A 60948-nucleotide genomic window follows, 5' to 3' on the forward strand; every position below is an offset into this window, starting at 1 on the left:
ACAGGATGGCATGAACTCTCTCACCTACACGCTGCTGGCCAAGGAGCTGCATCCCTTGTACACCAACATCACCGCTGACATCGGGACCAACCCCCGGGCGCTGAAGGGCAGGAAGGGGTCTGTGCCCGGCTTTGGGGGGCAGAAATACAAGACTGGGACCAACCATGAGTTCAGGCAGGAGATGCTGCGCAAAACACATCCTGCCAATCTCCCCAGGCCCATGGCAAACTGGGTGGAGCAGCCCCCACCCCTGCCCCAGAGGTCTGGACAGGATGCTGGCCAGGGAGCGCCCACAGCCCCCGCCACACAGAGCAAGAGGCCTGGAGCCGCAGCAGGCCAGCTGGGGGGCAGGGAAGGGGCTGCATGGGCCAGCACCCAGAAGAAGGCCCAGGGGGGAGCTGTGGACAGCTCTGGGTCTCAGCACGGAGCAGGAGCCCCTTGGCCCAGTGGAGCTGCTCAGGGCACCCAGCCGAGTCCCAGCATCCTTCCACAGAGCCCTGATGCATTGCAGCACAGCCAGGAGACCTTGGGCAAGGGGAAGCCTGAGGCTGGGGCAATGGATTTGGGTGGGGCTGAGAATGCGGGGGGCAGTGTCCCACAGGCCCTGGCACGAGGGCAGCTCCCCAAGGGCCCCCAGACACAGTGGGACAATCAGACTTTCCTGCAGAGCACCCTCTAACCAGAGGGCCCTGGACATCAGGCATGGGGTGGGGCAGCCACAGATTCGCTGTGTGAGCTGGGCCCTTCCCAGCTCCTGGAACAAACCCCGTGGATCACAGTGAACTGGAGGCCCTGGCCCTGTGCTGCTCCCAAGTGCTAGGCTGGGCTGAGAGGCGTGGCACCCAGGAGCTCCTTCCCAGGCCAGGCATGGACAAGTCTGCAGGGTGGGCCATGTGTGAGTTGAGCCCGGTAGGTCTTGGGCCTGTTCACAGTGGGACAGGGCCCATCAGCCAGCTTGCTCCTACTGCTGGCACCTTTGTCAGCAGCCTCAGCACAGGCTGTGGCTTGGAGTCCCCCAGCCTGGGCTGGGAGGCAAAGAAGTTTGGCCTATTGCTGGCTGTGTTAGCCCAGGGAACCATCCTGCTGGGGCAGTAGATTGGGGCAGAACCTGGTAGCACAGAGGGCAGTGGGTAATTTACAGAAAGGGGGCCAAACGGGTTGTGATGGTATCTGCTGCATCTTCTTAATGGGGCCCTAACCCCTGGCTGTGGTTACAGTGGGTCCCACTAAGCCTCCTGCTTGGGTCCTGCAGGTTGAACAGCTGCAATCAGTCCTGGCATGCTGCTGGGGAGAAGCAGGTGCTCTGGTGCCATGGGCACTAGCTGGCTCAGGGCCTGGGGCAGAGCTGAGCAGTAGTGCCCCCTCCCCCCCCCACCCTGAGGGCTCTAGAAGCCTGTTGCCATGGGTGTGTTCAATCCAAGTGCTGTTCACTGCAGTAGGCTCTTAAAGAGCCCAGGAGCCCTGCCCCCCCCTTGTGGTCATGTCCTCAGGGGAACTCGTTGAGCCTCAACCCTTCCCCTCCTGCTGGGCTCCTGAGGACAAGCTGAGCCCAAATCCCTGTGCTGTAGGTGGGACAAGCTCATGGCTTCCCACCAGACTAGTGCCCCTTCCCCAGCCTGACCTATGCTGGCTGTGAGGGGGGCCTATACTGTAGAGAGCCTGCATCTGACCAGCCTGCCTGGGCCAATGGTGAACTGCAGCAGGGCCCCAGGCTACTCATAGCACCCACTGCTCTGTGTGGCTCTGGGCATTGTGCAGAGCTGGTGGCAGGGCCTTTGTCCCTGAATTGGGTGTTTGCAGTGTGCCCTGGCCAGGCTGCTGAGTGGGGCACTGGGATTTTGCAGGGGGGAGATGGGGAGGAGGTTGGGCTCAGCTCTGACCCCTTTTCCCTGGAGTTCTCTCTTTCATGCTGGATTTACACACCACAGTGGTCTCCAGCTGCTGCTGTGTTAATCCTCTGCAGGTGGGAGGCAGGCCCTGTACCCTGAGGGTAAGCACTCCTGGAGGTGGGCAGCACTGTGCTCTCCCAGGGGAGGGGAGGGACAGGGAGACTTGCCTTCCTCCTTTCCTGGGGGCTAGTACTCGCTTGTGCCTGACTCCCCTGGCCCTGTCTGTGGCTGCTCTCAAGATGGGGGACTGCTAGCCTGTGCCTGGCTGCCCTTCTTGGGTATGTAGGAGCCAGGGCATTCAGCACCAGCACCTTCATTGTACCTAGCTGTGCCCTTGGCACACAGAGTCTGCTCAGGCTACAGCAGCCATGGCAGGGGCAGAGCTGGTCCTGCTGCTTGGAGCTGCAGGGAGAGGAAGCCCCTGCCTGGGATTCCAGGTGGAGCTTTTCCCCTGCCCTGTGCTCTGGGCACTAGTGCCTGGCCAGCCCTAGGCCCAGTGGCAGCCTCCTGAGGGACCATAAGCCCAGGGCACCTCCAGGCACAGAGGGTGCCAGCTGCTGCTACAGGCCCAGCTTATACTGGTTAAGAGGCCTCCAGGCAGCACCTTCCCCAGCACTGAACTCACTTTAAGGAAGGGGTGCTGAGTAGACTGCACTTAGCATAAGCTGGGCAGGTCCCATCCCCTCACCCCAGAACAATTTGTGACCTAGGGAGCTATATCTAGCCCCCACCCCCATGACAGTTTAGAGAGCCCAGGGGCTGATCCTCCTCTAGCTGTTGACAATTTGCTGTGGTTATTTATTTAGGAACATGCTTGTCATGCCTGGCTGCCGCTGCACCATGCAGGATCTGAATAAAATGTTTGGTCCTACAGTGGCCCCCTGGCTCATCCCTTTGCACCACCCCCACCTCGGGCGGGAGGGGTGTCTCACAGCTCAGGGAGCCTGGCCCTGGAAATGGGGCTGGACGGACTTCCTCCACTTAGCTCCCTTGGCCTGGACAGAGCCTATAGAAACTGGCTGCCTGCCCCCAGGCACCTCTCACAAAGGTGATGCTGCTTCTCCTGACCTGTTTTGTACCTAGCAATGTTCACCCACTGCCTGCATCACCAGCTCTCAGTGCCAGGCGCTGCCCCCGTCCCAGCTCCCAGGCCCCTACCTGCCCCCGTCCCAGCTCCCAGGCCCCTACCTGCCCCCGTCCCAGCATGCTGTAGTGAGGGGAGAATCAGCACAGAGCTGAGCTAACCCAGCTATGGGGGGTTTATTAGTCAATGACAGAGCTTGAGGTTGTGGATGGGTCACAGCCAATCTCCCCCCCCCCACCACCACCTCCCCCATAAATTACACCAGCCAGGGAGGGGCTTGGCCACATGCTGGTTGGGTGGGAGCCTTGGGGGTGGGGAAGGAAGGGCCATGGTGAGACAAGCTAGCCCAGCCCCTCCCTTGGGCTGGTACCTGAGTACTGCTGGGAAGAACCCAGGCTGCAAGCCTACAGCTGCTGAGAGTCAGCGCCCCAGCCTTCACGCTCACCTTCTCACTGCTTCTGGTGGTGACCCTCTATTGCAAGGCGGCCCTCAGCAGGATACCCCCAGCCCCACCCACCTGAGGCAGGAATCCAGCCCTCAGGAGGCAGCCTCTCCTCACACTGAGAGCCCGTTGTCTGGCCAGGGGCTCCACTTGAAGCAGAGTTAGTGTAAGTGGTGGGTGCCTGGTGGCAGATCACTGGGCCTGGTCCAGGAGCCGGGTGACCGCCATCTTGGCATTGTAGATACAGTCGTTCACAGAGACACCTTGGTAGGAGGCCCCAATCAGGCTCAGTGGCAGTCCTTCCCGCTCCAGGTAACGGCTGATGGTCTCTGCCGGGGGGACAGAGGGAGTAAGGCAAGAGGGGTCTCCACCACCCCCAGCACATGGGCTGGAGCTGTGCTCCCCTGGCTGTGCGTCCCATTGCCCAGCCCAGGACCACACCCCCAGGCTTGACTACTGCAGAGGGGACAGCTCCCTCCAACCAGCAAGGGGCTGCCTGATGCCATAGATGTGAGAGGGCAGCCAAGGGCTCTGCCAGCCTTACCTGTCCTCTGCCAGTGGCCGAGCGTGTACTGGGGGATGCAGGCCTGTGGAAGGACCAGAGACAAGGGTGAGGGCTGATTTGGCCCATACAGTTCTTAGTGCTACCCACCCAGACCCCACCTACCTTGAGCACCTTGACAATTGTGCAGGAGGGCTCGGCTGCCAGGCCCAGGTGTGCCCTCACTGCCTCCTTGGCACGGCTCAGCAGCCTTGCCTCTGGCACCATCTCTGGGTCCCCAAAGCCCTCTTCGAACCACGCACCTCCCAGCATCACCTGCAGGTAGTAAAACCACCACTCAGGAGAGGAGTAGGATCTCAGCTGGGGGCCAACAGGACTCCCCTGAATTGGGGTGGAGAGGGGTAACTGCTTCAGAAAGCCAGGATCCTCCCCTCTCCTGACTCTAATCAGGGCCCCAGAGTGCCAGGCCTGGCCCCAAACTAGGAACCCCTGCCCCACCCTGAGGGCATGGCTGAGCTGGTGCCAGACCAGGCCAACCTTCAGCCCATGGGAGGAACCAGCAGGATACTGGGGGGTCCTGGGCCAGATCCCACAGCTGTCTTTCCTGTGCTGTGGTGGAACCAGGCCCCTTGGCATAGGCCCCGACCCCATGGATACTCTGGGGCTAGAGCACCCACCAGGGGCCCCCACCAATCAGCTCCTCCCCCTCCCTCCCAGAACCTCCTGCCTGCCACTGAACAGCTCAGCAGTGGGCAGGAGGCACTGGGGGAGAAACGAGGGCAGGGGTGGGGCCTTAGGGAAGGAGTGGAATGGGTGTTAAGCACCACCCAGGGAAGTCAGCACCTTTGCACCCTGTGACCAGGGGTCAGGCTGCCAGGGCCCATGGCTGGACCTGTGCACATCCACACCAGGCCCCTCTGCCACCGGCATGCCTCCCTGGTGGGAGCAGGGTGGTGTGCTCACCGTGAGCCGGACAGAAGGACCACTGGTGCCATTCTGCTCTGGGAAGGCGATCGAGTCGTAGACTATGCCCAGCAGGGAGCGATCTTCGAATGAAGGGACCAGGTGCCCGAACCCCTGGGACAGAGACAAGGAGACACCTATTACCCCTCGGGGCCTGCCTCACTTCCCCCCTGGAAGACTGTAGCTGGATGGACAGATGGGTGGACACCCTGCCCCCACCCCCAGCTCTGGGAGCCAGCTCTGCACTCAACTTGCTGGCAGCTCCCCACAGCCCCTGCCCCACAGTCCCCTGCCGCTCCCAGAATGGGATAGGGCGCCCATGACATGTGGCCAGGGCTGTAGTCCTGAGGCGTTCTCCCTTCCTGCTCAGGTAATGCTGGGTGCCCAGGGACAGGACAGGGGCCATGCTAGGGGCTGCGGTGGTTTATGGTGGCAGGCAGGGGCACCCCAGTCTCACCGTGATGGGCAGCGTGGCACCGTTGTACTGCAGGTTCACCACACCCACCGACACGGCCTCGATGCCACGCAGCTCCTGGGCCAACGGCTCGGCCCAGCTGGGGAGCAGCACCGCTAGAGCTGGAAACAGAGACACCTCAGGACAGAGCAGCTGGGGGCTCCACACCCCTCTCCCCCCTGCACAGAGCTGGAGCACCTGCTCCAAGCCACAGCCAGGGAGAAAACCCAGGAGTCCGCTACTCCCCCCACTAGCCCACACTCCTGCACAGAGGGGAGGATTCCTGGAGTGGGAGGCAGCGCCCAGCCACCAACAGGGGCTCAGACCCACGCAGAGTCTTGCTGGACAAGCAGAGACTGGGTCCCAACCCCCACCGTTCCGAGTGCCTAGATGGCTCCACATCAGGCATGGATACCCATCAAAGCAGAGGGGCTACCCTCAGCACAGGCACCACCCCTACCTCTGGCCGGGATGGCACTGATCACATGGTCTGCTCTCACGCTGCCATCCTCCAGGGTGATCTAGATGGGAAAGGCACAGAGCAGACACCTCAGCCCACCTGCTGGTAAGCCTGGGCCTACACCCCTGCCCCACAGAGCAGAGAAGTGACTCACCCAAGCTGGAATAGAACCCAGGAGTCCTGGCTCCCACCTCCCCTGCTCTGATCACCAGACCCCACTCCCCTCCCAGAACTGCGAACAGAACCCAGGAGTTCTGGCTTCCAACTCCCCTGCTGTGACCACTCAGGTTCACACCTGAATGGGGCAACGGTGAAGTGTTTGACCAGACAGTGCAGCAAGTGGCGGTTCAGTTTCAGTTTAAACCTTTGGAGCCCAGCTCCCCTCCCCTCCATGTCGCAGCAGAGCCCTGGGGACTCAGAAGGGGTGCAAGAGGACGCATCCTGCTGCCTCCCACCTGCCAGCACTTAGCTGCCGTTCTCTCCAGACGCTGCAAATGGGCATGGCAGTGCATTTCCACCCCATGCCGTCTGAGGAAGTCCTGCAGGGCCTCGGGCAGTGTCTCCATGCCACCACGCAGCGACCACTGGCTCCAGCGCTCGTCACGGGCCCTGCGGCTCAGTGCTGAGTCCAGGGCGGGGCCCTTCCCTAGGAGCAGAGAGCAGGCTAGAAACCCGTCCACACGGCAAGTCTCCAGGAACCTGCCAGTCTCCCAGCTGCCCTGACCCAACTGGGCTGCCACCAAGGGGAAGGGCCCCCAGAGATCAGAGCTGGCCCTTGGAGCCCCAGGGAGGAAGCTGCATAGCCAGCCAGTGATGGAGCAGGTCCTGAGTCAGGCGCATGCTCCTGTCCCTGTGGAAAGCCTTTCTGTATCACGCTCTTTCAGAGCACAGGTGCAGCCTATCCCCTGGCCCAGCGGCTCCGTCGCCCCCAGAACCCCTTTGTGGGAGGCTGCGTGGCCGACTCACCTCCACCCAGGGCCATCCCCAGGATGACGGAGCGCCGCCTCCGCTCGGCCTCAAACAGCGCAGGAAAGCAGGAGCGCACGCTCAGGGCCCGGCAGTCTCCAGCAAACACCCCCCGGCACAGGCTGTCGATGGCGATGTCTGCCAGCTAGGAAGCCAAGGGGAGAGGATCAGCCAGGCCCTACCTCAGCACTAACACTGCTGGGCACAGCCAAGAGAAGGGATCTTCCCAGTGGGGCTCTGGGTGAGCTGAAGAGCCAGCGAGGGCAGTTCTTGCATGCCCCAGGGGGCAGCTGTGTGAAGGGGCAGAGACCACCCTGGACTGAAGTGCCGCTCTCCATCCTGCTAGCTGGCTCCACAAACCCTGGAGCGACCAGAGACAACCCCGGGTCCACTGCCCTTCCCCCCACCAGGATTGGGCAGATGAGGCTGCCAGGCAGCCCACAGAGCCCCTGCACCAAGCCAGGATCACTACCCCTCAGCAGACAGCACAGAGACTGGAGATGCCAGCCCCAGACCTGCAGTCAGACCATGCCCACCCCGGGGTGGGAGGCGGAGGGGGAGAACCACACACATCCCACTGGCCACAGCAGGTTTCTCTCACAATCGAGCATGGGGCAGAAGGGCTCCCCATGCTGGGGGCAGGAGCCTCCTGCTCTGCCGTTTGTGGTGGTTGAAGCAGCCCCTCTCTCCATTCATGGGATTCCCAGCAGATTCCTTCTCCCCCGTTGCTCAATGGTGCTCTGACCCCCCAGCCCTGCTGGCAGCCTGTTCACCCTTCACCTCCTCTAGCACCTTCCCACCCTCAGGCTCCAGAGCACTGTGGCAACTAGGCTCCCCACAACCAGGATGTCAGGCATGATCAGATGGGGAAACTGAGTCACAGAGCAAGAAAGGGCCATGCCTTGAGTCATACAGTGTGTCTGTGGCAGAGCTGTGAATAGAACCCAGGAGCCCTGACTTCCAGTCTCTCCTGCTTCGCCACCAGGGCCTGTCCCATTGAGATACCAACAGAGAAACCAGTCATGGCAATGCAGCCCCCTCTGGGGCAGGAAGTGTCAGCTGTTCCACTGCACAGCAACACCGCCTGGCAGTTTGGAATGGGAAATGCAGAATCCCGCATGTGTCTGCCAGTGCTTAGGACACTAGGAGAGCCTGGCAGAATGGCCCCAGGACACCTGGGTTCACACCTTGGCTCTTATGGAAATTGCCTTGGGTCTCCAGTGGCCCTGAGCAGCCCAGATCACAGGCTGCCTGGGGCCCATCTGGGAGGGTCACGCCTGGCTCCCTTCCCTCACCCGCTGCAGGATGAAGATAGGCAGAGCTGCTGCTGCCACACCCTGGGCCCCAGCTCCAGCTCCTCCCCTGCACTAAATCTCTCTCAGTGCCCTGTGCACAAAGCTGCCTCCCCCATTCCATGGGGCTCCCTGCCCTGTGCACATGCCCCTCCTGGGCTCCCCTCCCTGCACAGGCTGGGCTCATACCTCCTTTCCAAAGCGGCGGCTCACAAAGCTGTGGATGGTCTCATCCAACTGGGTGCCCCGGGGGGCTGCCAGCTCATGCAGTCCACTCCAGAGTAGGGGCCTGGTGAAGGGTGGCACCGTCCGCAGAACACCGCTGCCAACACACACAGAGGGGTTACCAAGCTGGGGCATGGCGGGCAAAGTGAACAGAGGTAGTGCAGCTGGGAACCTTCCCTGTCCCCACCCCCCAGACCCATCATCCCCCAGCACAGTCACTAGCTGCTGGGATTGAGGGGAAGCATCAGCTCTCCAACACAGTGGCTGGACAGGCCCATGGGCAGGGACACCTGCAGCAGCCACGGGACACGTACCCAATGCTGGATGGCAGCCTATGCAGCGCCCCGCTCACATAGAGGTAGCGGTTCTTGGAAGCTGGGTGGTCGCCGGGCACTGGAAGCACATCTGCATCCAGGCCAAGTTCAGAGACCTAGGGAGAGACAAGCAGGCCAGACGCAGACTGCCTCACATTACTGGGTATTAGGGCAGCACCAAGAGGCCATGACCAAAATCGGGGGCCCCTGCTGTCCCACAGACTCCCTACTCCTAGCTGAGACCAGGGGGATCCTTGTCATGCCAGAACCTCCGGCCCTGACTGAGATGGCGCGGGACAGACTAAAATCAGCAGGCTCTGCCCAACTGCACACAGCTATTTCACTGACTCCACCCAAACAGCCCCAGAGCTGCTAGACGTTCCCACCCTTTGACCGTGCCTCATGGGTTCTTCTAAGCCATTGCCTGCCCTCCCCCAGCTCTGTAGTGTGCTGGCATGTCTGCTTCCTCGCCAAGCCCATTCCAGCCAGGGGATGAGTACCACCAGCCCTTCAGCAGGGGTAGACGCAGCTACTGGAATCAAGAGCACCCAGCTGTTACTGTCTTGCTGGCGTGCAAGCGATTGCAAGGTCCCAGAAGCCATGAGGAGGCAGCTCTGGGGCCTGTCCCTGCATGGGGGCTCCCATGATCTTAGGAGATCAGCCCAGCTGGACAGATCCCACCTAGTTGCAGGGCCAATACTCCATGCCCCCCACCTCATCCCCCAGCTGCACCCTGCCCCCCTCCCCCAACCTGCAAGCTCTGCCCACCTACCATGAGCAGAGTGTTCTTCCCCACGGTCCCAGCAGGTCGGATCCCCCTGGGGCCATGCTCAAATACAGCCCCGTCCTCAGTTCGAGTGGAATGGAGCCAGCCCCCCAGGCGGCCACTGCCCTCCAGCAGGATTATCTGTGGGGAGGGAGGAGCCCATCAGGGAAGCACTGCAGTTGCCGCAGCTCTCACAGGAGAAGGTGCCAGGAGGCACCTGTTATTTAGCCAGCTTCCCAGAACACCAAGGCTGCCAGTACACACGGCCCTAACTGCCCTGGAGCCCAGCCCAGTCCAGCCTCCACTGAGCCCCAGCTGTGGCCCGTGGAGGCCATTTGCATGAATGAAGCACCACGGTCAGCACTGGATTGCACCATCTCCCTACTGGTGTCCCAGCACTGCAGAGCGTGGCACCAAGAAGTGGGGGGTACCTGCCCCACAGCCAAGTGGCTGAGCCTCACAGAAGGGACCAAGGGCCATCCACAAGCCTGAATTCCAGGCAGGGCAATGCCCTAGCTGGGTGGGGCAGCTGTGATCATAGGGTCATTGCATGCTGCACAAGCCAGCCCCACAGCCAAGTACCATTTACCCACCACTGGCACTTCCAGCACAGAGGCCAAGGGCTGGAAGGCTGTAGGGAAGGAGCTCCTCTCTGCCCCAGAAAGCAGGGCAGCCCTGGCGCTGTCCATGGTTTCCACAGAAAGACCTCAGTTGGTCTCCAGAGCTGTGGGGCAGCCCCATGATCAGCGTCCCACCGCCTTGAAGCCCCACGCAGGCAGCCCCTGGGGATGCTGCCCCAGGAGGTCTCACCTTGGGAGCATTGGGGCTCCTGGCCAGCTGGTAGCAGGCGGTGAGGCCACTGATCCCACCACCGACAACTGCCACCGTCCTCTGCATCCAGCAGCCTGGGGGAGAAGAGAGGAGAGGGGCTGGCCGTGCCCTCACACAGGATCAGCTGCTCCCCCTGAACCTGGGGTCTCTGGGGCTAGACCCCACCCGGGGAGCCAGCACCGTGGGACAGAGCTGCACGTAGGACGGGACTCATTACACGCGTGGCACTGCCGCCAGCCTCAGCCCCATGCCACCCCAACCGCCCCCACCCCCAACCGCTCCCAGCCTCAGCCTCCCGCCACCCCAACCGCCCCCACCCCCAACCGCTCCCAGCCCCCCACCCCCACAACCGCTCCCAGCCTCAGCAGCCCCAGCCCCCCGCCACCACCACCCCAACCACTGCCCCCCAACCCAACCCTCAGCCTCCCGCCACCCCAACCGCCCCCACCCCCAGCCCCAACCGCCATCAACCCCAGCCCCCACCACTCCCAGCCCCAGCCCCCCGCCACCCCAACCACTGCCCCCCCACCCAACCCTCAGCCTCCCGCCACCCCAACCGCCCCCACCCCCAACCGCTCCCAGCCCCCCACCCCCACCACCCCAACCGCTCCCAGCCTCAGCAACCCCAGCCCCCCACCACCACCACCCCAACCACTGCCCCCCAACCCAACCCTCAGCCTTCCGCCCTCCAACCGCCCCCACCCCCAGCCCCAACCGCCATCAACCCCAGCCCCCACCACTCCCAGCCCCAGCCCCCCGCCACCACCACCCCAACCACTGCCCCCCCACCCAACCCTCAGCCTTCCGCCCTCCAACCGCCCCCACCCCCACCCCCAACCGCCATCAACCCCAGCCCCCACCACTCCCAGCCCCCCGCCACCACCACCCCAACCGTCCCCAACCATTGACCCCCAACCCAACCCTCAGCCTCCCACCTCCCAACCGCCACCCCCAGCCCCACCCGCCCCCAGCCACCGCCATCAACCCCAGCCCCACCACTCCCCGCCTCAGTCCCCCGCCCCCAGCCTCCCACCCCAACCCTCAGCCTCCCGCCCCAGCAACCTCCGCCCCCCACCCCAACTGCCCCCAGCCTCAGACCCCCCCAAACATCCGCACCGCCCCCAGCCTCAGCCCCCCTTCGCCTCCCGACCGTCCGGCCACTCTCACCCTCGCAGCGAAAACGCGCCCTCGCCGCCGTGGCCAGGATTGGTACGGTGGGGGCGGGAATAACGAGCTACGGACCAATCAGACAGCAGACTGTCCTGTGCGGCATCAACAAGGTCGACCCCGCCCCTGTGACGGCTGGGCGGGGTAAGGCGGCCGAGCGGGGCCACGCTGAGCCCGACAGGCGGGGCGGGGCGGTGTTTAGGGGCACCGTATGGTCCAGTGACCCCGCCCCAATACCCGCCTTCACCCTCCCAGTACCGCCCCTCCCAATACCCCCATCCCTGTATCACCCCCCACTGCCCCAGTACCGCCCCTCCAGCACCCCATATCCCCTGTCAGCTCCATATCACCCCCCCACTGCCCCAGTACCGCCCCTCCAGCCCCCCATATCCCCTGTCAGCTCCATATCACCCCCCCACTGCCCCCAGTACCGCCCCTCCAGCCCCCCATATCCCCTGTCAGCTCCATATCACCCCCCCACTGCCCCAGTACCGCCCCTCCAGCCCCCCATATCCCCTGTCAGCTCCATATCACCCCCCCACTGCCCCAGTACCGCCCCTCCAGCCCCCCATATCCCCTGTCAGCTCCATATCACCCCCCCACTGCCCCAGTACCACCCCTCCCAATAACCCCATCCCTGTATCACCCCCCACTGCCCCCAGTACTGCCCCTCCAGCCCCCCCCATATCCCCTGTCAGCTCCATATCACCCCCCCCACTGCCCCAGTACTGCCCCTCCAGCCCCCCATATCCCCTGTCAGCTCCATATCACCCCCCCACTGCCCCAGTACCGCCCCTCCAGCCCCCCATATCCCCTGTCAGCTCCATATCACCCACCCACTGCCCCCAGTACCACCCCTCCCAATAACCCCATCCCTGTATCACCCCCCACTGCCCCCAGTACTGCCCCTCCAGCCCCCCCATATCCCCTGTCAGCTCCATATCACCCCCCCCACTGCCCCAGTACTGCCCCTCCAGCCCCCCATATCCCCTGTCAGCTCCATATCACCCCCCCACTGCCCCAGTACCGCCCCTCCAGCCCCCCATATCCCCTGTCAGATACATATCACCCCCCCACTGCCCCCAGTACCACCCCTCCCAATACCCCCATCCCTGTATCACCCCCCACTGCCCCAGTACCGCCCCTCCAGCCCCCCATATCCCCTGTCAGCTCCATATCACCCCCCACTGCCCCAGTACCGCCCCTCCAGCCCCCCATATCCCCTGTCAGCTCCATATCACCCCCCCACTGCCCCCAGTACCACCCCTCCCAATACCCCCATCCCTGTATCACCCCCCACTGACCCAGTACCGCCCCTCCAGCCCCCCATATCCCCTGTCAGCTCCATATCACCCCCCCACTGCCCCAGTACCGCCCCTCCAGCCCCCCATATCCCCTGTCAGCTCCATATCACCCCCCCACTGCCCCAGTACCGCCCCTCCAGCCCCCCATATCCCCTGTCAGCTCCATATCACCCCCCCACTGCCCCCAGTACCACCCCTCCCAATACCCCCATCCCTGTATCACCCCCCACTGCCCCAGTACCGCCCCTCCAGCCCCCCATATCCCCTGTCAGCTCCATATCACCCCCCACTGCCCCAGTACCGCCCCTCCAGCCCCCCATATCCCCTGTCAGCTCCATATCACCCCCCCACTGCCCCAGTACCGCCCCTCCAGCCCCCCATATCCCCTGTCAGCTCCATATCACCCCCCCACTGCCCCCAGTACAACCCCTCCCAATACCCCCATCCCTGTATCACCCCCCACTGCCCCAGTACCGCCCCTCCAGCCCCCCATATCCCCTGTCAGCTCCATATCACCCCCCCACTGCCCCCAGTACCGCCCCTCCAGCCCCCCATATCCCCTGTCAGCTTCATATCACCCCCCCACTGCCCCAGTACCGCCCCTCCAGCCCCCCATATCCCCTGTCAGCTCCATATCACCCCCCCACTGCCCCCAGTACCACCCCTCCCAATACCCCATCCCTGAATCACCCCCCACTGCCCCAGTACCGCCCCTCCAGCCCCCCATATCCCCTGTCAGCTCCATATCACCCCCCCACTGCCCCAGTAGCGCCCCTCCAGCCCCCCATATCCCCTGTCAGCTCCATATCACCCCCCCACTGCCCCCAGTACCACCCCTCCCAATACCCCCATCCCTGTATCACCCCCCACTGCCCCAGTACCGCCCCTCCAGCCCCCCATATCCCCTGTCAGCTCCATATCACCCCCCCACTGCCCCCAGTACCACCCCTCCCAATACCCCATCCCTGTATCACCCCCCACTGCCCCAGTACCGCCCCTCCAGCCCCCCATATCCCCTGTCAGCTCCATATCACCCCCCCACTGCCCCCAGTACCACCCCTCCCAATACCCCCATCCCTGTATCACCCCCCACTGCCCCAGTACCACCCCTCCAGCCCCCCATATCCCCTGTCAGCTCCATATCACCCCCCCACTGCCCCCAGTACCACCCCTCCCAATACCCCCATCCCTGTATCACCCCCCACTGCCCCAGTACCGCCCCTCCAGCCCCCCATATCCCCTGTAAGCTCCATATCACCCCCCCACTGCCCCAGTACCGCCCCTCCAGCCCCCCATATCCCCTGTCAGCTCCATATCACCCCCCCACTGCCCCAGTACCGCCCCTCCAGCCCCCCATATCCCCTGTCAGCTCCATATCACCCCCCCACTGCCCCCAGTACCACCCCTCCCAATACCCCGATCCCTGTATCACCCCCCACTGCCCCAGTACCGCCCCTCCAGCCCCCCATATCCCCTGTAAGCTCCATATCACCCCCCCACTGCCCCAGTACCGCCCCTCCAGCCCCCCATATCCCCTGTCAGCTCCATATCACCCCCCCACTGCCCCAGTACCGCCCCTCCAGCCCCCCATATCCCCTGTCAGCTCCATATCACCCCCCCACTGCCCCAGTACCGCCCCTCCAGCCCCCCATATCCCCTGTCAGCTCCACATCACCCCCCCACTGCCCCAGTACCGCCCCTCCAGCCCCCCATATCCCCTGTCAGCTCCATATCACCCCCCCACTGCCCCAGTACCGCCCCTCCAGCCCCCCATATCCCCTGTCAGCTCCATATCACCCGCCCACTGCCCCCAGTACCACCCCTCCCAATAACCCCATCCCTGTATCACCCCCCACTGCCCCCAGTACTGCCCCTCCAGCCCCCCCATATCCCCTGTCAGCTCCATATCACCCCCCCACTGCCCCAGTACTGCCCCTCCAGCCCCCCATATCCCCTGTCAGCTCCATATCACCCCCCCACTGCCCCAGTACCGCCCCTCCAGCCCCCCATATCCCCTGTCAGATCCATATCACCCCCCCACTGCCCCCAGTACCACCCCTCCCAATACCCCCATCCCTGTATCACCCCCCACTGCCCCAGTACCGCCCCTCCAGCCCCCCATATCCCCTGTCAGCTCCATATCACCCCCCACTGCCCCAGTACCGCCCCTCCAGCCCCCCATATCCCCTGTCAGCTCCATATCACCCCCCCACTGCCCCCAGTACCACCCCTCCCAATACCCCCATCCCTGTATCACCCCCCACTGCCCCAGTACCGCCCCTCCAGCCCCCCATATCCCCTGTCAGCTCCATATCACCCCCCCACTGCCCCCAGTACCGCCCCTCCAGCCCCCCATATCCCCTGTCAGCTCCATATCACCCCCCCACTGCCCCAGTACCGCCCCTCCAGCCCCCCATATCCCCTGTCAGATCCATATCACCCCCCCACTGCCCCCAGTACCACCCCTCCCAATACCCCCATCCCTGTATCACCCCCCACTGCCCCAGTACCGCCCCTCCAGCCCCCCATATCCCCTGTCAGCTCCATATCACCCCCCACTGCCCCAGTACCGCCCCTCCAGCCCCCCATATCCCCTGTCAGCTCCATATCACCCCCCCACTGCCCCCAGTACCACCCCTCCCAATACCCCCATCCCTGTATCACCCCCCACTGCCCCAGTACCGCCCCTCCAGCCCCCCATATCCCCTGTCAGCTCCATATCACCCCCCCACTGCCCCCAGTACCGCCCCTCCAGCCCCCCATATCCCCTGTCAGCTCCATATCACCCCCCCACTGCCCCAGTACCGCCCCTCCAGCCCCCCATATCCCCTGTCAGCTCCATATCACCCCCCCACTGCCCCCAGTACCACCCCTCCCAATACCCCCATCCCTGTATCACCCCCCACTGCCCCAGTACCGCCCCTCCAGCCCCCCATATCCCCTGTCAGCTCCATATCACCCCCCCACTGCCCCCAGTACCGCCCCTCCAGCCCCCCATATCCCCTGTCAGCTCCATATCACCCCCCCACTGCCCCAGTACCGCCCCTCCAGCCCCCCATATCCCCTGTCAGCTCCATATCACCCCCCCACTGCCCCCAGTACCACCCCTCCCAATACCCCATCCCTGTATCACCCCCCACTGCCCCAGTACCGCCCCTCCAGCCCCCCATATCCCCTGTCAGCTCCATATCACCCCCCCACTGCCCCAGTAGCGCCCCTCCAGCCCCCCATATCCCCTGTCAGCTCCATATCACCCCCCCACTGCCCCACTACCGCCCCTCCAGCCCCCCATATCCCCTGTCAGCTCCATATCACCCCCCCACTGCCCCCAGTACCACCCCTCCCAATACCCCCATCCCTGTATCACCCCCCACTGCCCCAGTACCGCCCCTCCAGCCCCCCATATCCCCTGTCAGCTCCATATCACCCCCCCACTGCCCCCAGTACCACCCCTCCCAATACCCCATCCCTGTATCACCCCCCACTGCCCCAGTACCGCCCCTCCAGCCCCCCATATCCCCTGTCAGCTCCATATCACCCCCCACTGCCCCAGTACCGCCCCTCCAGCCCCCCATATCCCTGTCAGCTCCATATCACTCCCCCACTGCCCCCAGTACCACCCCTCCCAATACCCCCCATCCCTGTATCACCCCCCACTGCCTCCAGTACTACCCCTCCCAATACCCCCATCCCTGTATCACCCCCCACTGCCCCAGTACCACCCCTCCAGCCCCCCATATCCCCTGTCAGCTCCATATCACCCCCCCACTGCCCCCAGTACCACCCCTCCCAATACCCCCATCCCTGTATCACCCCCCACTGCCCCAGTACCGCCCCTCCAGCCCCCCATATCCCCTGTCAGCTCCATATCACCCCCCCACTGCCCCCAGTACCACCCCTCCCAATACCCCCATCCCTGTATCACCCCCCACTGCCCCAGTACCGCCCCTCCAGCCCCCCATATCCCCTGTAAGCTCCATATCACCCCCCCACTGCCCCAGTACCGCCCCTCCAGCCCCCCATATCCCCTGTCAGCTCCATATCACCCCCCCCACTGCCCCAGTACCGCCCCTCCAGCCCCCCATATCCCCTGTCAGCTCCATATCACCCCCCCACTGCCCCCAGTACCACCCCTCCCAATACCCCCATCCCTGTATCACCCCCCACTGCCCCAGTACCGCCCCTCCAGCCCCCCATATCCCCTGTAAGCTCCATATCACCCCCCCACTGCCCCAGTACCGCCCCTCCAGCCCCCCATATCCCCTGTCAGCTCCATATCACCCCCCCACTGCCCCAGTACCGCCCCTCCAGCCCCCCATATCCCCTGTCAGCTCCATATCACCCCCCCACTGCCCCCAGTACCACCCCTCCCAATACCCCCATCCCTGTATCACCCCCCACTGCCCCAGTACCGCCCCTCCAGCCCCCCATATCCCCTGTCAGCTCCATATCACCCCCCCACTGCCCCCAGTACCACCCCTCCCAATACCCCCATCCCTGTATCACCCCCCACTGCCCCAGTACCGCCCCTCCAGCCCCCCATATCCCCTGTCAGCTCCATATCACCCCCCCACTGCCCCAGTACCGCCCCTCCAGCCCCCCATATCCCCTGTCAGCTCCATATCACCCCCCCACTGCCCCAGTACCGCCCCTCCAGCCCCCCATATCCCCTGTCAGCTCCATATCACCCCCCCACTGCCCCAGTACCGCCCCTCCAGCCCCCCATATCCCCTGTCAGCTCCATATCACCCCCCCACTGCCCCAGTACCGCCCCTCCAGCCCCCCATATCCCCTGTCAGCTCCATATCACCCCCCCACTGCCCCCAGTACCACCCCTCCCAATACCCCCATCCCTGTATCACCCCCCACTGCCCCCAGTACCGCCCCTCCAGCCCCCCATATCCCCTGTAAGCTCCATATCACCCCCCCACTGCCCCAGTACCGCCCCTCCAGCCCCCCATATCCCCTGTCAGCTCCATATCACCCCCCCACTGCCCCCAGTACCGCCCCTCCAGCCCCCCATATCCCCTGTCAGCTCCATATCACCCCCCCACTGCCCCAGTACCGCCCCTCCAGCCCCCCATATCCCCTGTCAGCTCCATATCACCCCCCCACTGCCCCCAGTACCGCCCCTCCAGCCCCCCATATCCCCTGTCAGCTCCATATCACCCCCCCACTGCCCCAGTACCGCCCCTCCAGCCCCCCATATCCCCTGTCAGCTCCATATCACCCCCCCACTGCCCCCAGTACCACCCCTCCCAATACCCCATCCCTGTATCACCCCCCACTGCCCCAGTACCGCCCCTCCAGCCCCCCATATCCCCTGTCAGCTCCATATCACCCCCCCACTGCCCCAGTAGCGCCCCTCCAGCCCCCCATATCCCCTGTCAGCTCCATATCACCCCCCCACTGCCCCACTACCGCCCCTCCAGCCCCCCATATCCCCTGTCAGCTCCATATCACCCTCCCACTGCCCCCAGTACCACCCCTCCCAATACCCCCATCCCTGTATCACCCCCCACTGCCCCAGTACCGCCCCTCCAGCCCCCCATATCCCCTGTCAGCTCCATATCACCCCCCCACTGCCCCCAGTACCACCCCTCCCAATACCCCATCCCTGTATCACCCCCCACTGCCCCAGTACCGCCCCTCCAGCCCCCCATATCCCCTGTCAGCTCCATATCACCCCCCACTGCCCCAGTACCGCCCCTCCAGCCCCCCATATCCCTGTCAGCTCCATATCACTCCCCCACTGCCCCCAGTACCACCCCTCCCAATACCCCCCATCCCTGTATCACCCCCCACTGCCTCCAGTACTACCCCTCCCAATACCCCCATCCCTGTATCACCCCCCACTGCCCCAGTACCACCCCTCCAGCCCCCCATATCCCCTGTCAGCTCCATATCACCCCCCCACTGCCCCCAGTACCACCCCTCCCAATACCCCCATCCCTGTATCACCCCCCACTGCCCCAGTACCGCCCCTCCAGCCCCCCATATCCCCTGTCAGCTCCATATCACCCCCCCACTGCCCCCAGTACCACCCCTCCCAATACCCCCATCCCTGTATCACCCCCCACTGCCCCAGTACCGCCCCTCCAGCCCCCCATATCCCCTGTCAGCTCCATATCACCCCCCCACTGCCCCCAGTACCGCCCCTCCAGCCCCCCATATCCCCTGTCAGCTCCATATCACCCCCCCACTGCCCCAGTACCGCCCCTCCAGCCCCCCATATCCCCTGTCAGCTCCATATCACCCCCCCACTGCCCCCAGTACCACCCCTCCCAATACCCCATCCCTGTATCACCCCCCACTGCCCCAGTACCGCCCCTCCAGCCCCCCATATCCCCTGTCAGCTCCATATCACCCCCCCACTGCCCCAGTAGCGCCCCTCCAGCCCCCCATATCCCCTGTCAGCTCCATATCACCCCCCCACTGCCCCACTACCGCCCCTCCAGCCCCCCATATCCCCTGTCAGCTCCATATCACCCCCCCACTGCCCCCAGTACCACCCCTCCCAATACCCCCATCCCTGTATCACCCCCCACTGCCCCAGTACCGCCCCTCCAGCCCCCCATATCCCCTGTCAGCTCCATATCACCCCCCCACTGCCCCCAGTACCACCCCTCCCAATACCCCATCCCTGTATCACCCCCCACTGCCCCAGTACCGCCCCTCCAGCCCCCCATATCCCCTGTCAGCTCCATATCGCCCCCCACTGCCCCAGTACCGCCCCTCCAGCCCCCCATATCCCTGTCAGCTCCATATCACTCCCCCACTGCCCCCAGTACCACCCCTCCCAATACCCCCCATCCCTGTATCACCCCCCACTGCCTCCAGTACTACCCCTCCCAATACCCCCATCCCTGTATCACCCCCCACTGCCCCAGTACCACCCCTCCAGCCCCCCATATCCCCTGTCAGCTCCATATCACCCCCCCACTGCCCCCAGTACCACCCCTCCCAATACCCCCATCCCTGTATCACCCCCCACTGCCCCAGTACCGCCCCTCCAGCCCCCCATATCCCCTGTCAGCTCCATATCACCCCCCCACTGCCCCCAGTACCACCCCTCCCAATACCCCCATCCCTGTATCACCCCCCACTGCCCCAGTACCGCCCCTCCAGCCCCCCATATCCCCTGTAAGCTCCATATCACCCCCCCACTGCCCCAGTACCGCCCCTCCAGCCCCCCATATCCCCTGTCAGCTCCATATCACCCCCCCCACTGCCCCAGTACCGCCCCTCCAGCCCCCCATATCCCCTGTCAGCTCCATATCACCCCCCCACTGCCCCCAGTACCACCCCTCCCAATACCCCCATCCCTGTATCACCCCCCACTGCCCCAGTACCGCCCCTCCAGCCCCCCATATCCCCTGTAAGCTCCATATCACCCCCCCACTGCCCCAGTACCGCCCCTCCAGCCCCCCATATCCCCTGTCAGCTCCATATCACCCCCCCACTGCCCCAGTACCGCCCCTCCAGCCCCCCATATCCCCTGTAAGCTCCATATCACCCCCCCACTGCCCCAGTACCGCCCCTCCAGCCCCCCATATCCCCTGTCAGCTCCATATCACCCCCCCACTGCCCCAGTACCGCCCCTCCAGCCCCCCATATCCCCTGTCAGCTCCATATCACCCCCCCACTGCCCCCAGTACCACCCCTCCCAATACCCCCATCCCTGTATCCCCCCCCACTGCCCCAGTACCGCCCCTCCAGCCCCCCATATCCCCTGTCAGCTCCATATCACCCCCCCACTGCCCCCAGTACCACCCCTCCCAATACCCCCATCCCTGTATCACCCCCCACTGCCCCAGTACCGCCCCTCCAGCCCCCCATATCCCCTGTCAGCTCCATATCACCCCCCCACTGCCCCAGTACCGCCCCTCCAGCCCCCCATATCCCCTGTCAGCTCCATATCACCCCCCCACTGCCCCAGTACCGCCCCTCCAGCCCCCCATATCCCCTGTCAGCTCCATATCACCCCCCCACTGCCCCAGTACCGCCCCTCCAGCCCCCCATATCCCCTGTCAGCTCCATATCACCCCCCCACTGCCCCAGTACCGCCCCTCCAGCCCCCCATATCCCCTGTCAGCTCCATATCACCCCCCCACTGCCCCCAGTACCACCCCTCCCAATACCCCCATCCCTGTATCACCCCCCACTGCCCCCAGTACCGCCCCTCCAGCCCCCCATATCCCCTGTAAGCTCCATATCACCCCCCCACTGCCCCAGTACCGCCCCTCCAGCCCCCCATATCCCCTGTCAGCTCCATATCACCCCCCCACTGCCCCAGTACCGCCCCTCCAGCCCCCCATATCCCCTGTCAGCTCCATATCACCCGCCCACTGCCCCCAGTACCACCCCTCCCAATAAACCCATCCCTGTATCACCCCCCACTGCCCCCAGTACTGCCCCTCCAGCCCCCCCATATCCCCTGTCAGCTCCATATCACCCCCCCACTGCCCCAGTACTGCCCCTCCAGCCCCCCATATCCCCTGTCAGCTCCATATCACCCCCCCACTGCCCCAGTACCGCCCCTCCAGCCCCCCATATCCCCTGTCAGATCCATATCACCCCCCCACTGCCCCCAGTACCACCCCTCCCAATACCCCCATCCCTGTATCACCCCCCACTGCCCCAGTACCGCCCCTCCAGCCCCCCATATCCCCTGTCAGCTCCATATCACCCCCCCACTGCCCCAGTACCGCCCCTCCAGCCCCCCATATCCCCTGTCAGCTCCATATCACCCCCCCACTGCCCCAGTACCGCCCCTCCAGCCCCCCATATCCCCTGTCAGCTCCATATCACCCCCCCACTGCCCCAGTACCGCCCCTCCAGCCCCCCATATCCCCTGTCAGCTCCATATCACCCCCCCACTGCCCCAGTACCGCCCCTCCAGCCCCCCATATCCCCTGTCAGCTCCATATCACCCCCCCACTGCCCCCAGTACCACCCCTCCCAATACCCCCATCCCTGTATCACCCCCCACTGCCCCCAGTACCGCCCCTCCAGCCCCCCATATCCCCTGTAAGCTCCATATCACCCCCCCACTGCCCCAGTACCGCCCCTCCAGCCCCCCATATCCCCTGTCAGCTCCATATCACCCCCCCACTGCCCCAGTACCGCCCCTCCAGCCCCCCATATCCCCTGTCAGCTCCATATCACCCGCCCACTACCCCCAGTACCACCCCTCCCAATAAACCCATCCCTGTATCACCCCCCACTGCCCCCAGTACTGCCCCTCCAGCCCCCCCATATCCCCTGTCAGCTCCATATCACCCCCCCACTGCCCCAGTACTGCCCCTCCAGCCCCCCATATCCCCTGTCAGCTCCATATCACCCCCCCACTGCCCCAGTACCGCCCCTCCAGCCCCCCATATCCCCTGTCAGATCCATATCACCCCCCCACTGCCCCCAGTACCACCCCTCCCAATACCCCCATCCCTGTATCACCCCCCACTGCCCCAGTACCGCCCCTCCAGCCCCCCATATCCCCTGTCAGCTCCATATCACCCCCCACTGCCCCAGTACCGCCCCTCCAGACCCCCATATCCCCTGTCAGCTCCATATCACCCCCCCCACTGCCCCCAGTACCACCCCTCCCAATACCCCCATCCCTGTATCACCCCCCACTGACCCAGTACCGCCCCTCCAGCCCCCCATATCCCCTGTCAGCTCCATATCACCCCCCCACTGCCCCAGTACCGCCCCTCCAGCCCCCCATATCCCCTGTCAGCTCCATATCACCCCCCCACTGCCCCAGTACCGCCCCTCCAGCCCCCCATATCCCCTGTCAGCTCCATATCACCCCCCCACTGCCCCCAGTACCACCCCTCCCAATACCCCCATCCCTGTATCACCCCCCACTGCCCCAGTACCGCCCCTCCAGCCCCCCATATCCCCTGTCAGCTCCATATCACCCCCCACTGCCCCAGTACCGCCCCTCCAGCCCCCCATATCCCCTGTCAGCTCCATATCACCCCTCCACTGCCCCAGTACCGCCCCTCCAGCCCCCCATATCCCGTCAGCTCCATATCACCCCCCCACTGCCCCCAGTACCACCCCTCCCAATACCCCCATCCCTGTATCACCCCCCACTGCCCCAGTACCGCCCCTCCAGCCCCCCATATCCCCTGTCAGCTCCATATCACCCCCCCACTGCCCCCAGTACCACCCCTCCCAATACCCCATCCCTGTATCACCCCCCACTGCCCCAGTACCGCCCCTCCAGCCCCCCATATCCCCTGTCAGCTCCATATCACCCCCCACTGCCCCAGTACCGCCCCTCCAGCCCCCCATATCCCTGTCAGCTCCATATCACTCCCCCACTGCCCCCAGTACCACCCCTCCCAATACCCCCCATCCCTGTATCACCCCCCACTGCCTCCAGTACTACCCCTCCCAATACCCCCATCCCTGTATCACCCCCCACTGCCCCAGTACCACCCCTCCAGCCCCCCATATCCCCTGTCAGCTCCATATCACCCCCCCACTGCCCCCAGTACCACCCCTCCCAATACCCCCATCCCTGTATCACCCCCCACTGCCCCAGTACCGCCCCTCCAGCCCCCCATATCCCCTCTCAGCTCCATATCACCCCCCCACTGCCCCCAGTACCACCCCTCCCAATACCCCCATCCCTGTATCACCCCCCACTGCCCCAGTACCGCCCCTCCAGCCCCCCATATCCCCTGTAAGCTCCATATCACCCCCCCACTGCCCCAGTACCGCCCCTCCAGCCCCCCATATCCCCTGTCAGCTCCATATCACCCCCCCCACTGCCCCAGTACCGCCCCTCCAGCCCCCCATATCCCCTGTCAGCTCCATATCACCCCCCCACTGCCCCCAGTACCACCCCTCCCAATACCCCCATCCCTGTATCACCCCCCACTGCCCCAGTACCGCCCCTCCAGCCCCCCATATCCCCTGTCAGCTCCATATCACCCCCCACTGCCCCAGTACCGCCCCTCCAGCCCCCCATATCCCCTGTCAGCTCCATATCACCCCCCCACTGCCCCAGTACAACCCCTCCCAATACCCCCATCCCTGTATCACCCCCCACTGCCCCAGTACCGCCCCTCCAGCCCCCCATATCCCCTGTCAGCTCCATATCACCCCCCCACTGCCCCCAGTACCGCCCCTCCAGCCCCCCATATCCCCTGTCAGCTCCATATCACCCCCCCACTGCCCCAGTACCGCCCCTCCATCCCCCCATATCCCCTGTCAGCTCCATATCACCCCCCCACTGCCCCCAGTACCACCCCTCCCAATACCCCATCCCTGTATCACCCCCCACTGCCCCAGTACCGCCCCTCCAGCCCCCCATATCCCCTGTCAGCTCCATATCACCCCCCCACTGCCCCAGTAGCGCCCCTCCAGCCCCCCATATCCCCTGTCAGCTCCATATCACCCCCCCACTGCCCCACTACCGCCCCTCCAGCCCCCCATATCCCCTGTCAGCTCCATATCACCCCCCCACTGCCCCCAGTACCACCCCTCCCAATACCCCCATCCCTGTATCACCCCCCACTGCCCCAGTACCGCCCCTCCAGCCCCCCATATCCCCTGTCAGCTCCATATCACCCCCCCACTGCCCCCAGTACCACCCCTCCCAATACCCCATCCCTGTATCACCCCCCACTGCCCCAGTACCGCCCCTCCAGCCCCCCATATCCCCTGTCAGCTCCATATCACCCCCCACTGCCCCAGTACCGCCCCTCCAGCCCCCCATATCCCTGTCAGCTCCATATCACTCCCCCACTGCCCCCAGTACCACCCCTCCCAATACCCCCCATCCCTGTATCACCCCCCACTGCCTCCAGTACTACCCCTCCCAATACCCCCATCCCTGTATCACCCCCCACTGCCCCAGTACCACCCCTCCAGCCCCCCATATCCCCTGTCAGCTCCATATCACCCCCCCACTGCCCCCAGTACCACCCCTCCCAATACCCCCATCCCTGTATCACCCCCCACTGCCCCAGTACCGCCCCTCCAGCCCCCCATATCCCCTGTCAGCTCCATATCACCCCCCCACTGCCCCCAGTACCACCCCTCCCAATACCCCCATCCCTGTATCACCCCCCACTGCCCCAGTACCGCCCCTCCAGCCCCCCATATCCCCTGTAAGCTCCATATCACCCCCCCACTGCCCCAGTACCGCCCCTCCAGCCCACCATATCCCCTGTCAGCTCCATATCACCCCCCCCACTGCCCCAGTACCGCCCCTCCAGCCCCCCATATCCCCTGTCAGCTCCATATCACCCCCCCACTGCCCCCAGTACCACCCCTCCCAATACCCCCATCCCTGTATCACCCCCCACTGCCCCAGTACCGCCCCTCCAGCCCCCCATATCCCCTGTCAGCTCCATATCACCCCCCACTGCCCCAGTACCGCCCCTCCAGCCCCCCATATCCCCTGTCAGCTCCATATCACCCCCCCACTGCCCCAGTACCGCCCCTCCAGCCCCCCATATCCCCTGTCAGCTCCATATCACCCCCCCACTGCCCCCAGTACAACCCCTCCCAATACCCCCATCCCTGTATCACCCCCCACTGCCCCAGTACCGCCCCTCCAGCCCCCCATATCCCCTGTCAGCTCCATATCACCCCCCCACTCCCCCCAGTACCGCCCCTCCAGCCCCCCATATCCCCTGTCAGCTCCATATCACCCCCCCACTGCCCCAGTACCGCCCCTCCAGCCCCCCATATCCCCTGTCAGCTCCATATCACCCCCCCACTGCCCCCAGTACCACCCCTCCCAATACCCCATCCCTGTATCACCCCCCACTGCCCCAGTACCGCCCCTCCAGCCCCCCATATCCCCTGTCAGCTCCATATCACCCCCCCACTGCCCCAGTAGCGCCCCTCCAGCCCCCCATATCCCCTGTCAGCTCCATATCACCCCCTCACTGCCCCACTACCGCCCCTCCAGCCCCCCATATCCCCTGTCAGCTCCATATCACCCCCCCACTGCCCCCAGTACCACCCCTCCCAATACCCCCATCCCTGTATCACCCCCCACTGCCCCAGTACCGCCCCTCCAGCCCCCCATATCCCCTGTCAGCTCCATATCACCCCCCCACTGCCCCCAGTACCACCCCTCCCAATACCCCATCCCTGTATCACCCCCCACTGCCCCAGTACCGCCCCTCCAGCCCCCCATATCCCCTGTCAGCTCCATATCACCCCCCACTGCCCCAGTACCGCCCCTCCAGCCCCCCATATCCCTGTCAGCTCCATATCACTCCCCCACTGCCCCCAGTACCACCCCTCCCAATACCCCCCATCCCTGTATCACCCCCCACTGCCTCCAGTACTACCCCTCCCAATACCCCCATCCCTGTATCACCCCCCACTGCCCCAGTACCACCCCTCCAGCCCCCCATATCCCCTGTCAGCTCCATATCACCCCCCCACTGCCCCCAGTACCACCCCTCCCAATACCCCCATCCCTGTATCACCCCCCACTGCCCCAGTACCGCCCCTCCAGCCCCCCATATCCCCTGTCAGCTCCATATCACCCCCCCACTGCCCCCAGTACCACCCCTCCCAATACCCCCATCCCTGTATCACCCCCCACTGCCCCAGTACCGCCCCTCCAGCCCCCCATATCCCCTGTCAGCTCCATATCACCCCCCACTGCCCCAGTACCGCCCCTCCAGCCCCCCATATCCCCTGTCAGCTCCATATCACCCCCCCCACTGCCCCAGTACCGCCCCTCCAGCCCCCCATATCCCCTGTCAGCTCCATATCACCCCCCCACTGCCCCCAGTACCACCCCTCCCAATACCCCCATCCCTGTATCACCCCCCACTGCCCCAGTACCGCCCCTCCAGCCCCCCATATCCCCTGTCAGCTCCATATCACCCCCCACTGCCCCAGTACCGCCCCTCCAGCCCCCCATATCCCCTGTCAGCTCCATATCACCCCCCCACTGCCCCAGTACCGCCCCTCCAGCCCCCCATATCCCCTGTCAGCTCCATATCACCCCCCCACTGCCCCCAGTACAACCCCTCCCAATACCCCCATCCCTGTATCACCCCCCACTGCCCCAGTACCGCCCCTCCAGCCCCCCATATCCCCTGTCAGCTCCATATCACCCCCCCACTGCCCCCAGTACCGCCCCTCCAGCCCCCCATATCCCCTGTCAGCTCCATATCACCCCCCCACTGCCCCAGTACCGCCCCTCCAGCCCCCCATATCCCCTGTCAGCTCCATATCACCCCCCCACTGCCCCCAGTACCACCCCTCCCAATACCCCATCCCTGTATCACCCCCCACTGCCCCAGTACCGCCCCTCCAGCCCCCCATATCCCCTGTCAGCTCCATATCACCCCCCCACTGCCCCAGTAGCGCCCCTCCAGCCCCCCATATCCCCTGTCAGCTCCATATCACCCCCCCACTGCCCCAGTACCACCCCTCCAGCCCCCCATATCCCCTGTCAGCTCCATATCACCCCCCCACTGCCCCAGTAGCGCCCCTCCAGCCCCCCATATCCCCTGTCAGCTCCATATCACCCCCCCACTGCCCCCAGTACCACCCCTCCCAATACCCCCATCCCTGTATCACCCCCCACTGCCCCAGTACCTCCCCTCCAGCCCCCCATATCCCCTGTCAGCTCCATATCACCCCCCCACTGCCCCCAGTACCACCCCTCCCAATACCCCATCCCTGTATCACCCCCCACTGCCCCAGTACCGCCCCTCCAGCCCCCCATATCCCCTGTCAGCTCCATATCACCCCCCACTGCCCCAGTACCGCCCCTCCAGCCCCCCATATCCCTGTCAGCTCCATATCACTCCCCCACTGCCCCCAGTACCACCCCTCCCAATACCCCCCATCCCTGTATCACCCCCCACTGCCTCCAGTACTACCCCTCCCAATACCCCCATCCCTGTATCACCCCCCACTGCCCCAGTACCACCCCTCCAGCCCCCCATATCCCCTGTCAGCTCCATATCACCCCCCCACTGCCCCCAGTACCACCCCTCCCAATACCCCCATCCCTGTATCACCCCCCACTGCCCCAGTACCGCCCTTCCAGCCCCCCATATCCCCTGTCAGCTCCATATCACCCCCCCACTGCCCCCAGTACCACCCCTCCCAATACCCCCATCCCTGTATCACCCCCCACTGCCCCAGTACCGCCCCTCCAGCCCCCCATATCCCCTGTAAGCTCCATATCACCCCCCCACTGCCCCAGTACCGCCCCTCCAGCCCCCCATATCCCCTGTCAGCTCCATATCACCCCCCCCACTGCCCCAGTACCGCCCCTCCAGCCCCCCATATCCCCTGTCAGCTCCATATCACCCCCCCACTGCCCCCAGTACCACCCCTCCCAATACCCCCATCCCTGTATCACCCCCCACTGCCCCAGTACCGCCCCTCCAGCCCCCCATATCCCCTGTAAGCTCCATATCACCCCCCCACTGCCCCAGTACCGCCCCTCCAGCCCCCCATATCCCGTCAGCTCCATATCACCCCCCCACTGCCCCAGTACCGCCCCTCCCAATACCCCCATCCCTGTATCACCCCCCACTGCCCCAGTACCGCCCCTCCAGCCCCCCATATCCCCTGTAAGCTCCATATCACCCCCCCACTGCCCCAGTACCGCCCCTCCAGCCCCCCATATCCCCTGTCAGCTCCATATCACCCCCCCCCACTGCCCCAGTACCGCCCCTCCAGCCCCCCATATCCCCTGTCAGCTCCATATCACCCCCCCACTGCCCCCAGTACCACCCCTCCCAATACCCCCATCCCTGTATCACCCCCCACTGCCCCAGTACCGCCCCTCCAGCCCCCCATATCCCCTGTCAGCTCCATATCACCCCCCACTGCCCCCAGTACCACCCCTCCCAATACCCCCATCCCTGTATCACCCCCCACTGCCCCAGTACCGCCCCTCCAGCCCCCCATATCCCCTGTCAGCTCCATATCACCCCCCCACTGCCCCCAGTACCGCCCCTCCAGCCCCCCATATCCCCTGTCAGCTCCATATCACCCCCCCACTGCCCCAGTACCGCCCCTCCAGCCCCCCATATCCCCTGTCAGCTCCATATCACCCCCCCACTGCCCCCAGTACCACCCCTCCCAATACCCCATCCCTGTATCACCCCCCACTGCCCCAGTACCGCCCCTCCAGCCCCCATATCCCTGTCAGCTCCATATCACTCCCCCACTGCCCCCAGTACCACCCCTCCCAATACCCCCCATCCCTGTATCACCCCCCACTGCCTCCAGTACTACCCCTCCCAATACCCCCATCCCTGTATCACCCCCCACTGCCCCAGTACCACCCCTCCAGCCCCCCATATCCCCTGTCAGTTCCATATCACCCCCCCACTGCCCCCAGGACCACCCCTCCCAATACCCCCATCCCTGTATCACCCCCCACTGCCCCAGTACCGCCCCTCCAGCCCCCCATATCCCCTGTCAGCTCCATATCACCCCCCCCACTGCCCCAGTACCGCCCCTCCAGCCCCCCATATCCCCTGTCAGCTCCATATCACCCCCCCACTGCCCCCAGTACCACCCCTCCCAATACCCCCATCCCTGTATCACCCCCCACTGCCCCAGTACCGCCCCTCCAGCCCCCCATATCCCCTCTCAGCCCTGTATCACTCCCCCACTGCCCGCAGTACCGCCCCTCCCAATACCCCCAACACTCCCCCGCCCCGTATCCCCCCCACTGCCCCAGTACTGCCCCTCCAGCCCCCCATATCCCCTGTCAGCTCCATATCACCCCCCCACTGCCCCCAGTACCACCCCTCCCAATACCCCCATCCCTGTATCACCCCCCACTGCCCCAGTACCACCCCTCCAGCCCCCCATATCCCCTGTCAGCTCCATATCACCCCCCCACTGCTCCCAGTACCACCCCTCCCAATACCCCCATCCCTGTATCACCCCCCACTGCCCCAGTACCGCCCCTCCAGCCCCCCATATCCCCTGTCAGCTCCATATCACCCCCCCACTGCCCCAGTACCGCCCCTCCAGCCCCCCATATCCCCTGTCAGCTCCATATCACCCCCCCACTGCCCCCAGTACCACCCCTCCCAATACCCCCATCCCTGTATCACCCCCCACTGCCCCAGTACCGCCCCTCCAGCCCCCCATATCCCCTGTCAGCTCCATATCACCCCCCCACTGCCCCAGTACCGCCCCTCCAGCCCCCCATATCCCCTGTCAGCTCCATATCACCCCCCCCACTGCCCCAGTACCGCCCCTCCAGCCCCCCATATCCCCTGTCAGCTCCATATCACCCCCCCACTGCCCCCAGTACCGCCCCTCCCAATACCCCCATCCCTGTATCACCCCCCACTGACCCAGTACTGCCCCTCCAGCCCCCCATATCCCCTGTCAGCTCCATATCACCCCCCACTGCCCCAGTAGCGCCCCTCCAGCCCCCCATATCCTGTCAGCTCCATATCACCCCCCCACTGCCCCAGTACCGCCCCTCCAGCCCCCCATATCCCCTGTCAGCTCCATATCACCCCCCCACTGCTCCCAGTACCACCCCTCCCAATACCCCCATCCCTGTATCACCCCCCACTGCCCCAGTACCGCCCCTCCAGCCCCCCATATCCCCTGTCAGCTCCATATCACCCCCCCACTGCCCCCAGTACCACCCCTCCCAATACCCCATCCCTGTATCACCCCCCACTGCCCCAGTACCGCCCCTCCAGCCCCCCATATCCCCTGTCAGCTCCATATCACCCCCCCACTGCCCCAGTACCGCCCCTCCAGCCCCCCATATCCCCTGTCAGCTCCATATCACCCCCCCACTGCCCCCAGTACCACCCCTCCCAATACCCCCATCCCTGTATCACCCCCCACTGCCCCAGTACCGCCCCTCCAGCCCCCCATATCCCCTGTCAGCTCCATATCACCCCCCCACTGCCCCAGTACCGCCCCTCCAGCCCCCCATATCCCCTGTCAGCTCCATATCACCCCCCACTGCCCCAGTACCGCCCCTCCAGCCCCCCATATCCCCTGTCAGCTCCATATCACCCCCCCACTGCCCCCAGTACCACCCCTCCCAATACCCCCATCCCTGTATCACCCCCCACTGCCCCAGTACCGCCCCTCCAGCCCCCCATATCCCCTGTCAGCTCCATATCACCCCCCACTGCCCCCAGTACCACCCCTCCCAATACCCCCATCCCTGTATCACCCCCCACTGCCCCAGTACCGCCCCTCCCAATATCCCCCATCCCTGTATCACCCCCCACTGCCCCAGTACCGCCCCTCCAGCCCCCCATATCCCCTGTCAGCTCCATATCACTCCCCCACTGCCCCCAGTACCACCCCTCCCAATACCCCCATCCCTGTATCACCCCCCACTGCCCCCAGTACCGCCCCTCCCAATACCCCCATCCCTGTATCACCCCCCACTGCCCCAGTACTGCCCCTCCAGCCCCCCATATCCCCTCTCAGCCCTGTATCACTCCCCCACTGCCCGCAGTACCGCCCCTCCCAATACCCCCAACACTCCCCCGCCCCGTATCCCCCCCACTGCCCCAGTACTGCCCCTCCAGCCCCCCATATCCCCTGTCAGCTCCATATCACCCCCCACTGCCCCCAGTACCACCCCTCCCAATACCCCCATCCCTGTATCACCCCCCACTGCCCCAGTACCACCCCTCCAGCCCCCCATATCCCCTGTCAGCTCCATATCACCCCCCCACTGCCCCCAGTACCACCCCTCCCAATACCCCCATCCCTGTATCACCCCCCACTGCCCCAGTACCGCCCCTCCAGCCCCCCATATCCCCTGTCAGCTCCATATCACCCCCCCACTGCCCCAGTACCGCCCCTCCAGCCCCCCATATCCCCTGTCAGCTCCATATCACCCCCCCACTGCCCCCAGTACCACCCCTCCCAATACCCCCATCCCTGTATCACCCCCCACTGCCCCAGTACCGCCCCTCCAGCCCCCCATATCCCCTGTCAGCTCCATATCACCCCCCCACTGCCCCAGTACCGCCCCTCCCAATACCCCCATCCCTGTAGCACCCCCCACTGCCTCCAGTACTACCCCTCCCAATACCCCCATCCGTGTATCAACCCCCACTGCCCCAGTACCGCCCCTCCCAATACCCCCATCCCTGTATCACCCCCCACTCCCCCAGTACCGCCCCTCCAGCCCCCCATATCCCCTCTCAGCCCTGTATCACTCCCCCACTGCCCCCAGTACCGCCCCTCCCAATACCCCCATACCCCCCCGCCCCTTATCCCCCCCACTGTCCCAGTACTGGCCCTCCAGCCCCCCATATCCCCTCTCAGCCCTGTATCACTCCTCCACTGCCCGCAGTACCGCCCCTCCCAATACCCCCAACACTCCCCCGCCCCGTATCCCCCCCACTGCCCCAGTACCGCCCCTCCAGCCCCCCATATCCCCTGTCAGCTCCATATCACCCCCCCACTGCCCCCAGTACCACCCCTCCCAATACCCCCATCCCTGTATCACCCCCCACTGACCCAGTACCGCCCCTCCAGCCCCCCATATCCCCTGTCAGCTCCATATCACCCCCCCGCTGCCCCCAGTACCACCCCTCCCAATACCCCCATCCCTGTATCACCCCCCACTGACCCAGTACCGCCCCTCCAGCCCCCCATATCCCCTGTCAGCTCCATATCACCCCCCCACTGCCCCCAGTACCACCCCTCCCAATACCCCCATCCCTGTATCACCCCCCACTGCCCCAGTACCGCCCCTCCAGCCCCCCATATCCCGTCAGCTCCATATCACCCCCCCACTGCCCCCAGTACCACCCCTCCCAATACCCCCATCCCTGTATCACCCCCCACTGCCCCAGTACCGCCCCTCCAGCCCCCCATATCCCCTGTCAGCTCCATATCACTCCCCCACTGCCCCCAGTACCACCCCTCCCAATACCCCCCATCCCTGTATCACCCCCCACTGCCTCCAGTACTACCCCTCCCAATACCCCCATCCCTGTATCACCCCCCACTGCCCCAGTACCACCCCTCCAGCCCCCCATATCCCCTGTCAGCTCCATATCACCCCCCCACTGCCCCCAGTACCACCCCTCCCAATACCCCCATCCCTGTATCACCCCCCACTGCCCCAGTACCGCCCCTCCAGCCCCCCATTTCCCCTGTCAGCTCCATATCACCCCCCCACTGCCCCAGTACCGCCCCTCCAGCCCCCCATATCCCCTGTCAGCTCCATATCACCCCCCCACTGCCCCCAGTACCACCCCTCCCAATACCCCCATCCCTGTATCACCCCCCACTGCCCCAGTACCGCCCCTCCAGCCCCCCATATCCCCTGTCAGCTCCATATCACCCCCCCACTGCCCCAGTACCGCCCCTCCAGCCCCTCATATCCCCTGTCAGCTCCATATCACCCCCCCACTGCCCCAGTACCGCCCCTCCAGCCCCCCATATCCCCTGTCAGCTCCATATCACCCCCCCACTGCCCCCAGTACCACCCCTCCCAATACCCCCATCCCTGTATCACCCCCCACTGCCCCAGTACCGCCCCTCCAGCCCCCCATATCCCCTGTCAGCTCCATATCACTCCCCCACTGCCCCCAGTACCACCCCTCCCAATACCCCCCATCCCTGTATCACCCCCCACTGCCTCCAGTACTACCCCTCCCAATACCCCCATCCCTGTATCAACCCCCACTGCCCCAGTACCGCCCCTCCCAATACCCCCATCCCTGTATCACCCCCCACTGCCCCAGTACCGCCCCTCCAGCCCCCCATATCCCCTCTCAGCCCTGTATCACTCCCCCACTGCCCCCAGTACCGCCCCTCCCAATACCCCCCATACCCCCCCGCCCCGTATCCCCCCCACTGTCCCAGTACTGCCCCTCCAGCCCCCCATATCCCCTCTCAGCCCTGTATCACTCCTCCACTGCCCGCAGTACCGCCTCTCCCAATACCCCCAACACTCCCCCGCCCCGTATCCCCCCCACTGCCCCAGTACCGCCCCTCCAGCCCCCCATATCCCCTGTCAGCTCCATATCACCCCCCCACTGCCCCCAGTACCACCCCTCCCAATACCCCCATCCCTGTATCACCCCCCACTGACCCAGTACCGCCCCTCCAGCCCCCCATATCCCCTGTCAGCTCCATATCACCCCCCCACTGCCCCCAGTACCACCCCTCCCAATACCCCCATCCCTGTATCACCCCCCACTGCCCCAGTACCGCCCCTCCAGCCCCCCATATCCCCTGTCAGCTCCATATCACCCCCCCCACTGCCCCCAGTACCACCCCTCCCAATACCCCCATCCCTGTATCACCCCCCACTGACCCAGTACCGCCCCTCCAGCCCCCCATATCCCCTGTCAGCTCCATATCACCCCCCCACTGCCCCCAGTACCACCCCTCCCAATACCCCCATCCCTGTATCACCCCCCACTGCCCCAGTACCGCCCCTCCAGCCCCCCATATCCCCTGTCAGCTCCATATCACCCCCCCACTGCCCCCAGTACCACCCCTCCCAATACCCCCCATCCCTGTATCACCCCCCACTGCCCCAGTACCGCCCCTCCCAATACCCCCAACACTCCCCCGCCCCGTATCCCCCCCACTGCCCCAGTACCACCCCTCCAGCCCCCCATATCCCCTCTCAGCCCCGTATCACTCCCCCACTGCCCCCAGTATCGCCCCTCCAGCCCCCCATATCCCCTCTCAGCCCCGTATCACTCCCCCACTGCTCCCAGTACCGCCCCTCCCAATACCCCCCACCCGTATCCCCCCCACTGCCCCAGTACCACCTCTCCAGCCCCCCATACCCCTTCTCAGCCCCATATCACTCCCCCACTGTCCCCAGTACCTCCCCTCCCAATACCCCATCCCCGTATCACCCCCCCACTGCCCCAGTACTGCCCCCCCAGCCCGCTATACCCCCTCCCAGCCCACGTATCACTCCCCTACTGTCCCCTCCAGCCCCCCAGCCCTGTATCACCCCCACTGCCTCCAATACTGCCCCAATACCCCTTCCCAGCCCTGTATCACCTCCAATACCCCCCAGCTCCCACGTCACCCCCATTGCCCCCAGTACTGCCCCAACCCTGCTTACCCTCTCCCAGCCCCGTATCACCCCCACTGCCCACAGTAGCACCCCTCCCAGCCCCTGTATCACCCCCCACTGCCCCAATACCTCCTCCCAGCCCCCCATACCCCCTCCCAGGCCCATATCACCCCCACTACCCACAGTACTGCCCTCCCAACCCCCCAGTACCCTCCTCCTGGGCTGCCAGTTAATGGCCAGACCAGCCTTCAGACTCCCGCTGTCATCCAGCTTCTCTGTTTCCATTCTTAGGCTCTAGTCAGCTCCTGACAGGGCCTTTGTACCAAACGCTGAGGGGCTGCGTCCCAACCGGTTGCCCACCCTCCCCTGTAGGCTTAGTGCGTAGCAGTACCCAGTGCCCGGGGAAACTCAGTCACACATATGGACTCATCAGGTGACCCCAATTCCCCACCTGCTGAGTCAGGGCGCTGGGGGTTGGACTGGGGCTTGCGGAGGAGAGAAAAGCCTCTGCTTCCGATCCCGTGAGCTCAGTCAAGCCGCTTGAGGAACTGACACCCCCCCACCCCCCGCTTCCAGGGGGCCCGCGTCCCCTCAGCAGCAGAGCAGATTAGTGACCAGGCGCTTGGGGCACAGGGCGCCTAAACCCTGAGCCGCCACCCAGCTCTGCCCCAGCCAGGGACACGCTACACGCTCAGATCAGCAGCCAGCTCAGGGTTAGCTTAGCCCCGACCTGGGCTCAGGGCCGTCCGGGCATCGCCTGCGAGTGCGGCCTGGCCTTAAAGGTAAGGGCTTGGGGTCCAGGACCCACCTGCCCCTTGCACGGGTCCCTGTAGGAGAGCTTTGAGGCGCCGCTGCTCTCAGAGTCCTTCCCTGCAGTCCCACGTGGACAAGGCTTTGGGGCCCATTTGAAGGCCAGCTGGGTACTGGGAAAGGCCCTCAGCTGGTTGCTATCAGGTGCCAACAGCCACAGCCCTGTTGTGGGCTCACACGACCCGGGTACATGTGACTTGCACCATCCCCTCTGGCAGCTGCTCCTGCCAGCCACCACAGACAGGAACTAGGGTGACCAGATGTCCTGATTTTATAGGGACAGTCCCGATTTTTGGGTCTTTTTCTTTCTAGGCTCCTATTACACCCCACCCCCTGTCCCGATTTTTCACATTTGCTGTCTGGTCACCCTGACAGGAACCCTGCTCAGAGAGCAGCAGGCCTGTCCATTTCAGTCTCTGGGCCAGCCCAGATGGACCCACTGGGAGGAACCCCACAGAGCCCTGCATGTCTCCAGCACTCTAATGCCAAGGACCTTTACACCCACCAAGGAAACCACACCCTCCCTTGGGGGTGTGGGGAGGAGCATGACCCCGCTGTAACCATGAAGAGAACCCAGGAGTCCCAGTTACTGGCAGCACCAGAGCCCATGACACGCCCCATTCCACGCCTGGCAGGCTGCATCAGAGAACGGCTCTGAGCAGCCCTGGGGATGACGCTGACAATGCTTTTCAGGGTCATGCCTGAGACTCTGGGGTAATATTAATGTAGGGGCTGGATCCCCGGCAATCGAGCTGGAGAGGGGTCCCCCAGAGGCCCCATCCAGGGCGTTGGCCTGTTTAAATTGCCCCATGCGAAGGAACAGCAGCAGCCCATAGAAACAGCTCTCGTGGCGAAAGGCTACTGGCCATTCCTGCCTCTCCTGGCAGGGAAGGCGGCTCGCTGGGCTGGCACACATAGTGAAACTGTGTTCACCTGCCCTGGGCCTGGCTCCCCTCATAGCCTGGCAGTGAAGTGCTGTGGGCAGGAATGGTGCCCCATGCCCTCCCGAGGCCTCTCTGCTGCCTTTTAACTTGCGTGAGCCTGAAATAAGCAGCCCGGAGGGCCGTGGGGAAGCCGGGCTTTCTATAAACATGCTGCAGTGCTTTAGCAACTGGGGCAGCCCGAGGGATGCAGGCCCCCGAGATCACAGCCTCCCCTTCCCCACTAGCTAGGGCTAATTAACTCCTGGCAACCAGCACCAGGTTTTTCAACACACAGCGCAGCCCACAGGAGCCCTCCCCAGGCAGCGGCTGCGGAGCAGCGGGCAGCCAGGATCCTGGCTGCATGGGGGCCTCCAGGAACCCGCCAGCCCTGCAGGCTGCAGCCGAAGCACCAGGGCAGGGAGAACAGACTGACTCCATTCCTGATGTAACGGAAGGAGCCATGGGTCCTTGTGGGGTCCTGCCCCTAGGCGGTGCGGGGGGGGGGGGTCATTCCCATGAAAGCCCCATTGCTCGTCTGCCCACAACCCTGCCCAGCTTTGCGGAGCTGCCAGGGGGAAGGTGGAGACAGACACTGCCGCACAGCACACCCTGCACTGGGGGAGCAGAGTCCTGGGCCTGCCACCTCTCTGACAGTCCAGCCACGCTGGGGCCGGCTGTTCTGGGCAGCGCTGCCCTGCAGTGAACCCTTTACAGGTTCCCCAAGGGTGGCTCCTTCAGGGCTGCTTCCCCCAGCATAGTCCTGGACAGGGGGCCCTCCCTGCTGGTGTGTCACCCTAGGCCGTGGGGGTTCTCAGGAAGACAGGGAGGAGGCAGTGGTCAAACGTTCATTCCCCTCTCCCTTTGTTGGGCGTTTGCGGCAGGGGCCACTCGTCCGGTATTAAACCTCTTGGAGAGGCTTGTCCCCCCGCCAGTGCTGTGGCTTTGCCTGGTATTGGCCGAGGGAGCCACTCTGCCCCTGTGCAGCGTGAGCTTGCACCTGCCCTCAGGCTGGCGTGGGCAGGCCTGCACCATGCCAAGACATGCCGGAGCTCCCAGTGTTCTGGGAACGTGCGAGGGGCATCAAATCTCACCCACAAACAAGTTCAAGGACCTTCTCTCTGCTGGCGCGTCCCAGGCCCATGCTTGGCTCCAGCCCTGCCTCCTTCCATCCAAACCACCACCTCAGTCTGGCCCTGACATCTCCTTGGGGGTGTCTGGCCACCAGCTCAAGCTCCACCTGGCTAGAGCAGAGCTCCTGATCTGCCTCCAGCCCTCCCTTCTACCTCCTTACTCACACCCAGGGGACGCTGGCAGCATCAGGCCCATCAGTTGGACCTTGCTTTGGCTCCTCACAGCCAGGCTCTGGTTAAGTTTCAGATCCTTTCTGCAGAACATGTCTAAGACACAGCCTTTCCTCTCCTCCACCCAGCTAAACCCCTCGGCCAGGCTCTCAGCAGCTCACATTTCAGTTACTTGCTGGCCTTGGCAAGCACAGTCATGCCCCAGTCATATCCCTTCAGACCGCTGCTGCTCATTCCCCTAGCCCCTCACTTTGAGCAGGTCACCCCCTCGTCCCTCCCCTCTCCTGGCTTCTCCTCCCACTCTGGAGTAGCTCCTCTTAGGCATCTGCACAGCTCTCATTAGCCTTCAAATCCCTCCTTACAACTCCCCTTTGCCGTGACTCCTGCAAAATGTGACCGTGGCAAGCTGAGATCGCTGCCCATCACGCTGACCAACAGTGTCTGTTTCCTTGTGCCCCCATCTCGCTCTCCCTCTGTCATCTCGTCTTGTACTTAGATCGGAAGCTCTTTGGGGCAGGGGCACTGTTGTGTGTCTGTACAGTGCCTGGCACCATGCAGTACTGGTTCACAGCTGGGGCTCCTAGGTGTTACCCCAAAATGGATAAACAGCTCAAAACCAAGGCGGCAGCCTCCAGCAGGAGAAGGAGAGATGCATCCACACTGCAGGTGGGTACAGAGCCCCAAGCGGCTGGCCTGCAGGTTGCTGGCTATCTTCTGTTACAGACTGGTCCAGTCCTCCTTGGGCTGGTCCCCAGTCTGGCAGCGGCAAACGCAGTGGCTGGGTGGCCTCAAGCACCTGGGGCAGGGCAAAGCCCTCAGTGTTTCTAGCACTGGGAGCTTAGGGTACACTCCCAGCCCCAGACTCCTTATCTGAACCCTTCCTCAGGACGTGAACACAGCCACCCTCACCCTGAAAGCAACGCCTGCGCACTCTCCAACCCCGACTCGTTCACATGCTCCCCCAGACCTCTGCTCCAGCTGTGAGCACTCCAGGCTGCTAGTTTAACCCCTTATGGGACAACGCAGGCTGAGCGAGGGAACTGCTGAACCACGTAAGAGCAGCCACCCTGCGTCAGACCAGTGGGCCACCTAGCCCCGTAACCTGTCTTCTGAGAGCAGCCAGAGCTACGTGCTTTAACGGAAACGAATGGAACAGGGCAATTACCATCCCCTGGCTTTACTCCCAGCTTCTGGCAGGCAGAGGCTAGTGACACCCGGAGCATGGGGTTGCGTCCCTGCCCATCCTGGCTAATAGCCATTGATGGACCTCACCTCCACGAGCTCATCTCATTCTTTTTTGAACCCAGATATACTGTTGGGTTCACTCCATCCCCCGGCAATGAGTTCCACAGGCTGCGGGTTGCGTGAAGTACCCCGTACTGTTTGTTTTAAACCTGCTGCCTATTCATTTCACTGGGTGACCCCCTGGTTCCCCCCCTGGTTCCTGTGTTATGTGAAGGGGTAAGTCAGTCCCTAGTCACTTTCTCCACACCAGTCACAGTTGTATAGACCTCTCGTATCCCCCCTTCACTGTCTCTTTTCCAAGCTGACCAGTCCCCGTCTTTCCAATCCTAATACAGCTGTTCAGAGATGGAGGGACCAGATCTGCACACAGTATTCCAGGCATGGGCAGACCAGGCATTTAATGTAGTAGCATCCTGATATTTTCTGTCATTATCTATCGCTTTCCTAGTGGTTCCTCCCTTTCTGTTGGCTTTTCTGACGGCTGTTGCTCATTGAGCAGTTGTTTTCAGAGAACTATCCCCAGCCACCATGACTTTACACTGAAAGTCCTCGAGTGACACAGCCTTGGAAGAAAAATAAATCTAGGACACACTCAGAGACACCCCCTACATCTGAGCTCCACCCAGTTGGTGTGCAGCCTGGGCAGAGTCTGTCCTGCCCTTGCGCTCCTGTGAGCCCCTCTTACACGTGGCGGTGGTCAGTCCCCTGGCCCAGAGCAATTCCCCCTCTTAAATAGGCCTGCGCCCGCTCCCTCCCCCTGGCTCTAAGCCGTGTGCTCAACCCTAGGGCAAGCTGGGAAGTTCCCTGGAGCCAGAGCAAGGGGTTCAGAGCCATTTCAAGGCGACGGCCTCCACAGCAGGCTCTCAGTGATGGTCCTTTCACAGGCAGGACAGCTGCCTGGGAGGTTGCATGATAGTCTGGCCCTGGGCAAGTCTGGAACCATCAGTCCCCTAGGGCTGCTGGTTTCAGCCATCTCAGCATTGGAAAGGGACAGAAAATGGCCCTTGCTCCCCACACACCTGTCCCAGGGAGCTGTCCTGGTAGGTGGCCCTCGCTGCAGCAGGATCCCTGCCAGAGGTAGATATCCCAGCTGTACCAGGCTCTCGGTGTTTCTCATGCCAAGGGCATTGTCTTCCGGGCCCCGTCTGCTGGCCAGGCCAAGCTCGACCAGGGTTGGCCGTGTGTGCTGAGACCAGGCTTCCTTCCCAGCGTAATGTACAGGCTGCACGTGCTCCAGCTCTCCTGTCCCTTCGGCACTAAGCCTCTGGCGTAATGACAGCAGTTGTGGGTTCCTCCACCTCGGCCTGCAGCAGTTGGTCCTGGCACCAGGCAGACACAGGGTGAGGCTAGAGGAGGGCAGGGGGGAGAAGAGCTGAGCCTAAGCACCCAGCAGGGCCCTTCTCCCCCAACAGAGAGCCTGGGCACTTTTCTTAGTAAATTTATTCAGAAAAAGTTCCTGCCTGGAGTGTGGCTCCGGGGTTTATTTACAGCCTCACTGTGTGAACAAAGGCCCCACGCTGTGTCAGAATAGCAGGGGTGGGGGCCATGCCAGGCCCCTCCCCCATGCACCCAGCGATGGGCAAGGCAGGCCCCTTGCCCCTGTCCAGTGGGTCGGCACGTCCCATCCTCCCCCAGGCACCGGTGAGCAGGTGGGCTGCTCATCCCCCACACTGCCTCCAGGCCTGTGAGCAGCTGAGGATCCCCGAGAGCTGGGCTCAGTCTCTGAGGTAAGAGGGTTGTGGCACAGGTGCCAGGGTCCAAGACTTCATTGTTTCTTCCCATGATGGTCGTCCAGCTCATAGAAGAGCACGTAGCCCTCACTAGATGGCACCTGGTTCTCGCTGAGCGGGGACACGCTGCAGGGAGGAGATGGCATTAGCTCCGCACCCGCCTGGCCCGCCAGCGCCCACCCAGCCTCCACACCTGGCTTCCCCCTGGGGCCAGGGCCACGCATTGCAGGCTACGCCAAAGTGCCAGCAAAAGCTCCAATCCCAGCCGCTACCCTGGCAGCACTCCTGCCACACAGAAGCATTCTGCACCATCACTGCCCAGGGCACGGGTCTGGCTGGCCCCAGGGCAGGGGCTTCTCAGCTTTCAGAGCAGTTCAGAGCGAAGCTGCTCTGCTCTGCTCTCTCTCTCTCTCCATGGTGCACTGGCTTACTGGAGCCAGCCAGCAGGCAAGGGAAAGCCCTGGGGCAGGCCAAGGGGGAAGGGCAGGGCTGAGAGAGGCACAGTCCAGACCACCTGCAGCCTGCACTGGGCCCTTCCTCACATTTCCCCAGGATTCCAGGTGCATTCTGGGGTCTCAGGCTGGAGAGCCTGCACACAAACAGGGTGCGTTCATTAGGCCTCGGGGGGCCTCTCCTTGCTGCCGTCACCGCAGGCTGCCAGGCTTCCTGAGAGGACAGCACTGAACCTGCCTGCCCCATTGCCTCCAGCTGGGATAGAGTCACAGGGCGCCAGGGCCAAGGGCGCCAGTCCCTTCCAGGAACGCCTGTCATCGGTGCAGGGCCTAGGAGTGCACAATGGGCACAGGACCCCACTGTGCCAGGGCTGGACCCTCCCCCCTGGGGAGCCCTTGCAGCACGTCACAGATTCACATTCAGACATGGACCCGCACCTATTGGCCCACTGGCCTCCTCTAGGGGTTCAAGGTCTCACCCTGCACCCAGCCTGGAGGACCCCAGTGCCATGGCTGCAGGAGCGCCCTGCCCCCCACATACCGGGAATCGTTGTAGACCCGCCAGCCGGACTGGTCCCTGCAGAAGGCGGTGTAGTGACCATAGTGCACGCTGCCCGAGTGATTGCACAGGGCGTAGAGGTTATACACCGGGCTCCCTGCAACACACAACGGCTCAGGTCTGGTCACGCAACCCCCGGACATTCCCCCAGCTTCCCCAGAGCCCTCACCACTCCCCCAGGTCCCCAGCACCCTCACCACTCCCCCAGAGCCTTCTCCATGCAAATCCCAGCACCAGGCAGCACCAGGGGCCCCGCGCTGCCCATCTGGAGCAGCCCCAGCCACTCAATCGGTTAATCATTTAAACAAAAACTTTTAAAACAGTATTTACATCCCTACCCTCCACAGCCTTCTCCACACAGCCACCCCCCTGGCACTCTTACTCCCCAAGAGCCCTTTCCAGGCAGTAAGCCCCCTTGCTTGTCCCCCAGAGCCCTTGACATGTAGCTCCAGCATCCTCCCAAACCCCAGATCCCTCTCTGTGCAGTGATCAACCAGCACTTTCCCCCCAAACTCTATCTGTGCAGGTTACAGCGAACCCCCTTGCTTGCCCCCAGAGACCTTGCCATGGAGGGAGGCCACCCTGACCCACTCCCTGTGTGTGTAGAGCGGTTCCTGGCTGCGTTCCAGCCTCGCTCTAGGTGGAAGGTGAGACATCCCCTTCCCTGGCAATCTGCCTCAGCCTTCTGCAAAGCTAGGCCCAGCTAGCAGAGCTAGCAGGGGTCAAAATGCCATGCCCTTGGGGCAGCCAAGCCAAGCCTGCCCCCTCGGAGCCTGGCTGACACACTGCGCCTCTGCCCCATGCCCGGCTGCACCCATTTGCAGTCCCAGATTCTCAGCTCAGGATGGTGGTTCTGGGAAGAGCGTGGACTGAGCACAGGCCAGGGAGCCAGCATATCTGGGTTTTAACCTTGGCTCCAACAGACTTCTTCTGCAGCTTTGGGTAAGCCGCAGTCCCCCCGTGCCTCAGTTTCCCCACCCCCAGAAAGGGAAGGAAGATGCTCTACTCCTCTAGGGGGTGCTGTGGGGAGCACTGCCTGTCTGCTCAGCACCACTCCCAGTGAGTGGCAGGAGCCTTGGTCCAGGTCCAACCAGAGTGAGCTGCCAGCAGCAGTGCAGGGAGTCCCTCCCTGGGTGTTTGCAGAGCCCTAAGGAGGATGCTCAGAGCGCAGGGAGCTGGGTCCTCCAGAACCCACCCAGCTCCTAGGAAATGGCATTGAACTGGTTGGATTTGGCCTGGGCAGCTGAGTCCATCCCCCAGAGCCCCTTGGCAAACACTTCCATTGAACCACCCACACCCTATTCCCTTCAGCCCCTCCCCCTCACCAGGGCCACGCCCACACCTGCACTCCCTTCAGCCCCTCTCTCCCCCCCACCAGGGCCCCATCTGCTCCCTTCAGTCCCACCCTCCCCCCCACCAGGGCCATGCCCACTCCTGCACTCCCTTCGGCCCCTCTCCCCCCCTCACCAGGGCCCCGCCCGCTCCCCATTGCGTTCAGCCCCTCCCTCCTCCGGGCCTCGTCCGCTCCCCATTGCGTTCAGCCCCTCCCTCCTCCGGGCCCCGCCCGCTCCCTTCAGTCCCGCCCTCCCCCCCACCAGGGCCATGCCCACTCCTGCGCTCCCTTCAGCCCCTCTCCCCCCCTCACCAGGGCCCCGCCCGCTCCCTTCAGCCCCTCCCTCCTCCGGGCCCCGCCCGCTCCCTTCAGCCCCTCCCTCCTCCGGGCCCCGCCCGCTCCCTTCAGCCCCTCCCTCCTCCCTCACCAGGGCCCCTCTCCACTGCACATGGCAATAGCACCAGCCCAGGGTGTGGGCCAGGTGTGGGCTATTCGCTGCAGGCTGTTAGCCCTTTCAGCCCTGCTCTGTGCTCTATGGGAGCCACCCCAGGGGCCTGCCAGCCAAGGCGGTTTGGGGCCAACGCCTGCAGCAGCTGGTTGAACAATGTGAGAGTCTCCCTCCCCAAGAACAAGGTCAGGAGCCCGTGTGCTCCCCACCCCAGCCAGGGCCCTGCAAGGCATGGCTTGGAGGGAGAGTGCTGGACATGCTGGGTGGGCTGGTGTCAGGACACCTACCAGTCTTCTCACTGGCAAACTCCTTCAGGTTAAGTCGCTGCAGAGGGAAGTCCACGAAGACAGAGCATTTCTTGATGGAGTACCGGGTGGTGGAGAACCTGTTCAGGTCTGGCCAGGGAAGTGGCCGGTTAAGGGAGGTAACAGGCAAGGGGACCAAGAGGTAGGGGTGGCCTCTGTCCTGATGGGGAAGATGGCTTGTAGCCTGCAGGAACTTGTGCTAGCCCAGCCCCTCAGGATCCGGCACATCCCTCTCTACACTACATGCTGCCAGTGCCAGGGACACACCCGCAGCTCTACCTGAGCCATGGATCCCAGCCAGGCACCGAGCAGACGTCTGCCACACAGGCTCTACCAAGGCTGCCAAACTTTCCTTGTTTGCTGTGTCCTGTACTACGAGCCCCCACCCCTCTAGTGCTGGGACACTGTCAGGAAGCTCAGCCAGACGCAGTCTGCGGAACAGCACGTGCTGGACCAGGCCAGGCCTCTGGGCCATGGGGCCAGCAATGGCCAGTACTGAATGAGTCGCACCCCAACAGGAAAACCCAAGCTAATCCCAATGTCCCCAGATGCTGAGCAGGGTCAAGCCAGGGCTGAATGGGCCACCCAAAGGCAAAAGGCTTTGCCCCCTTCCCCCCAGAGCACTCCCACACCACAACAGACAGGATACGCAGGACCAGGATGCGGGGGAAGCGCTGAATGGTTAGTTTCTTGGTGCTTCTTGTCCTCTGCCGACACTTGTCACAGACCTGCTCCAAGGCACAGGACAGCCTAGCTCAGAGTGCGCAGGGGAGGAGGCCAAGCTATGCTGACTGCTCCAGCCCCGCTGTGGCTGGCACAGCCGGGCCCAGAGCCTCCTGCCTCAGTTACGCCATTGCCAGCTGCCCTCCCACGACCCTGCATGAGCTGCAGTCTCCTGTTGCTTTGATGTCAAGGCTCCAAGCAGCCTCCTACCATCCCTTCCTGCTCCCCCCGCTTCCCTGTCATGCCCCCCTCTGCCTGGATCTCAGCCTCCAAGCACCCCACCTGGTGCTGCCCAGTTACTGCCCTGCAGAGGTGGTAGTGATGCTGGAGCCCTCTGCAGCCTGACCTGGTCCAGCTCCTAGTGCCCCACCCGATATGGGATGTCCCTCACAGCCCTGTGGGATGGAGCGGTCAAGGCCCCGCCAGCACAGCAGGGCAAGGGCCCATCCCTATGCACTGCATGCGGTGGGGCCTCTGGCCCTTCCCTTACTGGAGCGTTCTCGGAATCCAGCTCCTCCTCCTTGGTGAAAAGGCTGAAGCAGTCGAGTAGAGAGACCTTCCCCCCGGCAAAGCCCTTCTGCAAGAGAAAGCAGGGGAGGGGTGCAGGGGGTCAGAGCAGGGGAGGGAGCTAGCCCTGACAGGGCGGGGCGTGTGGAGTCAGGCTCAGCCCTTGCGTGGAGGGGAGGGACACAGACCAGGCAGGGGGCCAGTATCATAGGCTGGAGGAGGCTGTACCTCCCCAATCAGCCTGGCGTGGCCCCGCCCACACTGCCCCCAGACCCCTTCCTGCAGTTCCTTCCCACTCTTCGGTAGCCCACGCTGACTGGGGCTGGGGCATGCCAGCGTGCTGCCAGGACTTGGGGCAGCTGACACTGGGGCTGGGAACACGCTATTTGGCACTCCAGGGCTGGGGCCTGCCTGGCGTGCTGGGGCTGGGGCCAAGCTGCCTGACGCTCAGGGGGCTGGGACTGCTCCGCCCAGGGGGCTGGGGCCCACCCAGAGCTCTGGGTCTGGGGGCACTCAGGCAGCCTGGGGCTGGAGAGGCCACGGTGGGGGTGCTCTGGGCTCCTGCGGGGGGAGAGGGGAAAGGGGAGGGTGAGGGGTGGCGCCTCGGGCAGAAGGGAAGGGGCTGGGAGCTAGTCTCCCCAACGGCTGGTTCACCAGCCACCCATGCATCCAGCTGCCAAAGAGAGAATGAACTAGAACAGAGAAGGCGGAGGGTCTCTCCCCGTGCACCCCAGCCAGGATGGACTGACCCAGCCCTCACAGCCCCTACCTTTGGGATGGGGAGGGAGAGGTCACAGAAGACTTCGAAGGTGGTGGAGCGGTAGCCACAGGCCTGACACTTGAGGCAGCTTTTCAGCTGGCCAACGAAGAGATCTGGGAGGGAGACGGGATGGGGTGAGCACGTGTCTCCCCCACCCCACGTCCCCTGCTGAGTGCCCCCTGCCAGCCCAGCTTGGCGTGGGATTGAGCACACCCCTGACAGGAGCCAAGGGGACAAGTGGCTCCTCCCCTCGCTCCAAGGCAGCTATGAGCGCCAGTGCCCAGAGGGCCACCCCAGCACCGCCATACCCAGGGGCCCAAACCACGCCGATGCCAGCCGAGCCACTGGGTGTCAGTGACCGGAGAACTGTCCAGTGCCTCTGTCACCGGTGACTGACGGGGATTATCACATGCCACTCCGTGCCAGACTGGGCTAGAGATGGGAAAGGGGAAGTGTGTGGCTCTCTCCTCCCACAAGGGGCTCGGCTCCTGCCCATGCCACCTGGGAAAGGGGCAACACTCCAGCGTTCACGCCCATCTGGGGCAATTCTACTGGCTTGGTTAGATCCAGCCTTCCCCTGCCCATCACCCTGCTCCAGGGAGGGGCAGGATGCTGTGCACTTAGAGCCCCGGCACATGCGGAGCTCAAACCCCATAGAATCATAGAATATCAGGGTTGGAAGGGACCCCAGAAGGTCATCTAGTCCAACCCCCTGCTCAAAGCAGGACCAATTCCCAGTTAAATCATCCCAGCCAGGGCTTTGTCAAGCCTGACCTTAAAAACCTCTAAGGAAGGAGATTCTACCACCTCCCTAGGTAACGCATTCCAGTGTTTCACCACCCTCTTAGTGAAAAAGTTTTTCCTAATATCCAATCTAAACCTCCCCCACTGCAACTTGAGACCATTACTCCTTGTTCTGTCATCTGCTACCATTGAGAACAGTCTAGAGCCATCCTCTTTGGAACCCCCTTTCAGGTAGTTGAAAGCAGCTATCAAATCCCCCCTCATTCTTCTCTTCTGCAGGCTAAACAATCCCAGCTCCCTCAGCCTCTCCTCATAACTCATGTGTTCCAGTCCCCTAATCATTTTTGTTGCCCTTCGCTGGACTCTCTCCAATTTATCCACATCCTTCTTGTAGTGTGGGGCCCAAAACTGGACACAGTACTCCAGATGAGGCCTCACCAATGTCGAATAGAGGGGAACGATCACGTCCCTCGATCTGCTCGCTATGCCCCTACTTATACATCCCAAAATGCCATTGGCCTTCTTGGCAACAAGGGCACACTGCTGACTCATATCCAGCTTCTCGTCCACTGTCACCCCTAGGTCCTTTTCTGCAGAACTGCTGCCTAGCCATTCGGTCCCTAGTCTGTAGCTGTGCATTGGCTTCTTCCGTCCTAAGTGCAGGACCCTGCACTTATCCTTATTGAACCTCATCAGATTCCTTTTGGCCCAATCTTCCAATTGGTCTAGGTCCTTCTGTATCCTATCCCTCCCCTCCAGCGTATCTACCACTCCTCCCAGTTTAGTATCATCCGCAAATTTGCTGAGAGTGCAATCCACACCATCCTCCAGATCATTTATGAAGATATTGAATAAAACCGGCCCCAGGACCGACCCTTGGGGCACTCCACTTGATACCGGCTGCCAACTAGACATGGAGCCATTGATCACTACCCGTTGAGCCCGACAATTTAGCCAGCTTTCTACCCACCTTATAGTGCATTCATCCAGCCCATCTTGCACATCCCATCTGGCTGGAGGGAGACAAAGTCCTGGCAGAGTCTGCCTGTCCCAGCCAGGGGTCTCCGCTGACTCAGCCCCCAGCAGCGGGCCCAGAGGGGGGCATGGAGCCATACCTCCATCAGAGCCCCACAGCCATGGGCCCAGAGAGAATGGGGGCGGGCATGGAGCCATACCTCCATCAGAGCCCCCAGCAGGCCCAGAGGGACTAGGCAGAGGGGACAGAGGGGTGGGAGTGGAGCTACACTTCCATCAGAGCCCCCAGCTGTAGGGCCAGAGGGATTGCGTGGTGGGAGGGCATGGGCAGTGGGTATAAAAGAGGAAGTTCCCGAGAAGTGGGGGGCCACCCGCACTCCACCCTGAGGCCTCACTTGGCCTCTTCCCCTGTGGCCTTGCCCACACTGTGCCTCTTCCCGTCCCTGCTCTGCCCCTCCCCCTGCCCAGGTCTCCCCGGCACTGTGCCTCTTCCCCGCCCCCGCAAGGCCTTGCCCTCGCTTCACCTCTTTCCCCAAGTTCCCCTTCCCCCCAGTCTGCCACTTGCGCCTCTCCAGGGGAGGGAGTAGACAGGTGCAAAGGGCAGGCAGAGGGGGAGGAGAGGAGCAAGCAGTAGGGGAGCAGGGGACCTGTGGGGGAAGAGGCCAAGTGGGGGTGGCAGAGTGGGAGTGGGGCCTCGGGGCAGAGAGAGGGTGGAGTGCAGGCGGGGCTTTGGGGCGGAGTGGGAGGCAGGGCCACAGTCCAGGCAGCAGTACCCCTCCCCCACTTCTAGGAAACTTCTGACACTCACCCCCAGCCTCCCCAAAGGTAAGAGAGTCACATGCTGCCTATGGGGGAGGATGGCCATACGCCCATCAGAGCCCCCAGGCCAGGGGCCCGACAGGGAGGTTGTGCTCACCCACTATCTTGCTGTCCTCTCTCTCCAGATAGCGCTTCCACATCTGGTTGGCTCGTTCGTCATCACTAGGAAAAACCCAAGAGGGAGACAATAGTGGGGGGCTGCTGAGGGAGGAACCCCAAGGGCAGCTCCCTCCACACACAGGCCTGGGCTCTCTGTAGCCCCTTTGCTGAGGCAGCCAGGGGCCGGGTTGTGCTTGGGGGGGCTGAGACTCCCCAAACTCCTCCCCCCCATGCCCCGAGCCAGCAGCCCCAAGGCTGAAAGTAGACTATGTGCTGTTGTCAATCTCCTCCCCACCTGCCCCCTTGCTCTCGCCGCAGGCTCCCTCCACCCTGGGCAACAATGCAGCTGCTGGGAGGGGAGCCTGGGAACCCGACACCCCAAATCCACGAGAGCTGCCTGCTGGCCCTGGGGCTGTCACTGCTTCTGTCCCCGGGGCCCAAGCCAAGGTCAGACTAACTAGACCCAGCCAGGACACCAGCCTGGTTCCCGCCCCCTTGAGCCCCACCAGCTCCGGCTGCGCAGCGATGGAGTTCTTGCCAGGGGCAGTCCTACTGCTTTCAGACCCTCAGTGCAGGGCTACAAGGACCAGCTCACAACATGAGCCACATTTTGCTGCGTCCCTGGGAGTCGCAGCCCCCAACCAGCTCAGCCTGCTCACCTCAGGGGGTCCGAGTCCTCTAGCACCAAGGGCCATTTGGTATCAGAGAGGATGCTGGGAGTTTTGCGCCCCTTCCTGTTGATCTCCACATGCAGCCGGTCCATGAAAAACTTCAGGAACTCCTGGGCGTCCTGCTGGCTAGAGACAAGAATGGCCAGTCAGGGCTCAGCCCAACCCCGCCCTTCAAGAGCTTCCACACACTGCATCCCCTTCCCCAGCCCCCTGCGCACATTGCATCCCCTTCCCCAGCCCTAGCCTCCAGCACCCTCCATACACTGGGTCCCCTCCCCCAGTCCCCCAACACCCTCCACACACTGCATCCCCTTCCCCAGCCCTACCTCCCAGCGCCCTCCACTTTCCCCTCTCCCAGCCCCAGCCCTGCCCCACAGCACCCTCCACACGGTGGGTATCCTCCCACAGCCCCGCCTCCCAACACCCTCCACACACTGCATCCCCCGAGCCCTTCCCCAGCTCCAGTCCCCTCCACACACTGGGTCCCCTCCCCCAGTCCCCCAACACCCTCCACACACTGCATCCCCTTCCCCAGCCCTACCCCCCAGCGCCCTCCACTTTCCCCTCTCCCAGCCCCAGCCCCAGCCCTGCCCCACAGCACCCTCCACACGGTGGGTATCCTCCCACAGCCCCGCCTCCCAACACCCTCCACACACTGCATCCCCGAGCCCTTCCCCAGCTCCAGTCCCCTCCACACACTGGGTCCCCTCCCCCAGTCCCCCAACACCCTCCACACACTGCATCCCCTTCCCCAGCCCTACCCCCCAGCGCCCTCCACTTTCCCCTCTCCCAGCCCCAGCCCCAGCCCTGCCCCACAGCACCCTCCACACGGTGGGTATCCTCCCACAGCCCCGCCTCCCAACACCCTCCACACACTGCATCCCCGAGCCCTTCCCCAGCTCCAGTCCCCTCCACACACTGCATCCCCTTCCCCAGCCCCAGCCCCCTTCACACACTGCGTTCCCAGCCCCAGCATCCCGCACACATTGTGTCCCTTTCCCCAGCCCTAGCCTCCAGCACCCTCCATACACCGGGTCCCCTCCCCCAGCCCTGACCCCCAGCCCCCTCCACACACTGCGTCCCCTCCCCCAGCCCCACCTCCCAAAACCCTCCACACACTGCGTCCCCTCCCCCAGCCCCACCTCCCAAAACCCTCCACACACTGCGTCCCCTCCCCCAGCCCCACCTCCCAAAACCCTCCACACACTGCGTCCCCTCCCCCAGCCCCACCTCCCAAAACCCTCCACACACTGCGTCCCCTCCCCCAGCCCCACCTCCCAAAACCCTCCACACACTGCATCTCCTTCCCCAGCCCCCTCCACATACTGCGTCCCCAGCCCCAGCCCGCTCCACACACTGGGGCCCCAGCCCTGCCCCCCAACACCCTCCACACACTGCATCCCCTTCCCCAGCCCTGCACCCTCTCCACACACTCGATCCCCTTCCCCAGCCCTACCCCCAAGCACCCTCCACTTTCCCCTCTCCCAGCCCCAGCCCTGCCCCACAGCACCCTCCACACGGTGGGTATCCTCCCACAGCCCCGTTCCCCAGGCCTCCCCACACACTGGGTCTCCTCCCACAGCCCCGCCTCCCAACACCCTCCACACACTGAGTCCCCTTCCCCAGCCCTGACCCCCAGCCCCCTTCACACACTGCGTCCTCAGCCCCAGCCCCCTCCACACACTGCATCCCCAGCCCCAGCCCTAGCCTCCAGCCCCCTCCACACACCGGGTCCCCTTCCCCAGCCCTGCCCCCCAGCACCCTCCACACACTGCATCCCCAGCCCCCTCTACACACTGGGTCCCCAGCCCTGCCCCCCAACACCCTGCACACACTGCGTTCCCTTCCCCAGCCCGCACACTCTCCACACACTGGGTCCCCTCCCCCAGTCCTGCTCCCCAGGCCCCTCTACACAATGAGTCCCTCCCCTGGCTTCAGTTCTCCCACCCAGAACTGTCCACATTCAGGGTCCCCTCCCCTGGCCCCACAGCTCTCCATGCTCAAGGTTCATCAGCAGTGGGGCTTTCCTAGCAGCTCTGACCCAGCCCTTCTGCTGTCGGCCCCCCTTACTCAGCACATCACCCTGCCAGGGCTCTGGGAAAGCCCCACTGTGCTCTGCACAAACCTGAGATCGCCCTGGCTGGACCGGTTCCTCTAAGATGCACACTATGCTGGCGCTAAACTCTGCCCAGAGGTGACTGCATCCCATGGTGCACTGGGACAGCCCCTGCCCATGGCTGTGAGAGAAGAGGTCCAGGGCCCACAGGGAGCCCTCTCACCTGTAGCCTGTGAAGGACGGGACGTACTTCTGAAAGACAGCTTTGAACCGCCCAGGGTCCACAGCTTCAGTGGAGTCTGGGTGCCACAGTGAACTGATGACATCTGCAAATGCTGAGGGGAGACAAGCCACCATCCCATGTTACCCCACCTGTACCACCCCACAGCCAGCTCCTTCACCCCAGCTGGCACGACAGCCATGGGGCGGGGGAGCGGGATTCCCTGCCTCTGGGGAGGGGCCAATCTCCAACTGGACCATGCTGGAGCAGCCCGGGCAGGAGAGGCAGGAAATACCCCCAGACCCACAGGGTATTGCTGCCCCCAAACCGCTGCGCATGGCACAGACTGGGGGACAGGGAGGAGTGAAGGAACAGCTAGATGGGGTCAAAGGGAGCGTAGGACAGTGGGCAGAGCCCAGGAGGAGTCAGGATGCCTGGATCCTATTCCTGACTCTGCCACCAAGATCTCTCCCGCAACCTTAGCGCTGGCCCTCCGGCCTTGTCCTTGCCCTGCGGTGCCCAAGGTGAGACGGACATGCTCAGCGCTCCAGAGCCTGGAGATGGGCCCATCCTCCATACACCTGTGCCCTGCCCGCTCCCACGCCAGGCACAGTGTCAGCACTGTCATGGCAGGGTATTCGGCCCTGCTCTTTATGTAACAGACTTTCCAACTGGCCTCACTTGGGCAGGGTGCTTACATAACCCTGGTCGCTGGGGCGGGGATTAGCTCCCATGGCAGCCGGACCCAGGCAGTTCCTGGGCAGCGAGCCAGCTGTGTGAGTGCAGGGCTGGGGAGCAGCAGGAAGGCAGCCGGCTGGCTCACCTACCTTCCGTGAGCTCCTGCTGGGCCCGCGAGGTGCTGGGCTGCTCCTGGAGGAACTCCTTGCGCAGGCAGTAGTCGCGCAGAGGCTTGGTGCTGCTCAGGCACTGGAGCACAGCGTTCATGAAGCACTGCAGGGCACATGCAGGCAGTCACGGTGGGCCCCATGCCCCAGGTGCTACCTCCCCCAGCCCTCTGCATGCAGCTGGGATTGGCCCGCACAGGAGGGGCTGTAGTTCCTACTGGACAGGAGCCATGGAGAGCGGCAAGCCCAGAGTGCAGGCTCGTGGGCACCATTACCACCCGTTACCCCACTCAGTCAGCTCACCCTGCCAAGCTCTGCTCCAAGCATCCCCCTCCTAACCAGGCCATCCCAACAGCCACACATCTCTTGCCACTGTGCAGAGACCGGGTTGGCAGCAGATGTAGCAGGGACACTGATGGGCTCCCAAAGGAGGAGGCCACCCACAGTGAAGCAGATCGGTGATGGGGAGGAGGGTCCCTCGAGATCAACCTACCCACCAGGAAGACGGAGTCACTGGCCATGTGCAGCTGCTCAACCACCTCCCAAGCTAGACTCAAGCTGCTGCCGCTCAATGCTGCACGAGGGCTTCTTGGAGCCTCTCAGACAACACAGGCAGAACTCAGCTCAGCCAAACCCCTGCAACCTGGGCTATAGGACAATCTCCATCAGCAGCACAAGGCCTCTGACACGCAGCAGTGACACTGTGCTAGACACAGCAGGGTTTGGGCAGAGGGCCCAGTGCAGCCTGGGATAGTTTAGTGCCCTCCAGCGCTGGGGCTGCAGGGAACAGCCCAGAGGCAACTAGCCCAGGGGGTGCAAGGGGAACCACAGCTGGGTGGGAAAGGTGGCTACAGGTGAGTCAGCTCCACTCACCGCACAACTGCTGGCTCCTCCATGCAACACAGGCATGGCCCTTTGATTGGACTCAACGGGGTGGTTGTATTGGCATGTGCAGGCTCCAGCCCACCACACTGCTGGCGGTAACAGGCGCAGCCCCTGACCACCGCCCCCATCCGCCTGTCCCAGCCCAAGGGCTCTGGGAGCCCATCTGCACTTCTGGGGAAAGCTGCTGCACTCCCAATCCCACAAGGATTAAAGCAGGCAGGCAGGCGCTGGCTCAGAGATGGTGACAGTGGGAGAACAGTCCCTGGTGAGCAGTATTCCAAGGGCGCTCTTCAGGGAAGGGACAGACCCGGGAACAACGAGAAAGGGAGATGACTGGGGGAGGTTACATATACCATGATGACATTAGACTCATGTGAGAAACTACAGCATTCAGTGATCTCAGATCTCCGTGGCAGGGCACCCCCACGGGAAGGGGCACTCTCACATGGCACATCAGGGAATCATGGCTGCAGTCACGTAGAATCTAGGCAGCCCAGGTCTCCATTCTCTGCGCTTTGCATCACTGACACGAGTGCAAAGCAGGTGTGAAACACCACGGTGCTGCGGTCATCTTGCCCTGGTGTGAACACTGCCATGAGGTCTGCACAGGGAGAATCAGGCCGGACCGGGAGGTGCAATGCGGGGAGGATGCGCTACCTCGAGTCCTCCCAATTCCAGCTCCTCTGCATGTCAGACACTTTCCCAAGCACCAACTGCTATTTTTGACACCACCAAAACACAGGCTATGGGCTTTTCAGAAAGCCCTCTACAGAGGACAGCCTGCCCTGCCAGTATGTGGGGGGGGCCTCCCGCTGCCCAGGGCTCCCCAGCACCAAACACCAGGTGCTTACCGTGTTGCCAAGATTGCGGAGTCCGATGTGCCCAGAGCCCAGGAGGAGGGTGTGGTGTGTCTGAGAAGACGAGAGAGAGACAGGATGAACACCTGGGAGAGGGACCCTGAAGTAGCTAATTCTAGCATGAGCAGGAAGAGTCTGTGCCAGGAGGATGGCCACACACAGCCAACCCATTCCCCCTACACACACATGCGCACACAGCCAGCTCATGGCCCCCAGAGGCTGGAAGTGTCCCACTGCCTACAGCCAGCAGAAGGAAGAGCATGGTGCATTACCTCACTGGTCATCAGCAGCAGCCCCATCACCGCCGTGTGTACCACCGACTCCGAGATATCCGCCCCCTTGCCCTGCAGCTCTCGTTTGGTGGCCAACGTGCGGTGCAGCTTTCGAGGCAGCTCCACGAGGGTAGCTCCCTGCAGGCCTGGCATGGCTCCTGCCGCACGGAGGAGCGGGCAGCTGGAGTGCTGAGCTTGCCCTACAGCACCAACTGAAGGGACCACAGGGCCCTCCCTCTGCCTCTATAAACCATCAGCTCATTAGCTGATCCGATTTCCCCTGGCTATTCCGGGCCCTGCTTGAGGCTCATCTCTGTGGGATTAATTAGCAAGGAGAGCTACTTTGGGGACAATGGGTGTTTGAAGAACCATGGAACAGAGAAGGAAAATACAACCAAACACTCACTGACCATGCAGCAGGCACAGCTGGGGATGGGGGTGGGGAAGAAACCAGCTACTCTGGGCCAATCTGTCTCAGGGCTGCCATAATCCACTGGATTGCTAGGTGAGAACATGCCAAAGTTCCGCACAGCCAGCTAGCCCTGTATGGGGTGGCAGGCCATGCCTGGTGGTCAGCCCCATGCCTGTGCTCAGACAGATTACATAAGAGATTTCCTAAAAGGAACAGATTACACTTGTGGTGCCCGGTGGACACAGCTGGGAGGGTCTCTTGCTAGGAAAGAGGAGCTGCAGGCAGGGACTGAGGGGAAGGTCTGGGTCAGGCCACTGGGGAATCCCAAAGCCTGTAGATCAAGATTTGAGTGAGCATTTGGACAGTTTAGGACACTTTGATCAGAGCCTTGGACATCAGACCTGTTGTAGCCAGAGAGATTGAGGGGCCTTCGCCATCTATCACCTCTGTGGTTTTGCACATCACTCACCACCACCCCCACCCCATCCCCTGCACACATCCTTGAGTCTCCTGAATGAGCAATCCAACAATTCTCGGGGCATCTGTTAACTTCACATGCAATACCACTAGCTAGATGGCTTCACTGAAACCATAAGCTGGTTCTCTGCCCCTCCCACCCAGAAGGCTCCCCAGCGGATGGAGTGCTGGATGCAGTTCCTGAAGCAGCCAAAGTTGCTGCTGCATGTCAAGTCAGGACCCTCAGGGATATCACCCATGCTGGGACTGCTTGCTTGCTGGCATGTTGTGCTCCTGCTCAGCAGAGCCAGAGACCCCCCCTCACCAGACTTCCTGAAGGCCCGGTGACTAAATTCTGATGCAGTCCAGTCCCCACAGGCTTGCATGTGCATGAGGGCAGGTAGGATGCTGAAAACATGGTATGGTGGAAGGATGCTCCTGGGAGAAGCATGGCCAGACAAGGGACTTGAAAAATCACTCCACCTCCTAGTCCCAGCTGCCAACCTTTCTGAGGCACGTCACCCTCCCGCCACCCCAGTGCACCCAGCTATTCTGCCTCGTGGCAGCATCGTTCTGACAGCAGCAACTCTGTCTCTCGTTATGTAGGAGGCAGAGTGCTCAGCTGGATGGGCAGATCTGGGGGAGTCCATGGTGGTGCTGGCTTTCGACTTGCCTGCTCAGCAGGTTGAAGCCGGAATCATAGCGACCACAAGCTCATTTTCCCTGGATCCCACCCACAGGTGCTGGGTTCTCATGGAACGAGGAGGCTGGGGGCAGCTTGGGGCAAAACCACAGAGCACCAGGGCTCAGGGGGAGCCTTCGGCCTAGACTCCTCCGTGGATAGTAAGGGCTTGGACAAGATGGGAGAAAGCCCCCCTCCCCCTTGAGGAAGCCCCAGATTGCAGCCCCCAGACATCAGGCCAGGCACTGCCACTCTCTAGCAATCAGCAGTAATGAGGCTCATCCGCCCCAGCAGGCCTGGGAGCAGAGCACGGGGAGGACGGCAACGCGGAGTGCTACCCGCCACACTCAGTAGATTTCAAACAGCAATTACAACAGACACCTTCTTGTCGGGCCTGCACGGAGCTGGAGACGGTACCTTCCCCTGGGGTGGGCTCCCAGCCGCTGGGACATCCTGAGGGTGCAGGTACTCGGAGACCTGAGGATCGGGGGTGTGAGTCCTGGTGCAGCTCTCAGTGCGGACGGAGAGCAGCGCGCCCGCAGGCCTCCCATCCAGCCCAGGAGACACACTGACCCTCCTGAGCGAGGAGCTCCGCTGGAGAGCCAAGGGCCCCAGGCCCAGCTTTTGGCTGCACGGCGGGCTGCGGTCCCGGAGCACCAAGCGGCTGAGCACCATGCTCAACTCCTCCCCTCGCCCCCCTGCCTGGCTCAGGTCCCCAATGCTGATAGACTTGGAGCGGGCGAGATTGTTCCTCCTGCGCTCAGAATCTCGTTCCACCAGCAACACTCCTGATGGCATGGAGAAGGAGGCGCTGCCTGACATGGTGCCAGGCTGTGGGGACTTGGGCACCTTGACCGCATGGTCTGCCTTCACTGGCCCTCGCCGGGGCACTGAGCCCCGCAGCTGGTCGCTGCGCTTCGAAGCACGGCCCCTTTCGAGCTCCTGCTTCTTCCCCCGATCGTCCAGTGGGCTGGGCCGGGGAGGCAGCGGGCGAAGCTTGGGAGCCATGGAGAGCCCATTGGCCAGTGCAGGGGAGACTGAGGCATGGCGCTCCTGGCTCACAGCCCGGTGTCCGTTCAGGAGCTTGGCGGTGGCCTTGGGCTGCGATGTGATGACCTGCTCTCTAGCCCGGCTGACCCGGTGTTCAGAGGCCTGGGGCATCGTAGAGACAATGGAGAGGAGAACCCTGGGGAGAAAGGGAGAAAGACGAGTCAGCACGGCGGGTCAAAGCCAGTGTCAGTCAAACGGAGCTCAGCTACTGGGAGGCAGGACTCCAGGGTGCCAATGCCAGCTCCAGGAGGGCAGTGTGGTCCAGTGGGTTCAACAAGGGAATGGGAGACCAGGCTCCTGGATTTCAGCGCCGACTCCCTGTGTAGCCTGGGTGGATTCTCTGTAATTCGAAGCTGGATAGCTACATTATGGGAAGCGGAAACCTTCCTCTGCAGCATCAGGTGCTGGCCATGGCTGAGGCACAGATGCTGGGCTGCAAGGACCGGGGCTCCGAGCCAGCACAACTGGACGTACCTCTCACAAGCTGCAAGCGTCTCTTCCCCACCAGCACCAAGCTCACACCCCTCCACGGTGGCTGTCCAGGTGGAGATTCCCATTGGCTGAGGCCCTAGAACACAAGACAGGATGATCCAGGCACAGGCTCCCATGGCTGTTTCATCCAAGACTTCTGGCCACGAGAATCTCTGGGAAATCCTCTGAAAAGTAGCTGGGCAACAGAGCCCAGCCCAGAGCAGCTCAAACTGGCTCGTGTCACAAGGACACAAGGAAAAGGGAGGAAAGGCCTGCAGTGAGACAGGCCCCATCGGACTCCACCCAACAGAGTAGGATACTGCACACCTGGGCGGGAATGGTAGGGTTTCCTCAGGAGGGCAACAGGTCGTGCTGCTAGTGAAGAGAGAAAGCTGGGCACAGGCTTTCCCTATCCCACAATGCACCAACACCTTCACACAGCAGGGCCAGGAGTGACTGCGCCTAGCTAGAGGCAGCATCATGCCATCTACCCCCCTTTCCGCTCTGCTTCAAGGACAGTCTCCTGAGACGGCCTTTTACGCCCCTTTCAGCAGGTTTTCAAGGGAGACAGTTAATGGGCTCTGGTGCCTTCCAGCCAAGTCCACCAAGCTCCAGGCAGGGGTAACTAAGGGTATGTCAATGCTGCAATTAAAACCCCCAGCCAGTCTGAGCCAGCTGACTCAGGCTATGGGGCTATTTAATTGCAGTGTAGATGTTCAGGCTTGGACTGGAGCCCTGGCTCTAGCACCCTGCGAGGTGAGAGAGACCCAAAGCTGAGGCTGCAGCCCAAGCCCAAACATCTACACTGCAGTTAACAAGCTCTTAGCCCAAGCCTTGTGAGCTTGAGTCAGCCGCACAGGCCAGCCACGAGTGTCTAATCACAGTGCCGACATACGCTCCGAGGCCTTGCCCGCTAACTGCAGCTAGGTCAGAGGTGGGCAGGTATCAAGTGGCTTATGTGGCTAGGGTGACCAGATATCAAGTGTGAAAAATCGGGACGGGGTGGGGGGGTAATAGGAGCCCATATAAAAAAAAGCCCCAAATATCAGGACTGTCCCTATAAAATCAGGACATCTGGTCACACTAGATGTGGCCCTCAGGCCAAAAAGTTTGCCCACCCCTGAGCTAGGTGGTCTGTGCAGAAGGAGTCAGTGAGTCTGTGCTTCCTGCAATTACTGAGCAGGAACCTGCACCACTAGGGGGCTCAATGGGTGCCTTGTGTCAGCCTGACAGAGAGGCCAAGGGCTGAATGGGTCCTGGTAACCAGACTCCTCTCCCACAGGGGTATCTCCATGGCTTGGCTAAGGCACGTTAGCAGTCCCAGTTTGCTCTCCGGCCGCCTGGTTCCCAGGCTCTCATTCAGACTTTTCCCCACTCAGTACTGCTGTCAAACCCCCTCACCTCTCACTCAGCTGAGCTGAGGGATTTGGGTGAGTGAGGCACTGAACTACAGAGGTGATTAGCGTGAGTCACTAGTCAGGACATGGGTTGCCAGTTACTCCCACCAACCGCCTCTGGCAGGGGCTGGGCTTTGCCAATGCAGAGCTCAAAACCAGAAGCAGTGCTTGTATCTGGCAAAGAAACTTACTGATTCCCGCACTCCCACGCTCTAGAACAGGAGCACTGGCCCATTCCTGCCTTCTGGCATCCAGCACAGAACAGTAGAGGGCACAGACCACACATAATGAAGCCAGCCAACACTTGGTATATAGGATCGAAGACAGCTAGAAGCCTTAATTAGGGTCCATTGGCACAATCCTGTACACCAGTGGTCCCCAACCTTTCTTGTGGGAATAGCATATTGCTATTCCCAGAAAACTGTGGCGGGCGAAAAGCGGCAGCGGGAAGAAGCGTTGCCGCCAAAATGCGGTGGCGGGGTGTCTGGCGGGCATACAAAAATGCCCCGGCGGGCGCTGCATTGGGGACCCCTGCTGTACACTGTCATTAACTGGCTAATGTGTATGCATAATGTTGCCATCTTCTGGATGGAATCAGACCTACTCAGCTGTGTGCCATAAGCCTGATACTGCTAAAAGCTGATCGAGATTCCCTTTTAACTCAAATAACAGAGGTCTATGTTTTTGGAGCAGGAGGATTAGTGTTTTTTCTATCCCTGATGTCATCATGAAATTCCTACCGGTCCAGCATAATGGCAATTGGAAAGCCACAAATGTGTCAATAGCAAATCCCCGCAATACACATTGAGATAAGAGGGGCATGATCCATTTGCAATTTGCTTCAGGAAAACCAGCACAGGCCCCTGCTACTGCTCAATGGCCTCAAGACAGAGTATATGGTATTTCAGAAAGGGAAAGCACAAGGGAGTGCCATGAACTGGGACACCAGGCCAGGGCTTCAGAGCAACTGGCCAGTCAAAGCCAAAGCCACTTCCCCTTGCAAGTAGGATGGCGAAGTTTGCAGATTCTGCCCATCCGAGCTTGGCATTGGTCAAGTTGCCAGGAGCCCAAGGGTTGCCCAAAATTTGTATAAAATGGAGAAGGCTGCATCTGCCTTCCATCTTATACCTAGAGGTGCAACCCACTGCAACTACAGATCCCAGCATGCAGTGCTCCCTCTCAAACTAAGCGGCCATGCTGCGTGGCTCGCTGGGACCAGTAGTCTCTTCAGGCCGCACTTCCACAGACAGCGCCAGACAGCAAAGACATTTAACTCCTGAGGCAATCTCTGTACGGATCACTCAAATAAAGAGAATTTATTTTCTAAACTTTCTGTGATGTTCCCCCACCAGCCACACTCACCTCCCTCACTCCTCATCCTACCCAGTTCACACACCCCTTGCTGCCAGCCAGCCTGCCCCTTACCTGGAGGGAGAGAACCCAGGGACAGGGCAGTGTCCTTGTGCAGAGCCCAGCTACCAATCATTCCAGCCTTCCCTCACCCTGCCCCCCAAACCACATCTACGCTATGTGGCCTCCAGCTCCCTAGAGACCCCCTACAGCCCCAGCCCCCATACACCATTCCATAACCCTATGCAGAGGCATCTCTCATCATCCCTCAGCCCCTAGAGAGAGAGAGTAATCACCCTATATACAGCCCCCATATACACATTACACCCCCATGTGGAGGCCCCAACCCCTATAGAGTAACTCCCTGTATACAGCCTCCCATACATACATTATCCCCTATATGCAGGCCCCAACCCCCATAGACTAACCCCCACATATACATTGCACCCTATAGGCAAGCCCCAACCCCAATAGTTACCCCTATATACAGCCCCCCTATATACTTCACCCCCCATCCCTACAGCCCGAGGAAACCCCCCTAACCCCACATACCATGGAGGGTGCCCACCCCCTCCGAGGCCCTGGGGGGTGGGTCAGGCCCTACCTCCTGCAGGACGCCATAGCAACAACTCCCGCACCAGAAGCCGCCATCTTTGTTTCTGTCCCCACTGCCCGGCTAAGAGCTACTTCGGTCGGTTCACGGCGCATGCGCCTTCATCCGCAGCCTTCGGCTTCTAGGCCTAGTCTGCGCGTGCGTCAGCGTCCTGCTCTAGTGACACATGCCCGTCGCCATGGAGGCAGAGCGGCGTCCTTCCCCCCTCCTAAAGGGGCGGCAGCACCGGCAGGGAAAGTTATCGTAGGGTCGCCGAGGCTCCGGCGGCTGCTGTCCAAGGGGACTTTGGCACCAGATTATC

General features: G+C 63.0%; 3 protein-coding genes across 15 annotated transcripts in view; 1 reads left to right on the forward strand and 2 right to left on the reverse strand.

The window, feature by feature from the left end:
- B4GALT3 (beta-1,4-galactosyltransferase 3) overlaps positions 1-2765 on the forward strand; it is a 15066-nt gene extending 12301 nt beyond the window's left edge. For both annotated transcript variants that reach the window (XM_084613327.1, XM_084613326.1), the window contains one exon: positions 1-2765. This exon is cut by the window's left edge and continues 36 nt beyond it. In XM_084613327.1, the coding sequence (XP_084469453.1) occupies positions 1-679 (679 nt within the window). In that variant the 3' untranslated portion in view covers positions 680-2765.
- Positions 1-11457, reverse strand: part of PPOX (protoporphyrinogen oxidase) — a 13799-nt gene extending 2342 nt beyond the window's left edge. The window contains exons 1-13 of one of the 7 annotated variants that reach the window (XM_084613332.1): positions 11356-11455; positions 10168-10380; positions 9364-9498; positions 8592-8707; positions 8242-8374; positions 6761-6905; positions 6250-6440; positions 5795-5855; positions 5338-5456; positions 4881-4994; positions 4083-4232; positions 3960-4002; positions 3491-3744 (exon numbers count right to left, since the gene is read on the reverse strand). In XM_084613332.1, the coding sequence (XP_084469458.1) occupies positions 3608-3744; positions 3960-4002; positions 4083-4232; positions 4881-4994; positions 5338-5456; positions 5795-5855; positions 6250-6440; positions 6761-6905; positions 8242-8374; positions 8592-8707; positions 9364-9498; positions 10168-10254 (1431 nt within the window). In that variant the 5' untranslated portion in view covers positions 10255-10380; positions 11356-11455 and the 3' untranslated portion in view covers positions 3491-3607. Of the gene's footprint in view, positions 1-3125; positions 3745-3959; positions 4003-4082; positions 4233-4880; positions 4995-5337; positions 5457-5794; positions 5856-6249; positions 6441-6760; positions 6906-8241; positions 8375-8591; positions 8708-9363; positions 9499-10167; positions 10381-11304; positions 11324-11355 lie in introns of those variants that run through there. The other 6 variants (XM_084613331.1, XM_084613333.1, XM_084613330.1 and 3 more) reach the window with 6 other exon arrangements.
- A 28952-nt stretch (positions 11458-40409) lies between these two features.
- On the reverse strand, positions 40410-60703 carry USP21 (ubiquitin specific peptidase 21; the record flags this gene model as incomplete). Of its 6 annotated transcripts, none has more annotated exons than XM_084614053.1 (14): positions 40410-40812; positions 41680-41794; positions 43766-43873; positions 44433-44511; positions 44997-45083; positions 45783-45886; positions 48409-48473; positions 49070-49207; positions 51361-51472; positions 52185-52308; positions 53939-53998; positions 56148-56952; positions 57291-57384; positions 60639-60703. In XM_084614053.1, the coding sequence occupies 13 exons, from the start codon at positions 57371-57373 to the stop codon at positions 40722-40724; spliced, it is 1971 nt and encodes a 656-aa protein (XP_084470179.1). In that variant the 3' UTR covers positions 40410-40721. The 6 variants fall into 6 exon arrangements, with proteins under 6 accessions (XP_084470179.1, XP_084470180.1, XP_084470178.1 ...); XM_084614054.1 differs by having other exon boundaries at positions 56184-56952; positions 60587-60695; XM_084614052.1 differs by having other exon boundaries at positions 60587-60695.
- Positions 60704-60948: the final 245 nt, after the last annotated feature.

This window comes from Lepidochelys olivacea (genome assembly GCF_965140295.1).
Source record: "Lepidochelys olivacea isolate rLepOli2 genome assembly, chromosome: 24".
NCBI lineage: Eukaryota > Metazoa > Chordata > Testudines > Cheloniidae > Lepidochelys > Lepidochelys olivacea.